This window comes from Gavia stellata, chromosome 5 (genome assembly GCF_030936135.1).
Source record: "Gavia stellata isolate bGavSte3 chromosome 5, bGavSte3.hap2, whole genome shotgun sequence".
NCBI classification, from domain to species: domain Eukaryota; kingdom Metazoa; phylum Chordata; class Aves; order Gaviiformes; family Gaviidae; genus Gavia; species Gavia stellata.
Window position 1 is genome coordinate 56379936 of NC_082598.1, and position 72089 is coordinate 56452024.

A 72089-nucleotide genomic window follows, 5' to 3' on the forward strand; every position below is an offset into this window, starting at 1 on the left:
TGCAGGCTTTCCTGCTCACAGGCTTTCCAGATGCTCATAGCTTTTCTGTGTGAAAGAGAAGGGTTCCTTTCAAAGTTTTTCCAATTCTCTCTTTACTCATGAACTTCACAGCTCTATGCTTCCATATTATATAGATAAAGTGCCTCTTGAGGAATAATAATTCTTAATCAGGGGAAACTTCAAGCAGTTAAAGAGGTTAAGAAGCTTCATTTATGTAGTCAATTGAAATTTTAGATGTCACAGGAATCTCAGATTAATTTTTTTCTTTCATCTTTTGGTTAAAGAAGGTCAGAAGTTTTATGGCAAAAAATATTTTGAGAAAACATTAATTTCTTCTAAGCATTCAAATTTTAAAATGTTGAAAAGTTTTGAAATTTGTAAAATGGGTATTTATGTTAGTAAAATGTAAATTTTTTGGCTCAAAATTACTTTTGTTTTAGAAATATTCATATCTGATAAATACTAAAAATGTTCAAAGGTATCAAGCGAGGCTTTTCTTTTTGGCTAAGCACCATTAAAACACTTTTGGGAAGAAAGGGATTTTCATCTTGCAAGGATTTTTCATTGACGACTTAGCTCAATGGGGGCTGGAATAAAAATCCTAAAGGTTTTTGAGTAGTGTAGTACTTCTTCCCCCCTACTTATATTTCTCTTCTGACATTCTCATACTCTTTGAAATAACAGGTTTCCCCACCATTAAAATTACTGATTCTCTTAATGGCCCAGAAGTGTTGCTTTGAAAATAATAATCCTATGTTTCAGAAGCTCATTCTTTCCTTCCCAGAAGAGCTAACAACATTAATCTTAATGGATAATACGAGGACTGGGTTTCAACGGGTATTTAATTGTTAAATCAATTTCTCTTGCTGTCTGTAAAAAGATGCACTTTATTTTCATGAGGCTTTCATGGCTAGCTGATAAGACAGATGGAAAAGACTCTCACATCCTTCAGACAGGAGTACTTTTCCAGTTTGTAGCACTAGATGAGTTGTTTCTCTTTGTTTCTTACTGTGGTGCTAGTGGTTTTATCACATGTAGTATTTTTTTTCTTCCTCTGAAACTGAATGTTCCAGTTATATGACGGTCATTCAGGCAAGCCGTTTTTTAGGCTTTAATATATATTTAAAAAAAACCTCTCACTCAGCTCCCTTCCTATTTAGATACTTTTGCAGAGGAACAATTGTGTGGATGAGAATAAAGAATGAATGGTTCCGTGAATCCATTTTCTGACATATGCATCTGAAACCTGTTTCACAGAGGTTAAAGCAAGTATGCTATGACTTTCCAGCCTATAGCCAAGTCATTGAGGTAATAGCTTTCTTTCTGTGCATTTGCCTCACGTCTGCAAAATATCTCTATGGGTAAAAAGCAGATTGAGCTGAAATGTTTTCTTTTTCATAATGTCACAACATTCAAAATGTTTTCTCTATTTCATAATGTCACAACTTATACCACTTTAAAATCTAGGATGTGCAGTGTTGAACATCTTTGGCAAGATACTGAACTACTTTCATTTTTTTCATACTTTTTTTACTACAAGCATCTCCCTTGACTTTGTCAGGAATCGGAGCTTCTCAGTACTTCAGAGAATGAAGCTCTTACGTAGTGTGAAAAGACCTTCCTTGGTGTGAACTAAATGATTCAAAGACAGAAGAGAAAGAGCGTGTGATGGTTTAGACCCTTCGTTTCAGACCTTGGTTTCTCAGTTGAGGAGAGGCTAGTGAGTTCCAACTGTAATGGTGAGGATTTGTGTTTAAGTTCAACTGTCGTAAGTCCACGTCCCTCAACCCAGTAAACTCCTCCCATGTCAGCTACAATATTGGGGTACTTTGAGAAGCTCTGTATCTTCTTAATAATATCAATGATGTCCTGAACTCAAAAGACTGCAGACCAATTGCAGAATAATGCTTATTAATAGCTTTTAGAGTATGTAGAAAAGCAGACCTCTTGCTTGTTAATACATTCAAATTTTTGAATTATTTTGTCTATTTAAGTGATTTTTGCTTATTACAAGTTCTTGCTTTTATGCAGCTAGGAAGCAGGGTTTGTGGTTTTGAAATATTAGGACTGTGGCTCCGTTGCCTCACAATCAAGATTTCCACACGTGATGCTAGCATTAGTATGTACTGAAGGATAGATATTAGACAGCTGTAGAACAAAAGTCACTTGAGAAAGATCGTAAGACCTCTGTCAATAAGGTAAACAAGTGCCTGAAAAGCTAGTAGTTCCCAAGGACTTAGCCAGGATGAAAAAAAGACAAAATTTTTCTAGCAGAAGCCAAAGACTGCTAAGCAAACTGCTGCCCCTGTTGACTGTGCTCTGTGTCCATAGCTAAGGATTTGATTCCACCCTTAAAGCGCATCGTGCTTTCAAAATGTCACAAGGTTTTGAGAACAGACCCTGGCTGTTACATTTCCAATAATTCTAAGATTTCTCTACAAATACCCACTGTTGTACATCAGGAAAAGCCTTTCCTCTTACATTCAGTAAATTAAATCATTTAAATAGCTTAGTGGAAATACTTAAACTCTCATTAATGATTGGATGCTAGCAGTGCTTTCTTCTTTCATCTCTTTCAAAAAATCTTGTCATTTATAGCTCTATAATTTTAACAAATTCTCAATTTCTGTCTAAATGGATGCCTTAGGAGCAAAACTAAGAAAAATAATGCTTTATGTTTTCTTCTTTCTACCTGAATGAATACAAATTAAAGTCTATAATGAAAATATCTGAGCAGATTTTGCTTGGTGATATCAGAGTGAACCTTGTGTAATTTAATTCACTTTGTTGCATGCAATTGAAAGGAATATGGTATCTGGTCCCTGATACTCTCTCACAGATCATCTTGTGAATGCAATGTTAACCTTGCAAGAGTAAGAGAGGCATTGTACTTTTCCACTGAGAGAACCAGGAGACATTTTGAAAGCCTTTTCTAATCAAGTTGACTAGTATTATTAGCAAACCTATTTTAATCTGCCAGTCGTTTCTTGTGTTACATTTAAACTGTAAGCTCATTGAAGCAGCAGGTTTTGTTTTCTGTTGTGTGAGGTATGCAGCACAGTGGGTCTTGATCCATGGCAAGAACTTTGGCAGTATTATGTTACTAATGTAAGAGAAATAAGTACAATGCTTATATATTAGGATTATAAAATAATAATTATTTGGTTTATCATACTACTATGTATGAGATGAGACATATCAATTCCCTATCGCAGTTTTCAGTGTCATGTTTACCCAGTGCCTTCTGCAAGTACACAGTTTGATATATAAAAAGAAGGATCTCTGTTAAGCATTTTTGGGGTTCCTATTGCTTTTTCATATTAGAAGGATACAGACATGTTTGTACTTTGATAATATAGGGCCATAGATAACCTCGAGGGAGGATTAAAAAAAAAAAAGCTTTATTGACATTTGTGGGGAAGCAAGTTAAAAGAAATTACCTTTGGTCCTGATATATGCCTTTTTTTTCCCCTCCCTGTCTATTTCCAGTAAAAGCTTTTCTGGTGTGTTCATTGAGGAAAATGCTGAGCTTTAAAAATGTACATTTAATGATTTCTATAGCTTCGAGACTGACTGCTTTCTTTCAGAGTAAGCAAGATTAATACCCTTTTTTTCTACCCTTTTCTATCCCTTTTCCCACTTTTTCTTCCTTTTTAAGGTCTCTGAAATAAAATGAATAATCAGATATTTCTTACAGTCTTATTTAAAAGCATTTATATTAATCATTTAAGGGCACAATGCACTTTGGGAGAAACATAATACAGATACCTAACTATAATCATCAGCTGCTGTTTGCTGCTTTGAATCTGTTACAGAATAATACTGTTTTTTTTCTTGTTGAATACCAAAGCGTCTTTTGCAATTCTCATCTTTAAGATTATGAACAAACCGAATTATCCCCTTTCCATCCACAGAGTTTGAGACAAGCCTTCTCACAAAAGAGGAGGAAGAGCTGTAGACGAATTTTTCTCAGCTATAGTGGCCTAACTGTAACACGCTCTTACGGAGGTCACAGTAATTCAGTAGGACCACTTTTGACAGCCTTACAAATACAGTCTACCCATAATAGCCAACTAGAGGAGCAAGATAAGAGGTGGAATTTACATATACGGGCAGAAACATGAAACTGATGGCTCTAACACTATTTCATCTATTGGAGAAAGGGAACTTCAGATATTTGCAAGGGATTGAATTTCATCAGTTTCTCACACTGCAGTAGTGTGATTTTGTGAAGTGCTCAGCCAAGCTGTGGAAGGAGAAGAGAGCAAAGTACACTTTTGATTATTCATATCATAGTAAAGTCCAACCCTGTGCATCAATAATTTCTGATAACAAATTAATTACATATGCTAATTTAATTTGTGTGCACAGTCCTGGGTTTTTAAAAGCATCCAGCTGATGGTCAGCTGTTATAAGTGTCAGCTGCTCTCACGATGGTTATGCTGCTTGTTTAGGGATTGGCTGGCTTGTAAGAGCTGATCCCAGCACAGACAACAAAATTCTGTGCCTTCCTCTTCAGCCTGATTAAATATCCCCCATGAAGAGATAGCAGATGAAGTTTCCTGTTAGTTTGGGGAGAATCTATATTGCATCAAAAAAAAGAGAAAAGGCATTGTACAAACTGGGAGAATGTCTTGAGAATCAGTAGCACCTACTACAGCTGAGAGCACCAGGCAGAGTAGTGTGATTGCTGGGTCTCTGCCAGGGAGACACAAGTAGCTCCAGCTGAGGTTCAGCCATGGTGCAGAAGCTGGCTCCCCACCTCATGATTTAGCACTCTGCAGCATGTCAGTGTGCAGGCTTCTCATTCTGTGGCCTAAGCGGCATGTTAGAATTGCTGCCTTTTGGTGTTCTCCAACACCAGTGTACATCTCTCCAGAGGCAACGCTTTCCAAAATTCCAAATTCACGGCTGGCAGGCAAAAGATAGCTTCTTATTCCAAACTATTCTATTCCATTTTACTCTACCCTCACCTTCAGGCAGGAGCTGTGGGCCTTGCAGAGTTAACAGCCCTGATATGCACTCTACCTCCTCAGCAAAGCTAGTTTAGTGTTTGACCTTAATTCGTAATAGCTCTGGCAGCGATTGGAAAGAAAGAAGTAATGTTAACAGTGCTTTGTCAGTTAAAACATCAAGGCCTGTCCTAATATATCCAGAAACACATGGTGGCCTGTGTAAGAGGAGTTTAATTTTGTTTCTGTTTTCAGTTACCCCTAAAGCCAAGGGCTCCTGGGTATTTTGGTACATGACCTGCAAGTTCCTTTATCACCTCCTCAGAGGCCTCAAAAGAATTAAGGCCCTTCTGCAATTATTAGTCCCCAAGCCAGATTTATTCAGTAGAACAGGAACATGCATTTTGGGCTGAAGATCATATTACATCGATTAGGAAAATGGTGACCTAGATCCCTTCAAAGCTGTACATCAAAATGATATGATTAGCACACTTCCCTCTGTCATATCAACCTCTGACAAGTCCCCATGGGTTTCTGTTGAAATACTCATCTGACAGTGGCGGGGGATTATTAGCATCCAACTATTTGGTTGTCCCAGCATCTCATTTCTGAGCTGCTGTTGGGTGTTTGTTATATCACTTGAAAATTCTTGCAAGGATCTGAGCTCTATGAAGGGGCCCCAGAGCCACAACTGAGAGGCCAAGGTGCAGTGGGAAATTGCATAATTCTTTTCCATGGATGAAACTCATAGACTTCATTCAAGGTCTTTCTCCTTCTGTGGAACTTCTGTGTGTGTGTGTGCATTATTTGTTCTGTTTCAAAGAATTTCTGTGTAACACCCACCTTGGTATGTCACTGTGGCAAGCAGGGCAAATGGAATTGCTTGGCAGAAAGTGATTAGAATGAGGACCTACCGCTCTTGCCTCATTCAAGTCTCTAGGTCTACATTGAGACAAGTCATAGAGCTCTCTGTGTCAGAGCTTGCGGGGGCACAGCCATGCTGGGAAACCTGTCAAGTTGCATTGCAGCTCCATCATGGGTTCAGGGTCAGGCATCTTTTGAGTTGAAACAAGGAGAGGTTGCCCAAAGATCTTATTATGGCAGGAAGACAGGAGGTGGGTAGAGTGTGTGAGGAGTTTTGCCATCTCCTTTGGAAGAGGCAGAGCCAAAGGGTTCTAAAATGTTAAAGGTAAATGTAATAGTTTAATAGTAACTTACCTTGTTGTGGACTGTAACTGCCCTTTCATTTGCTGGCTTCATTTGCTGTATTGTCATTTACAACTCAACCTTTCCATTCATGCCTGTGGGCATATCCTCAGAAAGTGAATAAACTGTAACCTATTTTGATATTTCCACTAGCCTATATATAGCCTCTAACAGCAGGGTAATTGATACTCTAATTAATGCTCATCATTTTTGGAATGTACTTATACCAAGATTTTAAAAGGAAAACAATAAATAACTGAGCACATATAGTCAGGTTCTGTAGCAAATTGCTTAAATCCTCCTGAGCTGACATGTGAGCTTACACCTTTTAGAGAGTTGTAACAAGCAGACTTCCAGTTGATCCCACTGTTGTTTTGGGTAACATAGTGTCTTCTGGGAGTGGGAGCTGGCCAGGTGTAATGTTAGCTACATCTCTTCCTTGCATGCTGCTGTCTGCAGAAACTGGCATAACTTAATCATGTTAGCCTAGTAGGACAGACAGCCTTGCTACAGATGCTTAATTAAACATAATTTCCTAATCAGCCAGCCTGATACCTGGGAATACAGGCCACTGGTGCTTAGACTCTTTGAAAAGCAGGTATCTTCAAAGATAAATAACAGAGTTACATTAGAAGCTTTTTTTAGGCTGTTGGATTGTTTAGTAATTACTTTCTATTTTCTTCAGTTGTTCATGCTATTTTATTTTTTAAAAGCATTTATTTAAAATTGTTTCTTGTATGGTAATATACTTGCAGACAGTTGTTTTTAAGCTGATTCAACAATTCAGTGTTTGTTCATGGGTGGTTTGTTGCACAATATGGGCATGGAAACATGCTTCTGATATGATCTTTCAAACATATAATAATTGGTGCTAAAATTCAGAGCATTCTGTGGTTTGTGAATTCAGCATTCGGATAACAAATAATGCAACTCGTAAGAGCTAGGACAATTATTTTTCCAGATTTGCAAAAATATTAGCAGAACTCTGATAAATTCTGTTTATCAGTCTGATTCACTTACAACTCTGCTAAATCTGTACTCTGAAGCTGGACAATTTTGTTAGATATTTGGCATGTTCAAATAAGATTTTTTCCAGGAAATTAACTTCTTTTCAGCTGCTTTCTTTTCCACAGATTTTTCCAAGGGTGAGATATAGTTCAATTGAAAAATCACTTAATACTCTGTGATTAGTTTTTTATGCTGTTTACTAAATGCTATTGAAAAAGAGTTACTGTCAACCTTTTCTACTGGAAGAGAGAATTATTGATCTCGGGTTATTGCATTTTAACTCATCTTTGGCTCCTCTGAGTGACAGATACATTGTTTTCCAAAGATAAAATGCATTATAGTGGTTTTCTACTCAATCATTTTTTTTTAGCCTCTCAGGGCCAAAGATTCAAACTTCACTTACATATTCCTTAGCTGTTTGATAATATTTTAAAATTTCTGTACAAGTTATAGAAGGTGCTAGCACAATTGGTCTGAGATATGGCAGAATAGATCAGTAAGCTGCAAAACTAAACTTGCAAATTATGTCTGTTAAGACCATTTACTTGAATAGTTGTTTTTGAACTTATATTTGCAGTCCCAGTGGGGGATACTACTTTTTCTTCTTGGGGAAGTAAAGCAGTTAGGTCTCTTTCTTGGACAATGTTATGCAGCTGTAAATGCCTCTGCAACCTATAGACAAACTGATCCTGGGTATTGCCACTAATTATCCATTTTTAGGTGCAGTTTGATAAGCTGCCATGATGACTGAGAAGTCAAATGCACAACATCCTCTGACTCTGATGGTCTGTAGTTTCTTTGGTGAAAGCTTAATCCATCTTTCTGTGATGCCTGATCAGTGCTTGTGAGGAAGTGCTGAGAGGATGTTTGAACAGTGGCACCACAGTATTTTGAAGGCTGATCTATTCTGTGATAAGGGGACATCTACAGTATCCTGAAACCATCCAACACTGCCAGGTGGCAGAGCGCTCTGATCACATTATGTGAGAGACTGACATAGAGCAAGCTGGACTAAATTTTGCTCTAAATGGAGGCTACCTCAAAGAAGAGTCCCCTCAGTGCCTCCTGTGTTTTGTCTCAGAATCAGACCAAAAGGAAGGGATTAGGAGCTGGGATCTTAAGTTAATATGGGAAAACCATTGAGGAACCACAGGATCTGGTGGGGAAACAAGGAGGCTTATAAATGTCTGCTGTGAGGAGAAATATGTTTGTTTTATGTGACGCAAGTTCACAATAATTAGATATAACTATACCCACAGTTTTCCCTGATTACTCAAGTTGTTCAGACAAGGAAAAGCTATTTAGCTGCGCTTCAAAAAGGGAGGGGTTGAGGGTTTCACTTGTTCATTTGGCTTGCCATGTTCACCTGGAGACCAGACTGCTGTGGTGCTCTTTGTATGAACCTTCTTGGGCTCAGGATGACCTGAATGCAGTGAAAGAGGAAGCATTTCACTTAAGGAGGAGTCTGGGAGAAGGCATTGTGTGAGAGATGTTTGCTAAGACAGTACTAGGGAGAAATGTTGGAAGTTTTTGAGAGCATGGCAGATGGTTACACTGATTTTTCTCCTTAGTATACACTAGGACAATAACTGCTTTGTGATGTGGAGGTAGCTACATGTACTATGAGGGGTATGTGTGTGATTATGGATACTAGAAATTGTCCAGCCTTAGCAGCATGGGCAAGTTTACCCATCATAATTTGGTAGTTTGGTAATTTCAAGGTAAATGTTAGCCCTCATAGAGCTCTATGTTGACATGTCTGTGTTACTTTTTGTACCTAAGTTCATCTGCTGCTAGTGCCAGAGTGCCTTTACATCCTATTAGTTTTAGGGGGATTACATGCCTAACAAGCTGTGAAAAGTAGTTTTGGACCCAGGGACAAACTGGCTTGCTGTCTCTTTCCTCTGACAGTACTGGTCCTGCTGCCCCATACATATTAGCTGGTTAGGTGACAGCAATGGCATTGGTTAGTAGCCCTGAGGGTGCTGGGGTGCAGGACATAGGGAGAGAAGTGACGATCACTTCCTTTCTGCCTTGTTGATGTCACCAAGCCCCAGGAGAGCTGCTCCAGGTGGGTAGCCTCACCTGGCCCATCACTTCTTGGTGTTATGCTTGCCTAAATGTTTTTAAGGTTCCAAACTTAAACAAAATGAATGAACGCTGTGAACATACTAGAACACCCTTCTGAATACAAAGCTTCCTTTCTCTAGTGTAAGGCCCTATTGAGTAGAGCTTCAGGCCAAGGAAAAGCAGTATCTTTGATCTTTGAAATGTTGCTGGCTACCTTAAGTTTTTTGGTTGACATCCAAGAGGTAGGTTTCAGTATTGCAGACAGGAAAGAGCTGCTGGCTGGGCTGCTCTGTGAAGTCCTTTGATGCTGGAACCTTTTCCTGTCCCCAGCTTGTCAGACCTCATGTGTCAGAACTTCTGCTAATCTGGAGACGCTCTGCAGGAAGTTTTCCCTTGCATTCAGGAAGGAGCTTGCGTGAAGTCTTGGTGTGTATAGTATCTACAGACTTGATCTGTTGTCACTCTCATTTGCATATGAATTTGTGGGGAATGTTATAGAAGAGCTGCTGAGTATTTCAAGCTTTAACAGATTTGTAGGTTCAGTTGCGGAATGCCTATTGATTAAATGATTAGGTTTTTTAATAATCTAAAGCATGTAAATCCAAGCAGGCTGGGCAACGTGAATTTTCGAAGTGAGAGTGCTTTGGAAATACAATTCATGTTACTGATGCTGGTGTCCCTTTTTGTTTGCATCACAAATACTGCAGTGAAAAACTTACTGCTGGGAAACTTGGAAATAATGATTCCAGAGGCTATGTTACAGAGTACTCAGAACAGGCAAATTTGGTATTTGTAAATGTAACCATTTGTTTTGGGAAATCTGATTCCAGTTGCAATCCAATACACATGTTTCAGTCTTATAGATAGCAGAGAGGCAATCCAATTAGCCAACAGTATACCATGTGATATATGAACCCATCTGAAACAATTTGAATTTAAATACCCACAGCAACTGCTCATGTACTGATAAAGAATTATCTTTGACTGCACTCAACAAATCATTTTGAATTATGAATGTAGAACCACTTGAATCTGCGCATGAACAGGAAGACTTAAATTGAACTGAATGCATTATTTAATACAAGGAACTCACAGAACATTTGTAAACAGTGGTGTATCCTAAGCAGTATCTTCTGCACCTTTTGTAGCAATATATGGAGGTATTCATTAACAAACAGCACATAGTAATTGGGACTTGAAATTTAAAGCTCATCTTGAACTAGAGGAAGTAGTACAGCAGATTTAGATTTCTACCTGAGCTGGGGCAACTTCAAAAGTCTTGAAATAAATGCAACAAGAACAAGTGTTTCTATAAACTCTGTAGTTCCTGGAGAGAACAGCCTGAAATGTTTTGAAATACGTATCAGTGAAATAGGAGATCATTGTTTACTGCTGTGACGGAAATTCACCGGGCTTAGAGGAGAAACATCCATGTCCAAAACACCTGAATGTTTTTATCTAGATTAAAAAAAGCTAACTTCTGAAACTTGTGTTTTCCTCTCCTTTTCTATACTACTTCCTTTTGTATGTTATTTTTGAAAATATGTATTAGTATTGGTCAATGACCTTCCTCAATGGACACAGTTAGTTATCAGACGTAAACATGCTGCAAATAGCTTATGCTGTGCAGTTCTGCCAATGCCTCCTAACCTTGACAAAAAGACTTAAGCGGATTGGAAGGGAGGCTGTCAAGGGATTCCTGCCAAACAGCTACAGGCTGCAGTCTGCTGAATGCATCTTGTATGAGTACCCTAAGCATACTCGGAGTTCATTTTTCCTCTCAGCATCATGCTTTTATATGGAAGACTTGAGACAAAGGTATTAGATTGGATATTAGGAAAAACTTCTCCACTGAAGGGGTTGTCAGACATTGGAACAGACTGCCCAGGGAAGTGGTGGAGTCACCATCCCTGGAGGTATTTAAAAGACATGTGGATGAGGCACTTAGGGACATGATTTAGTGGTGGACTTAGCAGGGTTGGGTTTACAGTTGGGCTTGATGATCTTAAAAGGTCTTTTTCAACCTAAACGATTCTATGATTCTATAAATGTCTGTTCATGAAATGAGTTTTGAAGATCTGTGTTTAAATGTAGTCATATTCAGCTTTTTGTTACTCTGGCTTTTTTTTTTTAACAAGTTTAGCCAATGTCAAGGGAATGACAGAGAAAACTGATGCTGAATATACTGTCTCTGGAGACGTGAAAGTTAAATCTGTCCTATACCAAGGGAACCTCACTGCAAAATGGCAGTTCAGGGAGCAATGAAGTCTTTTCATCAGATAAGCATTTTAGAGGCACACTCCAGTAAGAGCCTGGCCTGAAGTACTAGGAACTCGTATACATGAAAGACTCATGTCTCCTCATGCTGTTGAATTGTAGCTGTTTTAGAGTAGTATTATGACCCTCACAGTAGGAAGCTAGCTCTGTGTCTGTTTTTCTTAACTCGCCTCTCAGCAAAAGTAAAGAATGTGGATTAAAGGTTACAGTGCAGCCATGACTGCTACAGTGCTGCACCAGCAAACACACAGAAGCATGTGCACTGCATGCAGGCTACTACTTTGAGCAACCTTGCTGGCACAAACTGAGGGTGACATGATTTCCTCTACCTTCAGTGAGGGATGTCAGGAGGCCTATAATGAATTTTATAGTCACCAGGACACTTACTGAAAATGTTTGTTCAGAAATAGTCATTCACATGCAATCTGCTGTCAGTCACAGCTTTTGCTTTGCTACTTACTCAACTGCGTAACCCATCATGTTTTTTGAGGCTGAGACAGAGGGATGGATTTCCACCATGTATCATTGTAATGTTTTGTTAAAGCAGTGCTGTGATTAAGAGCACAGATTTCTTCGTTTGTCATACAGGAATATCCTGTAACTTCAGAAGAGAACTACAGGAATGGTAAGGATGTTTTTGACACCCCTACCCCACCAAAATATAGTGAGATTATCAATGGATTACTTGTCCAGAATGTCATATCCTAAAACACTTAGTAAAGTGAAATTGTTTCACTAATTAAAGACACAGGTGCGAGGAAGCCACAATTGCTTCCTCAATATTTGTCAACAAAGAATCATAAAAGTTATGAGGATGGTGTTTTGTACATTTGTGATGCTGTATTTTTATATACAGCTTTTTAAGATTTATACTCGACATTTAAAAACAATAAGTCTCACTACAACCATATTGTTCAAACTTACATTCATATATTGATGTTTATCAACACTGATTTTGTAATAGCCATAGTTAGAAAAGACAGTTTATTTAACAAATATACATTTTCTGCATGTATGTTCCTCAAAAGCTATACATGAGTAAACAGGGGACTTAACAGCATGTGTTTGTAATATATCACTGTCAGGTTAATATGCTTAGGCTAATTTTTTTTTTTTTGCGTGGCTATCCTGAATCTTCTCAGCAGAGATGTTAAACACCTGTGAAGAGTTAAAATTCTTAAAACAGAGTATTTCAGGGAAAAAAAATAGAAAAATATTTTATAGGCATTGCATGACACTTGCTGGATTACTCTACACTTTTTTTTTTAAATTGAAAAGTTGTACTCCAACTATGGCATGATGGAAAATAGAGCTGTTTTTTCAGAAATGCAGACCGTTGAACAGCATGAACTGGCATTCAGAAGGAAAGCCATTAATGAACAGAACTCTTTGCTCCAGTGGATTTAAGATCAGGCCTTGGATAGGAAAAGTGGGAGTCTGAAATTGTGACACATTTTTATCAGAGTACAATACTTTGTGACTAGGTTCTTCAGTTATTCCACACGTGGAGGGTTTAATGTTAAATACTAGATTTACTTATTTGAGGATATTTGACCTTACGCAGGATTTTGATTTAGCAGAGTGATACAGCAGTGCACTGAAATCACAATACAAATACAAATGACACTTAGCAGAATATAGCAGTTGACTATGCAGATGAATCACAATACAAACATGACTCTCATAACTAGTCTTCTATGATATGCTCACCATCACAATGCTGGGCATCCCCAGATGGGATGTGGACTAAAGCCAGCTCAAGCCTTTCTCTCTTCGAACTTCTCTTTGTTAATTGCTCAGCTTTGGTACTGTGTTGGGTTGAGCCACCTGTGGTGGCCTGGCTAACTCAGGAAGGCATTCACACTCTTTTGCTTCAGCTTTGGTTAATTGTTTGAGAACAAACCTTCCCTTTTGTATTAAGTTCAGCTTTCTTTGCAACAGTGATGGTCAGTGGATTTTGACTGAATTGGGTGGGAAAGTGTCTGTGTAATAATGCCTAACGTTTTCAGATGCAGACAGAGGAGTATTTTTACATGCATCTAGCTATGGACAATTTGGGAAAATAGTCCAAATTTTTTTTTTTTTCCTGGTGAAGGTGTTTCATAGTGAAACATGTTACTGTATCTTCTGCAGAGAAGAATTCATTGCCATAGTGGTGGTATTCTTATATGTGAATGTCCAGTTTAAAATCTTTCAACCTTTCTAAAGTCAGTCCCAAAGCTCCTGTTAAGGTCACTGGAGGAAGATCTTACCCTTAGCAGTAAGATCCAAGGCTATAGGACATTCACCTAAGCAATACATCTTCCTGGAAGTACACATTCCATTGGAGTCTAATGTTCACTAATATAGAAACTTTGGTAGAATTCAACTTAATCTCTGAGAGATTTTTTTCCTTTTTAAAAACACATTTTTCCTATCTATTTGAAAAAGCGTACTGTTGCAGACAGAGCTGAACTTCATTCATGTGAACTTCATTTTGTCTATTTGCCTGGGAATAGGTATAAATTGTAAAACAATTGAATAGACTTGAAGCTTATTAGGTCTTCATTATAAAGAAATTTTTTTATCAGATCTTACGTAATTTTGTTATTGTAGAATTAATACACTCAGAAAACATTGTACATTTCAGCTTCAATAAGTAAAGGACCCTGTTACATTTCAGTAAGTGAAACATAAATGCCACAGGTCAAATATAGCTGAAACAATGTTTTCCATGCCATTGGCGTATTTTAGATAATCCCTACAAACATTGCTGTCTATAAGATGCGACTGTGCTTTCGGACTGATGCATGTGTATGTCTTCAAATTCCTCTTTCCCTCCAAAGCAGACAAGTGGTGCCTAAACGTCTCACGATATTTGTAGCTAGGGTTTGTCAGTAGAATTATGTTTGCTTTCCTGTGGTATAAATATCTAGTCCCAAAGTAGGAGAGCATTGTCCAGTACTGCCCTTCTAGCAACAGTCACCGTGAAATGCTTAGGAATAATCCTTTACTGATGTGTGCAGTGAACTGATGAGACTTGAGGCTGTGGAGATGGTCTTGGAATTCCTCCGTGAACAACCATTGAAACTCGTGTCCCTCAGAGCTGCTCTTTTCTTACAGCTGGTGTGGGTGTTGTCTCCATCGTTAGTGTCGAACACCACTGTCATGCTGGACTCCATTCTGGACACAGCGTATAGGCTGCTTTGCTGGATGGGATGAAACCTGGCTGCCTTGAGCTCTAGCTCATCATAGCTGGACAGCTCAATGAAGGGGCACCAGCGGAAAGCTTGCTTGAAGCCAGCTCGGAACCTGGGAGGAAGGATGCCTGGTGAAAGCCTGTGCTTGTGAGAGTCAGCTACAGGCCTTCATCTGAAAACATACACTGTGCTGACAGGACACTGACTCAGCTAATTATCTTGCCCCTAATCCCGTTTGTGGTGAAGTTAGTGAGAGTTTGCTTGACTAAGGTCTGAGTAGGGTAAAAAAGACAATGGTAACAGCTCATTTCTGTTTCTGATTTTCTATATATTTTCCCTGCATTTTAACATTGGTATTTTCCCAATACTCAATTTCCCTTCCTTTGCCCATGCCTAAATAAACAAACACCAGCTTTCATAGCACTGTCTTCACAGAAATTGTTTTGATTTGACCTATGATGACATCTCCACCTATATTTTTGCCTTCTCTCAGCATGAAACTTTGTAGCATTCTTTTCTCTAAAATACCATCCCAGCTTCCAGATTCCGGTATCCCTTCTGTGTTTCCCTCTCTAACAGAGATGCTTGAATGGGAATGATGTAATGACTAATAATTGTTTATAGAAAATAATTGGAAAATCATTTGTAATAATTAAAGAAGATCCTAGAAATTTAAACACTGAATGTGAACAATGTATAAACAAGAATTTTGAGGCTTTAGCTCATTAGTGCTTGCAATGTTCATACAGGGTTACTTTTTATTTCAACTCAGAGGCAGAGATATACTATAAAGACTATTATTTTTGTGTGTATGCATTTCCAGAATAGAAGTTAAATATATTAGAAAAACAATTTGCTGTGTATTTATGTGTAACCTGAAGAAGAACACTTTTTCACCTAGGCCTAAAACTTACCAGACTTTCTCACTTGTCTTGCTTCTCTTATTTTTGTTTCAGCAATCAGCTGTGTTGTTTATTGTGTCTGTAAGCTTTTTGGAGCAATGGTTCAGCTGCCACAGTGATGACTACAGATAAAAATTTAGATTAAGTTTTCAGTGAAAGTTGACTGATCTCATAGAAATAACTTTCCTTCCTCTTCAATTTTTTAAGTTTGCCAAAGAGCTGTCACACGATGACAAATGAGCAGGTAGCTTGCTGTTCAGCATTCCTCTGTTTAGATGCAGTCCACATTACAAAAAATACAGAAAGAACTTCTGATGGAAATGGATTTAGTGAAGGAAGCTGTAAAACCTAAACATCTTTAGACTGCATTATTTTTCTGTCTCACCTTCTATCCCCTTTCTCATTCAGGCATGGTTTTTCTTCATCTTGAAATAATACTCTCCTTATCTAGATATGTAAGTAATATCCTAAGTAGCCTGGAAGATGACGCTGGGGATAGGTGGTGTGACTCTGTCTGATACTAGATCCAGCAGAGATAACAATGCTGGATGAATTGATCTGACTCCCAGCAACAGGCTGTATTTTCCTACTGCATGAAAAGGAAGCAGATGTTCAGGCGTCTTGATTTCAATATGGAACTTAATTATAAGAAGACTTTCACCAATATTTCATTCTTCCATTAAATTCTGAACAAGGTGACCTTTAAAGTGTCTCAAAATTATGAAATTTTTGTTGATTTGTATTCTTTAATCCAGATGTTTAATTTTGCAGTGTATGAGTGTTGACATAAGCCACATCAGAGATCCAAATTTTTTATGACTAACATCTTTTGTAACTGCCATAAAAAGTTTTTGAAGAAAATGGCAGTGTTTTAGAGGGTTTATGGTAGTAATTGAGAAAATATGAGGCCTGGTTCTTCCTTGCCTTTGATTTTGCAGACACTGGACACCCAGCGAAATCTGGTTTCTGTTGAAATTAATGGGAAATTTGTCATTTAAGTTAGGATTTCATTCTGGCATACTAAAACTTTACCTCTTCTTTAAACAGCTGTAAATGATCAAAAGGGGCAGAAGGCTGTATGAAATCGGGTATTACATTGACATTTTAAAAGACTATGAATGTTAAGCATCATAAGCTATCCTCACCAAGGAGGCAGACTCCAGTGTTTTTACACCAATAAAAACTCGGCAGGATTTGGTCACTTAATTTTTGATGAGACTCCTTTTGACATGATCTTTACTGGGTTTTTATAAATACTTGACAAAATTTGGTATGAAGCTTGTCAGCAATTAAACTTGACACTGGCTGCTCATTCAAAAGAGATTTCAAATAATATTTAAGATTACTTATGCAATACTGATTCATACTGAGTGAATGTGTGAACTAATTCATTGTTCTTCATGGTCTTTATCCAATAATACTAGACAAAATACTGAAAAATAGGATGGCCAGGATGATGTTTGTTTAGATCCTGGTCCACAAGCCGAAATGAAAAACCTGAGTTCATTCTGCAATCCGGTAGCCTCAAACTGCCAAATATCCATAAAATCTCACCAAACTCAGCAAGTGCAGTGACTTTGAAATTCAGAGCATAGTGTATTACTACCAAATAGTACTGTAATTTAATATTGAGTAATGAGACTATAAATATTTGTTTTATTAGCCTGTTACAGACCTCAGAGCTCAGTAGAAATCTAATGATGAGGTATAAAATACACAATAAATCACATTTTACATTATATCATTCCAGCCCTGCGAAACAAATTTGTAGCTACAATTAGTTAGTGAACATACAGATTGCACTGTATATCACTAATGACTGTCTTTATGTCTTTATTTTAATGTTTAGCAAGCCAAAAAATATTAAACTGCTATAGATTTTAAATTTTGCATATGGAAATGGGAAGGGTTGGTTTCTGAATACTGAATTTTGCTCTGAAATTTTAAGTAGACCAAAGTATTTACTGGAAGTGTGCCTTTGTTTCTTTGGGATTCATTTCAAGTACAAACCTTGTTTTCTTTCCCACTAACTGAAAACTATTGAAGTGAAAATTCTTTGTCTTTTATCCCATTTAAACCATTTATATTCTCATCGAAGTTATGCATACCAACTGTTTCACAACCAGCTCTTACCTCTTATTAAGACAGCAGTAGATAATGGGATTGTACATTGTAGAACTCATGGCAAGCCAAAAGCTGCCCAAATAGATTTGCTGAATGTATTTCCACCGATTTAATTGTTGATAGATCCCAGTAACTATGAAGTAAATGTGGTAGGGCAGCCAGCAGATGGCAAATGTCAGCACAACCACAATCATCATTTTTACCACCTGAAAGAAGGAAGTAATAATGTTATTTTATAATATACATTAGCCTTTTTTTATTTGGACTAGCATTTCAGCATCCATTAATAATTTTCTTGCATTTGATTATTAAAGTTAGTCAAAGCAAAGATGAATATGCCTTTATATACTTTTCCTTTTAATCTGACTTTCCTAAATTTCTGTGGTTTTTTTTTCTTTTTCCCTTGGCTGGAGATACTCCTTTTCCTAAGGAAAATAACATGAAAATCTTCCCTACTTTATTTGTATTGATTATTCCAAGAAATGTATTTGCTTACTTATATTTGGCTATCTAAAATATTACTTTTTTCTGTACAACTAATCATGGAATAAGGTTACAGGGTGTTTTATTTGGACACCTCATTTTGGCCTTTATTGACCCTGGTGTCTTTTTCTGTTGTGGTCTGCAAGTATATTCCTTGTCCCCAGTTATTAGATGTGATCTGAGTAAACACTAGGTTGTAGGAAATGAGCAACTGCAGTATCGTGTTTAATTTCAGAGACTAACAATTTCCTTGGCAGGTCATCATTATTTGTTGTTTTCTGCAGGCATTGTAACATCTGTTAGCTTCCGTAGTTTCCATTAAGCACAAATGAAGAGGAGCTCTGTTTTGTGCTTGAAACGCGAGAAGAAAAGTTGCAAGTCATGTAAAATTTTCACTCTTTCCCTCTCAGCTATGTTAAATACTAGCCCAGCTGCCATTTTCAACACAATATGTCACACGTTTACACAACAGATTTTGGTTTTGTAGGTAAAATGAAACCAGACATGATAAGTGTGTGCTGGGAGGTCTCTTGTTCATTTGTACTGTGAATACTGAGGAATAACAGGGATTGCTATCAACAGCTCCTTTCATTTCTCTGTACAAGGTGCCGTTTCCTACTCTTTGTAGTTTTGCCAGGAAAAAAAAAAAGCTGAAATTTCCCATACCTGCATGTTGTAAGTGATATTTTTATAAAATTTCAGCTAATGTAATTAGATCATTTTACATATAAATGTCATGGTGTCATCCTTAACTCATATTGCATCTTCCTGTGGGAAATATAAAGCAATTTTTCATTTAGGATCTGGCACCAGTTTACAAGCTTTCCTGCTGGCTGGGATTCTACTGTACAACATTTTGTTTACGAGAATGCTTATTATTACTGATACATACACCGATCATCGCTTAAAGATACAAAGGGGGTATCTTTCCACACATACAACAATGTAATAATATTTGGTTCTTCTAAAGCACTGTTCATCAGTTAACTGTAAATCATTGTAGAAGGAAGGTTGGTATTATAAGGGAAGGCAACACACCAAAACACATCACTTTCACCTTTGGTGAGTGTACATCTGTATGTCTGTATCTAGGCATGTAGATGTATATGGGACTGTCTATGAGATGTTTTTTTGTGGGAGGGAAGAGGTTGTGACTCTATGTGTAAAGACGTTTCTGGAATAAATTATATATCTGAAATGATGCCATAAAAATACATTGTCAAATCACAGTCTATCATTAAATGGCATGTCTTTTCTACTCCTTTGGACATAACTTCCACTATTCTTCTGCTGGGGATTTACACCTGTGCCTTGCACACATTGTGCAGGTAGAAGACTTAACTCCATAGTTTTACCACAGTACTTAAGCTCTCTGTCCATTGATTTACAGGTGCACTTTGCTTGTCACTGTGTTTTTATACCTGCAGGAATGATAAGTATTGCTTCAATGTCATTCAGGATTTCTGTAATTTCAGAAAACTTGAGAGTCTAATTACTTGCCTTGATATTTAATTAGCAAGTCTTTCAGTACCAGCTGTGCATGTGAAATTATTCCTAGAATTATTTATCATTGGAATATCATAGGTACTAAATGGAAGGATTTGAGGCCTGATTTTTGTCTCCAAATTTTCAAAGTGTAATCAGGCAAATCCATATTTATACTGAATTTTCATCTGTACAGTGCTTAAGAACTGAAACAGTGGAGCTTTCCAGCAATAAAAGTCATTTAATCTGCTTGAACCCTGTGTCATTCATGCCCCAGGGCTGCTTGAAATCACAGTAAGAGTGCAGGTTGCCAGTTTGGCATACTAAATTGTGTTAACAACGTTTTCAGAAGAAAGTTGTTTGTCTTCTTTCTGACATCCAAATTCTTATTGGCCAGGTTTCTGTGTTATATCAAATGTAGGGCAAGGCAAGCAGTGCTTCAAGAGTCTACTTGTAGGTCTCCTAAAGCTAATAAACCTTCACAGGCTGTACAAATACAAGCTTTTTGATGTCAGCTGCTGCGCTCAAAAATTAAATAAAATGAATTAAGTTTTAGTTTAACCCAAATGTAATGTTTCAGGTTTTCTTCAGGGAAGCAGAAATCCCCAAATAACTATTCACAGTATGACTCAAAGAAAATCCTCAACTAAAATTTTTTTGTCACAATTTCAGGCAATTTGATTCTTATTTTAAACCTTTCAACTTTTTTTAAAGTTTTAAAATGAAAAATGCCAAATCACCCCCAGAAAATCACATCTTTTCCTGCAAGGTTACTGTTTTGTTTAAAACAAAATAGGCATCTTTAAAAACACTGAAATCAGCATAAAGTTTTTTTCTTGCTGTTTCTGTCTGGAAATCCATGATTATATATTAAGTCATCATCATCATGAAAGCAAAAATTTCTGAAGCAAACAGTTAAACTAGACAAGAAAAAGATTATTTTAGATGGCCATTAGTGTTTGATTTAATTTATGAAGTAGCAAGTTACTGGAATGACAGACAGTGAAGCACACTACGTTCTTAATCATTCAGGTTTGCAGCTGTTTTTCATAAATAACAAAAATTATCTAAAAATTTAAGGTATCATTTTCCTCTCAGATAAGGCTGTATAAGTCTGAGTTTTACTGAAGTGAATGGTAATATATTCATATATGCATGTTTAAGGGGAGATATGCAATGGGGTTTCCTTATTAATGTGTAAAGCATTTTTTCCTGGAACAAAAAAGTGTTAGTTTTTCCAGCAAAAAGGGACGTTTAAGAAAAGTTAAGGCTGAGTTGTCAAACTTTTGAGTATTTATATAGTACAGTGCACCCATTGACATATTACCTAAGGAGAAGTGAGATGTTGCAAGTCTGTGTGGCATAAAATCGTTCATGGGGCAGTTACAGTTGAATTTGAAGTCAACCACAGAAGTTATGAGAGGAATAAAAAAAGCACTATTCTGTCCTTCTTTCATCAGCTAAGAATGAGTATCTGTTGTCAGAAATAGAGGGGAAAAAAGAGTAAGAGGAAGCTGAAGAGGAGGGAGATTATTCCCAATTTCCTTTCCTCTTTCAGAGACAGGCATGCACAATGTGCAAGACCATACCTTACAGTTTATGGCTGTGGTTCTTGTCCATCCCCTTGGTCTTTCTAGTGTTGAGTTTCATTTCTTGATGACATCAATAACTATGAACAGAAACTGCCTTCAAGGTCTATAAACCCAAGGTGCTTTGATTTTACTTGGTAGAAATCCTGATGAATGACTGCCAGTAAACTGTTAAGCTCAATTAGGGCACAGGGAAAATAAGTGAAACAGGCCAAGTATGAATTTGCTGCACAAGCCTGGTTGTCTTTTCCCAGTACACTGTGATGTTTCACTAAAAAAAATCTCCAATGATACTTTGCAGGTTCAACTAGAGAGTATAAAAGAGAGCCTCAATGTTGGGTTTTTTTGTTTGGAGTACTTAGACCTCGCCTCTGACAATACAAAGTTCTTCTATTTTGTTTCTTTTTAATATGCCTGTTCTGCTTTATTTTGGGGGGATATTACAATTTTTCAATTGTTTTCTCCTCTGTTCTGTGTTGCATAGAAGTCATTAATAAGGGTTTGCTCTTGCGTGTTAGGAAGCATTTCTGAAGCAAGCAATCCAGAAAATTACTGAATTCAGTTGTGCTTAATGTCTAGCTCTGTTCCTGCCACCATTTTATCACGGAGCTTTCCAAAATGTGTGATTGCAGTGAACATCGCCAGCCTGTGTCCCAGTAGCACTGTTCTCCCCTGGTGCCCTGTTCAATCTCCCTTTGTGAATTGTGGGCAGCATGGCCGGAGGAAAGGTTTGTTTTCTTTTCTGTGCCAGGACTTTTACTGAGTCTCTCAGTTGTGCAACCTTGAGACAAGTCTTGAGGCTAGACTTGGAATATGATGGAAAATAAAAGTATTTTATATTTTGATTTTCATCAACATGTTCTGATGATATTGATGTATTTCTGCCTATGTTTAAGAAAAACTATGTCTATAAAAAAAGTTAATTTATGTACTTTGTAGTTTTGCCTGTTCCTTTAAATTCTCCCTCTCTGAGTAAGAAGCATTCTTTTGTTAATGAATGATACGTAATGAGAAAAAAAAAATGTATTTAAAAGAAACAAAAAACAACCATCATTTTGTTTTGATGAACAAAACAGACATCAGTTCATTGTAATTGGAGTTGGCAGTTTGCTTTCTTTGTAAAACATTTGAAGCAGTAAAAGTGAAAAGGAGCTAACAGATTCACCTACACTCACAAAGAGCAGCAAATACTCCTTTTTTTCCTCCTGTTTTTATTTTGCATGAAAAATAGCTAGAAAAATGTGTCTGATTTAGATGTAGCATTGAGAACAGCTCTTGAAAGACTAGGAATAAAATATACTTTTCTGAGACACTCAGTTGATACTGGGGGGGCTATAGCAATTCACATTGCAAGGCATTGATTTGCCATCAATACCTAAGACTTAGGCCAGGGAATCGTTTCCTTTTCAATCTGCTCTGCAGCTCCTTATTGCCTTTCTAAGTCATGTTTGATATTGCTGCTTCTACAAGGTCAGGAATTTGGCTTCTGATTTCATTTGCATCAATATCACACACTATAACTTTGTTAGTTTCAGAACTCTTACTCCTCGGTGTTATGCAGATGTAAATGAGAAGCAGAGAAAATACTTTGAGAACCTATGCAGTGTAAGAATGTCTTCGTTTACCCACTCACGGATATAATTTGTCCACGTGAATACAACTTAAATACAGTTCACAGATAATGTCTGAGTGTCATAATGTGTTCCTCTTTCTGCACAGTGCTCTTTTGAAAGAAGTAAAATACCAAACTAACATTGCACAAAGTATTTCTCCCAGCGTGTTAGGATGCAATCAGTAAATCCACTTCCCAATCCGGGGGACATACGTGGCACTCCTGCACTAAGCACTAGAGAGAAGGGAACACCGTTATGTCTTTTGCTTCTCCACAATGCTTAGTTGGTGTAAACTATCTTTTGCAAGAAAATTAGGGTTCAAAGGTAACTCTACTGGCACTAGTACAGAGATAGGACTGTTTTCTGAGATACCAAGTGCTGTGGGTTTTCATATAATTTTGACAAGCTCAGGGGTTTTCTGTGCTCTTTTAGCCCATAGAAAGGATAGATTCTTAATAGCTGAAGGATATGCACATTTAGGAGAAAGAATCGGAAAGCTTGGACTTCTTTCAGTCAGGTAAGGTACATGTCAATTCCAGTGCTTGACAAATCATTTTATTTTTCTGACTTATACTTTCTATCCATTTTTTTCTCCGTTGCTTGAAATAGAGAAACTACTTTTCATTTCAGTTTGCATAATCCCTTGCTGCAGACAGAATTCACAATCACTTTATTTAAGCTGTAAAGTTGAACAAGGTCTGTTCTAGTATGAAGTAGCTTTGAATCAGGTTGCTGTCTTACTAATGCTAAAATCAAAGCAATTCTGACATTTTTCATGAATGGTCTTAGCTACTGCCATTTTTAAATGATACTTTTCTAATGTTGCATGGAAAAACAGCTTTGACAGTGACTTTAAGGTTCTCCCAACATGTCAAGAAACATCTATTCCACTGAAGAAAAGGGGTAAATCTTTTGCTTAGGCTTTTTTCCTTGAGAAGACATGATTTTACAGGCATCTGATTGGGGGCAGGGAGGAAAAGTTGCCACAGGTCTTATGTTGCTTTTTCCAAAACAGATATCTTAATTGCTCACAAGAGATGGTTAGATATTAGACAATATGCTGATGTTTGCTGCTCAAACTAGAAGAGTTTTCTTCTGTAACCCAGATGATAAGTAAAGGTAGGTGGCCTTGTATCATTGCCTTGGTCTTCAGCATGGAGTAGCATAAGAAGTTTATGTTCTTCAGAAAATTACTCTGAGTGGCTGTTGTGGGATTGGCATTACTGGATATGGTTATCCATACGAGACCTAGCGCTGAAAAGAAGGGAAAAAGCTCATCTAGTGCTTTTGTGCTTAAAATTCACACCGTCACTTATTTTAGAGTAGTTTCCTTCTGTAGATATGACTTGGAACGAGTGGTGGGGCATACTTATCTTCCTGCTTCCAAGCAGAGATGAGATTTGGTGTGGGGAAAACAAAATAATCGTATCTTCTTTTGTTTTCCCAATAGGAGTAGTTTGAGCAGCTTGAGTAGTTGGTTCTTCAGTTTACTTTCTGCCACAATTCTGAAAATGTTCTGGGACCTTAAATCCTCATTGAAGGCTCTCCCAGAGCCTTGCCAATGTTTTAAAACTCACTTGAGTTTTCCATGTAAAACTTCAGAAAAATTGGCTCATGTGAATTTTTTCTCTTGGAAAATAAACCTAATATTGAACAGTGCATAAATAAGGCTATGCAGAATTATACCAATGAATTGTGCAAAAGTATACCTAAATGTGGTCTGCTTTATGTGGGCTCCTATCAGTGGAAACTGCCCTCTCATACCTAAAATGAGATGGGTGCCTTTGGTTATCTTCAAAACACGAGCACAGGCTCTTATTTCATATGGAAAGCCTACAGTCTTTTGCTTGTTTTATTTTCAGCTTATTCACTTAGGGGTATTAAGTGATTTATATAGTTAGGAACCATTTTAACGTTTACCGTATTTCTCTATAATTTTGGCACAAGAACATCATGGGAAAGAATGCAGATTATTTAATATATAGTTTAAAAAACCTTTCTTCTCTTTTCTGTTGATAGGAATAAAACTATGTTGCCTGAAGATGAAATGAATTATTCCTGGACTGTACTTGTTTAAAATGCATGGCAAAATTCTGTTCAGAAAAAAAACCAGTTACAGCTATTCTTTTATTGCCATCATAATTACGCATTTGCAGTGGTAGTAACATCTTTCCTTTCAAAGGTCGAAGCAAAAGTGTTTATTACCACCTAAGAAAAAACAAAACAAAACAAAAGTCCCCTAGTCCTATTTTAATTTAAATTGAGTTGAAAGGAAACTGTTACTGTCAGTGATGCCTGTGGCTTATTTTGCATTTGATGCACTTAGTTTATTTTTGTTATTCGACAAATGACTGTACAAGGTTATGAACTTATTAGGAGAAGTAGACTTGTAACTCACATACAGCACATTTCCAAAATGTTTGGTCAGTAAAAAGGTGGTATATGTTCTGGTCAATTATTCTTACTAAAAAGTATCAGGAGTGTCATTGTTGTGACAGCATCTACAAATTCTGCTTTTCTACAGACATTTTGGCATTGCTTCAAGTATCCACACTACTTGGCCATAATGGTCAACACACTGATCATTACTGCACTAGTTTGACACTCCTACGGAATCAGGTATAAGCTGACCCATGTCAGGGTGGCTGAAACTGTTTTGTGGGAAACCTGCTCCAAAGCCTGTAGAAATCAAAGAAACTCTTTTTATCCGCCCCAGAAAATGAGTAATGACATAAAGGTGCTTTGAATAGGTTGTTTACAATGTTGCAGTACAGAAACTTCTAAAGCATGAAGTACTTGAGTTAAAGGATTAGATTTGTTAGGTTGAAGGTATCAATAGACCTAACAGAGACACCCCTCTGTGAGCAGGGGATAATTTTCACCCATTTCTAAAAAGCACGTTTGGAATATTGTAGCTTCTCTGCAGTTCAGCTCCTGCCACCATTTGTGATGTCTCTGGGCTGTTTCATGTGGTGTTCTCTTTGTAAGTTTATGATGTAGCAGGAGTTTAGTGAGGTCTCTCACGCTAAGTCATAAGGAAGTAGTCACATAGCCTTCTGCTTTAACTCAGAAAAAGATGTGCTGAAATTATGTTTTGTTTTTATGTGAATAGCAACATGTAATGAATGTAAAAGTGTATTAGTGCAACACTGGAACTGCAGTTCCGCTCTGCTGAATATACAGCTCTTGGCATTGCAGTCATCCAAAATGACTGGCCTGTGTCAGGTTTCCTGGACTTTTCACCCACAGGTACTGGGCACCATTCCAGAAAGCTCAACAGACTCAAAACACATTCTAAAATCAATTTGTTCACAACTTCCCTACAGGGACGTAATGAGGAAGGGGCTTCTTATGAGCTCTCTCTCATCTGTGTACACACACGCATGCACACGCGCGCACACACACACACGGCTATACATGCGGTCGCAATGTATATGTAATGGGCTAACTTTGACTGCAGATTAGATGAGACACAATCAGAGACAACAAAAGACTTTTTGAGGTTTTCAAGGTTTGCTTGCATGCTGATGAAAGAATTTGCTTAGAACTTAAAGAACGTACTTTGTCCTGGATGTGGGATATTAAGGTTATCTGCCTGGAGGGTCAAGTCCCAAACTCGAACTTGGGGAGAACTACACAGAGGAAATGAGGGCTGTCTTAGAAACACCCAACTCCGTAGTTTTAAACATGGAGATCATAATATCCATTGTTAAAATTTAAATTTTGAAAGAGAGACAGATTTGGTTTTCATTTGTCTTTCCAGTAGGTATCTTGGTTTTGTTATTAAAGAATGTGTATAGTTCAGTTCAGCAATGCATTTAAAAACACACTGAGTTCACTAACATTGGAGTGGTTTGTTGAAATTTTTGGTCTGTTTAATACCGTGTTACTTCCGTTCTTTAAAATATGAGGCATTACTAAACAGAAATTTTTGCCCTAGGACTGTGACTAGACTTAATATTTTACATGAATTTTCTGCCACAAGTGATCAGAAATAGAGAAATGCAGAGGAGAAACATCACAGAAATTGCACAATCCTGAGCCTACTCACTGACCATGCAGAACCAGTCTGTTAACTCTGCCCCTGACCTGGAGCTGTTGCCAACTGCTCTATAAGGAAGTTTTAACCAGAAAACTTGCATCAGTCCATCAGCAAATACTTACACTGTGCAAGGTTTATGCACAGTATAAAGCCATTTTTTAGAATTTACTATTCTTTTACTCCCCTGTGGTTGCTGCTTGAAGCGTGGATGATGAGTGTGGAGTGATGTGTTCACAGTTCATAGCTGAGTTGTAAGAAAACTTGAGACAATGAATGGAGGCTGATACTGTTGCTGAGTGTGCTGTAGCTATTTGGTAGATAGAGAGCAGAGCAGGGCAGCTTCCAGTATTTTCATATGTTTCACTGTTTTAATGCTGTTCAGAAAGTGATCAGGAGGTCTGACTTTATTTTTACCTCAATAGGAAAACTTGTTCAAAATGTGGGCAAATTATTAAAAAGAGAGCAAATTCCCAGAAAAAAAAATATCCTGAAAAGGAGAAAGGATGAGCCCTGTTTTGCCCAATTTCTGAACCCATAAAATAGCTCTGTAAAAAATATTTTGGTTTTAACATGCAATGAAAATAATTCCCCAGTACCTCATGTCCCTGTCTTTCCTTAGGCAACTGCTAGGCATGTGAAGAGTGAGACAATAAAATGAAAATTATGATACACAACATTAAGAATTACTTCGCTCATTCCCTACATTTTCAGTAGGTATTCAAACCATATATTCGGTAATGGAAAGGGTTTAACAGAACTTTTTAAAACTTAAAAAAAATGTTTTCTCAGAGTATTGTTATACTACCTCATACTGCTGGAAAAAAGCCTCTGTGTGTGTGTACATGTTTAGGGAGGGGGTCATACATTGTCGTTGATGTGTTGATTGTGCAAGAATTTAATTAATGGTAACTAAAAATGCCCAAATCAAGTTTTCCTGTCAATACTCTGTTGGTATTCTTGCTGAGATTTTTAATAGCTATGGGAATGTATTACTGATCAAAATAGGAAAAGAGATCTGCTGCTGCTAGTATTTTCACCAGACAGATATTCATATGATATTCTGGCCCTTATTACCCTTTAGAAGCTTTTGTTAAGCTTATGAGAAAATAAGGTAAAAATCCCTATTCTGCAAGGTTTTAACTGTAATAGCAATGACTCACAAGTAGTGACTTTTACTATTTTGTTAACAGCAATCCGGTGAGTCTGGCAGGGTCTCTATGGGTATGGGACAACTGCTCAAAACGTTAGTGGAACACTAACATTTGCAGTCTGTTCCAATAACTTACTTCATGACACACTGACTCACCCATGCAGAGCCATAGAGAAGAACAACAGACAGAATTACCGTCAGCGCTTCATAGGAAGCATGCTAACAAGCATGCTACATCCCCTTGTGTAACTTCACCTACAGTGTTACAAAACCAGTTTTAGGCATGTGTAACAGTTTGTGAAGTCAGGCTCTAGCTTTGTTAGGGTTGGTTTGCATTTACTATGTTAACAAGGATGTTGCATACTTCCCATAAATTGTCAGAATTAAGGATATCATAGTAAAAGGTGCCCTGAAGCAGAATCAGAGGAAACGTATCTTTAGTTATTAATTTTTGCAAGTAACTTTTATCTGTTGCATTTCACTACTGAGCACGATTTGGGAAACACTTTCCACTGGAAAGGTAGTGGAGAAACATTTTTTATTAGAAAGTATTTAATACTAACCTCCCTCCAAACCAGGATATATTCTGTAAGTGCTGGTCTTGAGATTGGCCTCATTTAATGTATTTACTGAGGAGTTTAGTACAGAATAATAAGACCCTGCCAATTAAGTTTGGTGAAAACACGCTTTTGTGCAGCTTTGCTGGTACAGAGACATAACAGAGGCAGAACTTGGGTGTTGAAGAACTGCAGGAGCAGAAATGCAACTTCAAAGTGCTAATCATATACTTAGTGTGGTACCTGTAGTGATTGTGTCTCTAAGGGGGGCCGTGGCAGTGACAGATATCACAGAGCAGATAAACTGCTGGATTGGTACTGTGCTAGTTTTGGGGATTGTTTTACACTCTTCTTCCATAGGTAGGCTCATAGTCAGAAAAAATCTGGGATTTGCTGAATTAAGGACTAATAAAATTTTCTGCTCTGAGTTGTAGAATGAACTGTTGTGAACAGATGAGGAGGAGACAGATGTATTGATTCATTACAGCACGACCAGGTCATCAGTTTAATGAAAGGAATGAATGAGATATTAGGGTGTTCCAGATGAGGCATTTTCAGTGGAGACAGGAAAGTGTTATTACTGCTGTGCAGGACCATGGTGAGATTTCATTGCTGGCATCCCTTGTCTGGTTTTGGTCACTTGTTGCATATAGATGTTGTTATATAAAAGAGGACTGGAAGCACTTATTTCATTTATGTAATGAATGTAAATAAAGGCTGAGAGGGGATATGGCTATAAAAAGATCAGTAGAGGTGGCACCAGTGAGGGATAATAAGTAATTAATTAAGCTCACAGAAAATAATGGCATAAATAGAGCTGTCCATAAATAAATTTAGCCTGGAAACTGGAACTCTAAGAGTGGTGAGATTTTTAGAACACTTTCCATTAGATGTAGCAATCCAGAAGGCAAAATGGTTTTAAGATGGAGATTTAAGACGGTATCGGAGGAATTCTGTTAGGGTTGCCTGTGATGACAGGTCTTGGGCCCTGAGGCTGGTTCCTGTCCTGTTTTCATTTAGTATTTCAATATTGAAAGAGACAAACTGACATTCAAGGAGTAAGTAGAGAAAGCTCTGGACACAGTTCAACATCTTCCAGTGTCTGGAAAACAAGGGATGAGTTTGCTTTTGGAGGAGCCTTTAAAAGCTCCTGAGAATTCCTTCTTCCTGGGTTGTTTTTTCTTTCTTTAAGCAAGAAATGTGACAATGTCAAACACAACCACATATAAAACTGATGTTTAAAACTTGCCGTGTCTCATTGATATGAAAATCTTCAAATGAATTTAATTTCTAGAGTAGTTTCATAAAGTCTAAGTTCTATGACTAGGTGAGGCTAACCTCAGAGGAGACTGACTTAAAAGTATGAAATCATAAAGTTAGCCTAGTTTTATGATAGCAAAAACAAAGAGAGATTTAGAGCTAATCACTTCAGAAACTTTTAGTTTAATTCTTTGTATTTCATGTAGAGGAAAGACATTGTATGAGCATAACAAGCTAGCACTTTGGGTGGTATTTTTGTCAGCTGCCTAAGGAATAAATCAGTGGAAATTTCCACGTAAGGACTGGAATCATTAAAAAGCATCTCTGATTTTTTTGGTTGTTGACTGACAACAAAGCAGTGGAATGTACAGAACTGCTGCTAGCTGGGGTAAATTGTCCTTCAACTAGGTATTACTTAATGTTCTTGCTTTTTGAATGTGCTGAACGATGCTTGCTAAATTTATGAATGGCTGCACTGAAGTACACCTGTGTTTTTCCACCACAATAACGCTTTGGCCTACAAGACACTCATAATGCATCAGCATTTCAGATAAATGATAATTTAACTGTAGCTGTATGAAATTTCAGATAGCCAAGCAATATAGCCATCCACACAATGTAAGCCATAGTGCTATGTCTGTTAGATCAGAGACACCATCTGTTCTTAAAATAGGGTTTAATTCTACAACTTCCTCTTCTCTGTTGTTTCTGTTCTAGCGTACCCCTATCTTTTTTCTCCATTTTATTTTCATTGTCAATGTCTGCAAAGTCAAAGTGTAGACCCATTTACAGAAGAGGATTACTGATAGGCCAAAAAATTACACAGGCATCTATTTTTGGCAGGAGGTATATATTACTCATAACAAATTGAATTTCTGCACCTCATTACCCCAGGATAGAATGGGCAGGTTGTTTCAATTATCACTCTCAGAAACGTAAAATCAACCAAAGGGAAGGGGTACCTTCGCAGGGGGAAGCGCACATGCCCCTTTGTGTATGTTTGCACAGTTCCAGAGTGAGCACCTTGTCAGTATATAAGCAAAGTGCTCCTCTATCACCATGGCAGTCATTTCTGTCCATGAAGCAGAAGCACAAATGAGTCTACATTCATGCCCCATTAATAAATAAGGGGTGGGAAAGGCATGATGGCAATATAAGTCTCTTCCACTGTCTGCTGTTACATGGCCAATTTGGATGAGCTGTAATCCAGATGCCTTCCCCCTGTATCTGTGTGCTCCAGGATTTGGTTCTCTTTGCATACATAACATGCAGAAGTGAGTATTTAGACATACAGGCAGCCTTGGTAGACCATTACTTGAATAAAGACCAAAAAATTCTGTGGTTATTACTGTCTGACTTTTAAAAAAACATTCATAGGTAATGATTCAGTATAGACTAGGGTGTCAGCTGTGAAGATTTGGCTATCCCATGAAGTCTGTAGTACAAAGCTGTGTAGGGTAGTTGATTGCAGCTGGTGTTTTTAATGGAATTTAGGATACTCAAGATATATTGACTTTCAGTTATATTTAACTGTTTGACTCCCTTATGCCATTTTGAAAATGGAATATAATTATAAGTTATTGGAGATTGGAATGCTGGTCCTCAAGCTGGGAAAAGCTAGGAGAAGATGGATTGCTTAAATAACTGGGAAGATATTAAACTTACCATGTCTTTGTGCAGTCCCCTGGGGTAGCAATTATTTTCCAACCTTGAAGAAGTCTGAACAAATGTCTAGGATAAAAGTGGAGTTTCAAGATGGTGTTGGCAGGAAGTAGGAAGTCACATGCAAGACAAATCCTTGGACCCAGAGTGTCAAAACATTTTGTTTCTTATGGTTTATGCAAACTTTCACATGATGTTTTATGAATGGGGCAGTATCTAACTAGTCTGTCTGTCTCGACTTGGTGGTTGCTTGTTAACAATAAGGATTTCAGAATTACTTACCATGTGACATGTGAGTTCATAGTGTAATATTCTCATCACCTATTTTTGATGAATAAGCTTTATATTATGAGTATAGTCTTGTTTTTCCAAATCTGTGTCAGCATTTGTGGGTGCTCATAATTAATGCAGTGTTCCACGAGTTTTGATGCTACGCTGTAATGTTTTGGGCTTTGACTCTCTTGCTTTTTTTTTAATTTAACAAAATCTGCCCCTTAATAAACTACTCCATAGTGAAACAATTCAGCTTCTTTCTTTCATCCTGACCTGATCAGCTACCATTTAATGCCAGCAAAAGTATCATTATTTCTAACTAGTGCTTTTCTTATTTTGTGCAATGTAATATAAAATGTATATTAACATGTTTTCATGTCATGTACTCATATGTGGGTAAAAAAAAAAAGAAAAAGAAAAACCTGCCTTTTTAGTTGTACTGAAAGTCAGTGAGAAGTCAGGAATAATATGCTGGACTATATTTTTATAGTTGTACTGCTATATAAAAATGGAACATAAGGACATAGGACAATTTCTCCTGGATCAGACAGTTGTCCATCTATCCTACTGTTCTGTCTCTGCAGTGGCAGGAGGAGGTGCTGTTTAGGGAGATCCCATGAACCTGGCCATTTTCCATCTTCTATTTTCCTAATACTGCCCCAGCATCCAAAATTGTATTAGAGAGGGGTGCATCCCTGCTTCATCCTTTCAGTATCTATTTATGAATTTATTGCCTGTTAATTTGCCTAATCCCTTTCTGAACCTTCTGAGATCATAACATCTGGCAGGAGAGAGTCTCATTACCAACTCTTAATATTACCCTCTCTTAAAGTACTCTGTTTTCTACCTGCTTTAAACTGATTTCCTATTAGTTCCTGTATTTCAGGAGTTGGTGACCAACAGTTCTTCAGTCACTTTATCGACCATCTTTGTGATTCTGTAAACCTTGATCATCTCATCCCTTAGCCTCCTTCTCTCCAAACTGAGAAGTCCAGGCCATTTTAATCTCTTCGTAAGACCTTTGATCATTTTAGTTGCCTTTCTTTGGACTTTCTCTAAATCCATGAAAGGGGGGGAAAAAAAAAAAAGAGAGAACAAACGAGAGAAATACGTGCGAGTAGCTACATGTGAAGTGTTCATGCAGTAGTTCTTACAGAGACCATTTGTTCAGATCCTGTCCTCTTGCTTACTTCCATAGATTATGAAAGAGGGGAAATATTTCATGTAAGTATTGAAGAAAATTATTTAAAATTCTTGGGAAGCCTTTTTTGTAATATTTACTTGTAGTCCTTTAAGACTTCACCTGGATATTTCTGTTTATGTAGCAAAAGCTTTTCACACAGTAATTTTGAGTGATTTTTTTGAATTTACATGTAACCGTTCTGACCCTGACTTGAAAAAGTGTGTCCTGACATCTTAATTGATTTGGCTTCTCACAATACTTAATATTTCAAGTTCATATTCAAAAAGTGGTTCTCATGACATTACTATTCCTACAGTCCCACATTGGTTTGAATATTATTTTCTTTTCCGATGGAAGTCTTAAGTTTTCTACTTTTTCATTTTCTCCTCTGCTGTGTTGCGTATACTGTATTAACTAATTAAAAAGACGCATTTGACTCTAAATGGATATGGGATGTCTACTTTTGCTGTCAAAATATGTATATAAAACTTTCAAAATTTCCTTAAGTAGTTAGGCTGGTAAACCTGACCATCTCTTTAGTGATTCCTGTAATTCTGTGAGTCACTAGCAAACATACGGGGTTTTTTTTCTGTTTTTACATGCAGATTTGCAAAACAATTTTGATATTGGAAAAATGTGGCTTTTAATCAATCTTCATTGCAGTAAGAAGTTGAGATGATAACTCAAGCTGTGTTAGGAGAAGCAAAGATTACAGGCAGAGGCATAAATATGGAAGAATCACTAAAATTGCTGAAAAAGATGCACAGTGACGTATTATAAAGTTAATAGTTAGAGGTAAGGGGAACTGTAAAGAAAAGATATAAAAGTTAAGGAGAGTATTTTCTGTTCTTCTGTATTCTTCCTATTGGGACAAGGCCATGGCATCTTCTGTTGAGAGAAACACTATTTTTTCAGAAAACAGTTGTATCAGAACTGCATCTGTTGACAAAGACAACAGTAACTAATTGATTTTATTTACAGTACATGATTAATCCCCTCTTACAGGTTAAGTAAAGTTGGAAGAGGGATTGGAACAGAGAAGGTTAGATAGAAAAAAACAGAGTGTGGAGACAACATCTAAGAGCAAGTGTCGAAGTATTTGCATTAAATATAAAGAAGACTTTGGCCTAGTAAAACTGATAGTAACATTATGAGCCACGTATATAAATTGCAGTTATGTATAACTGTATTGAAACTATAATTCTGTCTTGTGAAAATGGGAGTTGCAGGAGAATAAATGATGTTCAGCTGAACATCAGTCAGTCTCATGCCAGGAGCTTTAAGAAAAAGGGGTAATGGCTGCAGAGTTCCCACATGTAGTGAATGTTCAGAAGTTCAAAAGACTGATGTTAGGTAAATTTAAATGGGTCTGTCCCTGAGACATTTGATCTGTCAAAAAAAAAAAAAAAAAGGTAGTGGTAGCAGTCTCATGCAGTCCTGAATTTCTAAAAATTTCAGGTCTTTGACCCTTAAAGATACTAAGTATGACTTTGTGTTGCCCAACCTGTAGTCTGTACTGTGAAATTCTTTGAATCCTTTGTTCTTTGATGTTGCTTTCAGAAGGATTCAGGGTGAATTGCACAGTCACACATATGAAGTGATAAGACTATCTATGGAACTACTAACAACTTTCTCAAGCTTCAAATCTTTTCTTGGCAAACATTGTTTCTTTTAAAGGTCTTATGTGAACTGTTCACTACCTCCTTAACATTAAATACCATTTCAAACAATCCTAATCAAACATCCTTTGCACTGTATCATTGCATAATATGAAACATGTAGTTGGCTATTTTATATTTCTCCTTCATTGTAAGTGCAGCCAGTACAGACTTTCCATATGTCTAGGTATCCACATGCTAAATAGCAAGAAAAACAGATGATTTCTTTGTTTGAATAAAGGAAAAACAATAGCTCTGGTATCAGAGGCAGGCTGAGTGATAGCTTTATTTGGATTCCAGTCTATTAGTTCATCTCCATGAATGACCAATTATGATTCATCTTTCCAACTATCAGTTATTTTATAAATCCTGCCAGAAAGCACAGCAGTGGAACTGAAGAGCTATGATGGAGCTGTGCCAGTAAAGTCACTGACGCAGTTACAATATATCTGCACATAATTTAATCCCTTTGTTGCATGTGTTGAAGGCATGCATTCCAGTACTCTCACATTTAAAATCCTTTAATTAAGGATGCTACTCCTTGTCTCTTGCACATATTTAGAGTTCTAAAGAGGTGCTGTTTTTAATGTATTCAATGGATTTAATTGAACCCTTCATGACATATAGTAAAAGCCAGCTTTTCTCTTCAGAGACCTTTAGTTTTTATGACATAAGATGTTTATTTTACTTAGTCATTATGATAACAGGTGCTGAAGTTCTGGAATCTCCTGGTTCTCCAAGTGAGCTTTTAATAATTTTCTTTCTATACTTGCTTTTGCAAACTGTGTCTGTTACAGAAAGTGATTCCTCGGTTTGTCTTTACAATCAGACCCCAGGCACCTTCCACTGAGTATTTGCTTCCTTTTTTTTACTGTCTGAAAGGGCAGTATTGGTAATAGCACAGTTAATTGACCAGTGAAATCTTTTTCTGCTTATGCTCTGTAGTAAAGGTAATTTCGTAGCTTTGAAAATACACTTTCGGGTAAGTGACAACATGCATGCCAAAGACTGTAGTGGTAATGTTGGACTTTTATGGATAATGTTAAGAAGTGAAATGCTGAACTTTTGAACTACTTCCAGCATTTCTGGAAATTAGTCCAATAATTTCACTTTGGGGCAAATATGCAAAGCATACTGGTTAGTTTTCCATGATGATTTTTCATCATTTTCTCTCTGTTCACATCCCAAATAATCTTTGAACTGTTACAAGGCAATAGGAGCGATAAGACTAGTCAAACTGCATTTTGCTTCTTTAAGAGAGGCTAGCATTTTGCCCTCTTAAAAAAGGTATGTAAAATAAAAAATAAGTAACACCTTTGGTTTCATAGGAGGCATTGCATATCATACCGTAAAGCTCTCTAGGCACGTCTACCATTCTAACAACTGAAACTTGCCATAGAAAGTTTTTCACTTGTCTCTTATGAGTCTGAAAATGTATGAATGAGAAAATGATCCTAATCTTTCCTTCCACGTATCCTCTGCCATAACAACTTTTTCTGTGTAGTATGTGGGGAAAAAAACACTTTCATATTCCTGGCAGTGTCCTGAAAGAAATGGAAACATCAGTGTTCTCCAGTATTTGCAGAAGATGTCCTATTGTCTCGGGACCCAAAATGCTGCACTCTGCTATTGCTACAGCGTGGTAGCATATGCCACTATTCAAACGTATTCGCAGTATCAGGAAGCAAACTGAGCAATTGAAAATGTACTCATCATTGTGAGTTAGAAGTCCATGTTTGGGTACCATTTTTTAAAATCCAAAAGGTTAAATGCATTTTAGTATGAAAAAATGTCAGAAATAAAAAGCAGGTCTGCCTTATTGAAGAAGAAAAGTTAGGTTAAGAAAAAGAATGTTATAAGAAAGAAACCATGGCACTGCAACATCATGAAAACTGAACTGGAAATAGTCAAATAATCAGTTCATAAGCAATCCACAGTCTTGTTAGATTAGGCAATACTTACAATGAAAAAGTTTGAAAGAAATTAACTGAGAAAAAAATAGTTTGTATTTCTCACCAAAAGTTATTGATTTAAAACCCAGATTATTCAATACGAACAGGCTGATCAGCACTCATCTCAAAGATGCATGGGCCTTAATCTACTGAAAATTACAGCAAGATTCACTTTTATTTCAGTAGGATGAGAATCTGGCCTAAGAGGAACTAATGGTTTGCTAGGCCATTGTTCAAACCTCAATATTTTAGCTCTGTAAAGGCTAAAGATTAGGGCTTAGTTTCCACATGTCAGACACAGTATATGCTGCTGCATGTGGACTAAGAAGTTAAAATCCAAATGTTACCTTTATTTAATGACGAACAGTAAAATTACAAGAAGAACAGCTAGTGAACATAGAAGACAACTTGTCAAACTTAATAAAATTTTTTATTGAAGTAGATCTGTCATTACTGTTATTTCAAGTGACATGGTGTTTCTGAAGGAATATACTGCGATTCTTTGCAACACAATTGCAGATGATGTTATCAGGATTTGCTTAGTGAGATTTAATGGAACAGTACCTTTCTCTTAGCTTTGAGCTGCTCATGATATTTGTTGGATGTGTCACCTGGTATTTCTCCTCCCCAGAGGGTAATTCCCACGATGGAATAAGTGATTCCCATGACAAGCAGTGGAAAGCAGTAGACCAGCACAATCACAATGACATGATACCTGCAATGAAAAAACGTTAAGCTGGTAAGTGCTTTCAGAGGAGCTATACCAATGGAATGGGCTGCTAGAAGTCAAGAGTGCTATTGTAGCACAAAGCATCTTTTATAATGACTGGCTAGTCCTTGGTGTTTTCACTGTCTGTTTGAAACTCTTAAATTGCACGGCAAAGTTATTTACATTTTAATGCAAGTGCTTTATGGGGTTTCTAGTTCTGATTCTGAACTTGCACTAGCATAAATTAAGAATGACTATGGTTATCATGATTAGTGACTGCAGAATAAGGTATGTTTGTCCATAACTAGCTGAATTGATTTAATTATTGCACAGCCAAGTACCCTAAGGGCAAGCTAGGCATTTTGAGCTCTAGTCTGGACCATAAATGAAAGAGGAAAGTAAGTATTTAAATGCTATATTTATACAAAGGCCCTGATAAGTGTCCTGTGTTACCCAACATACTTCATATGGCAGATCTGTTGCACATAGGCAACACAGTCATGGCTGCTAATGTAACCACTGGGAAAAAAAAGGTAACGTCTTTTGCTTCCTGTTAGTTCCTGGTTAAACGCCATCTTCAGAAAAAATCCCAGTGAACGATCAGTGAAGAATCCCCAGCCGTCACTGAGACTGACCTTACTGCCCTAAGGAGAAATATCTGTGCATGGCTCCTAAAGTGATAAAAATTATATATGACCAGGGCCTCTTTCACCTGCCTGAAAGAGAGCAAAAGGTCAGATTTGATGCTGGATGGTTACACAGGCTTTCAGCCTTGAACACAGAGTTCATCTTAAATGCCGATGAAGACTTGAAAGGGCAGATAATGTTTCTACGGCTAGGTAACTACTTATTCCTAATTCTGCCAGAGGGACAAATAGGATATATTCAATTTAATTGACTGTTATTCTACACTTTCAGAAACTGGAACCAGTTATAGGTTTTACAATTTTCTTATTTGGACTGATGTCTGAGATAAGTAATGTGATGGTGTAACAGAATGAAGTGGGAAAATCCAACCCTCTCATGAAGAGATCCAGAGAAAAAAATCTGCTTAGGACAAGGAGAGGCTGGAAAAACTTATTTTCCTGGTTAGGATGAAAAGGAAACTTGCTTGGAATTGCATGTTCTGTCCCATTGCTGACCATCTCTGTCTGAATAGAAGTAGCCATCTTAAGTGAAGCAATGATGGTAAACATGCAGCATGGGATGGAGAATATGCATAGAAGTGGAAGAGAATAAATGTGTTCCACTTATCACTTAAAATGCTCTATCTTCCTAGCTTAGAAAACTTGCTTTACATTTCTCAATGATCAATGCTGTTAGTTATCCTGCACGTAGAGTATCTGCATGATAATGTACAGCTTTTGCCAAGCCCATTGCAAGTGTAGACACCACCATGCACAAGTTTAAGAGAACAAAAGCTTACGTAAAATGCTGTTTTGGACCACCTGGCCATGCTACATAGCAAAGAGTTCTCCCAGGCATCACCTTGGTTATGGAGTATAGGCACTGGGGAAAGGCCAACAGGAAAGCCAAAATCCATATGCTCGCAATGACCACCTTGGTAGCAGTTGCAGAGAGCCTAGGTTTCAAGGGATCAATAATGGCCATGTATCTGTAAAAGAAAGCAAAAACCTGTGCATAAGAAACCTTCAGAGATGAGGATGTATCTAGAATCAACCAAAGCTTAGGGTTGGGAGAAAGATAAAAGCACGGATATTTGTCTTCTTGGAGTGCTGATGGCATTGTGCTCTTTTGGGTGGTTCAGCCCCCGTGAAGGCAGTGCTGGAAGAAAAAGAAGGTTCATTGAAAAGCTTATTATTTTAAAGCTGTGGGACATCTGGTTAACCATATGTATACCAGTAGAGCAACTATTTCTCAGAGTTAGTTAATCCTGTTACTGCACAATCTGATTGAAAAGCAACAATACAGCTGGATCCTCTGTTACTTTGCTACATAATACAGGGTTTATCTCTAATTAAAAAATTAACAGCCAAGCTGTCAGGTTTGTTAGTCATCTGTCCAAAAGCTACAGGAACCTGATAAGTCCGCATACATTTATTTCAGTAGACATAGATTGACTTTGGATTGTCTGCCAAAGAGCCCCAGACTGCAACTGGTTCGTACAGAGATTGAGAGAGGAGCCGTATGAGCATTTCCTTGGGCAATGTAGAAGTGCTAAAAGCACCAAGAGAAATAGATGCATAAAGCATGAAAACATCTCATTTGCTTTCTCAGTTTCTGTGTTCTTACGTAGGATACCATTCTTCTTGCTGCCCTATAATTGTATTGGCAATCCATGTATGCTAATAACTTTAGAAGAGCATGCAAAAAATCATTAAAAAGTTTAAGTAATTACAATTTAAAAGCTTAGGGAAAAAGAGCAACAGGAAAGCATCAAGACAGACAGTAAGAAAGAAACAAGTCTTGTTTTCTGTCTTTTGATCTCTATTATAGATGCAAGGAACAAGGGAGACAGAAATTCTGTATTTTATGTACTCCATATCACATAATTCATCTATTTTTCACATTTTTCTTAGCATGATTACTGCTTTGATTTCTGGACTAAACCCTGAATTAATGTATTTTCCACCAATTTCCCTGATCACACTATTGTGTTTCATTTAACAATGACCAAATGATGACTTGCAAAATCATTGATCATATTAGTTAAATAGGAACACTATTCAAATTTTTTTCCACTATTAGGGGGAATGCTGGTAAGTATCAGCCAGAATCACATTTAAAGAAATTTTTGTACTTCCGTAAAAGCGGGGTGATGCTGGCTATATGTATGTCCATATTGTGTTACCGATATAGCATACTGAATAACTAACTACATGTTCTTTAATCTGACATCCTAAGGTTTTCCAAAACAACACAAGGAAATGGGTTTTGATTTAATATTTTTCTGCAGATCCGGAGGGTTCCCAAAGTACATTAAAAAAATCCTTCTATTCATGATTGAAACACAATGCTGTTTGTGAGTCAATGTAGGAGTTAACGGATCAGCAATTTAAATCAAGGAATTTCCATGGAACTATTCAGTGTACCAGTGCTTATTCAGGAAACTGAAGGTCTGCCCTTCTGCAGTCATCGGTAGCATTGGCATTCTACACTGTGTTTCCCAAACCATTGCTTTTCTGAATTCAGAATTAGAATAGCAATGATTTAGAAACTCCTCAGGAATAACCAGGGCAAGTAAAAAGGAAACTAACAAAATTAAAATATTCTTTTCTGTGTTTCCTGGTGTTTTTTAAATTTTCATAGTATATGAAAACACCTGAAGCAGATAGAAAACTGGGGTGAATATGGAAACCAGCTTGAATGTTTTGCTAATGAGAGTTTTCCAAATTTCTAGGAGAATGTCTGGATCAGTTTCAACAGTGTGTCATCAGTCACAGAAGTTAGTACTAATTCTGGAAGAAGCAAACTCATTGCCAAAGAATAATTATGGCCCATATCCTTTCACTCTCTTTCACAGTACACATGTCCGGTTATCTGATCATCTTTGACAAGATTATTGGAATATATCAGTGATTTCCTAAAGGTCCTCTTTGTTTCCATTGTAGGTCTCCAGTCTTCATGCCTGGTAACTGCCCTTGTCCCTGGCTGTTTCAAGTTTTAAATACAGTTAGAAAGTCAAACCACACCTATTCCAGCCTACATGTGTAGAGAAAACGTTTTCAGAATTTTCCAGTATTGCTTCCTTCCTTGTGTTATTTATGCCTTCTAAAGGAACTGAAATAAGTAAAATATGTACTATGGCTCTTCATCTACTCTTTCTCTATGTTTCTACCTCGTATAAAGATGGCTTGGGATAGATTCAGAGACTATTTTCCATATGGAAAATTACATAGGCAGTAATAGGCATTGTATGGCAGGACTGGCATCACTTTGTCTCATCAGAATTTGTAGATTTTGTGCTATTGTTGAGACTTTAGGTGTTGTTGTGGGCCGTAGAGGTTATAAAATCAGTTTACACTCACAGAGAATTAATTATTTTGTAGGTAAGCAAGCATAAATTAGTAGATCCTGTTCCAAAGTGACACTAATATGCGATTATTGTTATTTTTCTTGTCTATGTTTGTCCTTTTGACATTCATAGATAAAAAAATTTCAAAGCCATTCATGATGTTTACTTTTTGTGTTCTCATCTTCTGCCTTGGCTTTAGATCATGGAAACCCTTCTTATACTCTTAGGTAACTGCTTGGGTCTGTGCTTCCAAATCCAGGCAAGATTTCAATTGAAATCCATTGAAATCAATAGATAAGCTGCCATTGATTTTAATCAATCCTTTTTTGAATGAAGAAGTTTTGTTCTGCTGCAATTAGAAGAGTAGCACTCATTTAAAATTAAGGAAGTTGCAACATGTCCTAATTGTTACAGTACACACCTAGGTTCTAGGCAGACTTGCCCAAGATTTTTAGATACATACATTAGCTACAAGACAATAATAATATTATCCATAAGATAATGCTCCTGATAAGAATTTGTGCAAGTAATCTTCTGCATCCATATTTACCTGCTATGGCAAACAAATTTCATCCAGGATATTCCTACTTCTCGGAAATTTCATACTTGAGAGATGGGTAATTATAGAATAGATACTTGTTTTAGCAAAAATAACTCTGTTTATAGTTAACCATCAAATATGGGATAAATCCAACATGTGCCATTATAGTGGTACTCAGCCTCTAGTAGAGACAACTGTGCTAATACCTTAAAACATCTAAATGCTGTCAGAAACAGAGAGTGATCTAAACCAACTTCAGTTCTGAATTGTCAATTTCCATATCTAGAATTTCAAGCCTATTCATTTTGCATTGTTTTTACAGCACTTACATATTTTTTCCCACGGGGTAATTAGTTCCCCTCTCCTTTACCTGCTTTTTGTTTTTTTCAGCTAAACTGGTGCTTTTGGTATTACACACTAACTATGAAATAGCTTTATTTGAGTGCTGGATGTTTTGTCCTGAGAGAGCAGCACATCTCATGAAAATATACATCAGTTGGATTCTTGCCCTCTACCCCCTAGTTCCCTTCTCCTCCAAAGAGTAAGTACAACTTGGTAATGAAGATAAGTTTGTAGTCATGAGTCCTGTCTTTCAAATTGAGCTAGCTTGAGCGTGGGCTGCCAGATACTGTCCAAAATGCTTGATGATCTTTACCTGTAGTAGGTGATAACCCATAAACAAGTCATCATTTTCGCATGCTTGTGGGACTATTAACGCATCTCTTCCTAGCCTGGAATCACTCTTTTCAGTTGCTAGTTTTCTTCAGACTGCACATTGATATTATTTTATGTGCTATTGTCAGATTTCTATTACATTCACATTATTCTTATTCCCAGTTATATTATTCCCAATAGGTACCAACAGCAATTCTCTTTGGTTAAGATAAAATTCTGTTGTTTTATCTCCCTGTCTGGTGACTGTCCTTTAAAGATGCGGATTCTTTGTGTGAAATGACTCATACAGCTGTACTGGTGGAAATTTTAGCTATTGGCTGTCTCAGTGAGGTTAAGTCAAAGGACAAGGATCAGATGAAAAGCAGGCTGCTTGTCTGTCTTGTTGAAATTTGAGTGATAAGCCAACAGCCTAGCTTTTGCACAAGATAGATTACAAAAACGTAGCAGGCAGTCATTCTAACAAACAAGATGGGGAGGAGGTGGAGGAGCCTTGACCATTCATTCCCTCAATAATGCCTTTGTGCATGAAGGACTTAGCTGACCAGAGAATATTGACAGCTCTCTCTACTGAGCCTTTGATAATAGATCTAACATATTCTGATTTGCCAGTACACTAACAATTACAATGAAGTATGTAGCTTGTTCCCTAAGTGGCTTTTCTTAGAAACAAAATTGCTTAATTAACATAGTGAGATATTGCTTTCTAGCTGCAATTGTTATACTCCCTCAAATTTGTCGTATAAGTTTGGTAGCGTTTTCCTAGAGAAGCCATCATTGCCATAATTAAGGATAGTGGAAAATGTGGAATGATTCTCCGTTCCAGGTTAAAACACACCTCTGTATTTGAGCTGTCTCTGGATGTTAATCTCTGTAGCCAAAAGAAGCCCAGAGAGAACCGAATCCTTCCTGCACTGTTAGCTGCCATTTGCAAAGGAGGCTTAGCCACTCCTGCCTATAATTTTGTTTGCTGGAAATGTTATCTTGCCATTGCTAGTACCTAAGGGTGGTAAGTGGTTTGTCTATCTTTTTAGCCTCAACCTGAAGGAGCAGTAGCTAGTTTTTCAGCTGGCTCTTGCCTTTGATCTCTGTCCATTTTGGCCGGGGTGTTCCCATCAGGAATGAAAGCTCCTGCTAGCACAGGCTAGAGGTTCCATGCTTACGTGTTGCTTGGAAAATTAGTGAGGTGCGGAGGCTAAGGATGGGATAACGTGTACGTATGATGCAGGATATTGCCCCTATATATTCCAGTTACCCATGGCTGATAACTGTCTGTCATCTTTCATGGTGTAGCTCTGTCATTAGGGCTCATTTCCTTACTCTGTTTGAGAGTCTTACACATATTTTGTATGGCAAAGTGCCAGTTACAAGGGGGAGCAGCAGACATGATGTCTGAATTGTGCACTGAACGAGCAAATAAGAAAGGAAACTGGGGTGATGTAAAGGCAAAAGTCATATGAGAAAAATCCATGCTAGTGGACCAGAGATTCCAAGGTAAGTAGAACTGGTAGAAAAGCACAGTGTTTTGACAGCAGGCCTCTGTGGTGGCAAGCCCTTTTGCCCCTGCAGGTATATGGGAGAGAAATCCCAAAGAGTTGCTCTCTCTGTGATCAGCCAACCATAAACTGTGTGCAAGGGCTCTGATGCTCTGATGGCATCTGCCTTAATGACTGTTGTGCTTCTCCACTGTTCTTTCAAGTGGCCTGAACTTACGCAGTCCTTCTGAAGTCAGTGAAAGAGGTGAGCGCTGAGGCCCTTGTAGGTCCACCGTGTTCTGTGATATTTATATACAGACCTTGGACCTCCCCACACTTCTGTCTCTGAGGACGCTAAAAGATGGTAGGCATTTGAGCTGAAGGTGGATTTATAATGGGTACAAGCAACTGAAGACTTGTTACACCGCTGAAAAGCGTTCTGTAGCCACACAAGCATTATTCAGTGGGGTGCTGTGCCAATTTGCTTTGCAGTCTTTGGACATTTACTGTTCAGTCAGTCACCAAAGTGGAGCAATGGGACTCCCTGCCAAAGGGCTCTGAACTCCCACTGAGGTCGTTTGATTTCAGGACTGGACTTCTAATGCTTTCTCACTCCAGTGGGAGCTGCTGATAATGCCACAGATAGCTTGTTCCACACAATAAAGCAGGGATGCTGAATCTAAAGTACGGATCAACTGAAAAGAATTAACTCATTATGCTCATTTATCAGATCAAGCAGAAACCATTATTACCCCATCCAACATAAACACTAACACTTGGAAGATAATTATAAGATGGAATATGCATATTTAGAAATTTAGGGCTGTAAATATGTGCAGGTAGAGACTCAAGCCGACATTTGCAAGAATGTGGATTATTCAACATCTGCAGCATGTTCTATGTATTACTCTAAAGCATTTTTAGGTAGCACTTTAGTTTCATCACTAGAATCATTAGCACATTATTTTGTTTGCTGTGATCGTGCTATATCCCACTGTCAACGCTTTTCTTCCAGCTTTGGCTTGTGTTAGTCTTTGTCCCTAGCTAATTACTACTGAAGTCAGCAAGAGTCTTTCCATTGAACTTAATGAGAAATCAATCAGGCTGCAAGACAGAATGGCTAGTGCATCATGGTGTGCTTGCTGCCGTGCTCTTTTTCTTCAAGACTGTTTTCTTATCTGCTGGGGTCAGAATAGATCTAGTTTCCTTCATAACTGCTCAGTTTGACTGGAGTCAATAATTTACTGTTTGGTACTTGTTTCTTGAGTTCATCAAATCAAGAAAATCGGTTTTCTCTGAAATGATAATACAGACAGTCCTCATTTGAATAACATTGATAAACTCTTTAAGCCAGTGCTTATAATGACAGCATAATCATGTAGCTCTGTTACAGTTTGCAAATACTATAAGAGACGAATAGCTGTTAAGTACTATAAAAGCTTCTGAAGTTTGTGTGTTATGGTCCTGACAGTAGAAAAGATAAAAAAATAATCCTAAGTTATTTTTTTGTAGAACAGCATACACTGACTAATACAGGCAGGAAAATCTTCCCTCTTTAACACATTATTTAGAAAATTTTAGCAAAAATACATAAGACGTTTTTAAAACAAAAAAATGTTCAAAATTGGATCCTACAAATGCCCATCTGCAAACACAGCTGGAACCCTTTACTCATCCTAAGTGATTTGTTTCACCTATTTACAGTCTGTTTATAAACTCACATGGGGAAAAAAGTAATCAATTCAGCCCCAGATTGTAACAGGAAATTGGGACTTGAGAAAGGAAGAGACTGAAAATCATAATGCTTGCATGTAAGTGGCTCATCAACAGCAGACAGCAGAGTGCACTTCCTTCGTGAATACACAGATGCTGTTATTCCCTCAAAACAGAAGCTGATTTTGAAACTTTGTATTTGGAATCAACTGGTAATTAAGAAACTTAGGTAGGGAAATTGCTATGATTCCCTGCCCTTATTTAAAACATTGTTGTGGAAAACCCTACAAAAGGTCCCTCTGAGGTAGATACTGTAGACTAAAGGGGGCAGAATGAACTGTGAGATTTTAGAGGCATTTTTTTGTATGATGAAAACTGAATCTTTAACATTTGCATTCTTCAATCTTTATCTTCTACCTATTAGTGCAAGGCTCCGTCTTTTCTTGTGGCAGTGGTCTGTATTCATTCATTTAGACTGACTTTCTCTGCAGGAAGAGTGGCTACGGGCATTGTTGTAGGACTGTCTCTGACAGTTAAATAAGGCTGGTTCTGGTGGCCAGAAGGATCTACAGTGATCACCTTAAAGCTAACAGCACAGAGAAGTGTATGACAGCATGATAGAAAAACAAAAACATTGTACATTTGAGAGATCAGTGGGCAATATCCTAGAGGGATAACTTGGCCTTGATTTACCCAGAGGGACACGTGCTGCTTTTCGTGAATGTCCTGCTTTGAGCAGGGGGTAACACTGCAGTTTTTCTGAAATCGGGACTAGCGTCCAATGCTTTGCTTTTGGGTACCTCTTAACAGAAACCTTAGAACAGGAATGTTGAAATTCTTCAGTATAGCTGAGTTCTCATAAACAGTGCAATGCTTTCTACTTGAGGAATATTTTGGTAACTGACAATGGGCTAGATTTTTACAAGTATGTAGTTGATTTTACACGATGTATTCTATACCTATGCATATTGATAGAAAACAGATAACACTTTTCTTTCATCAGTCTCATAAAATGATGGACTAATTGACTTCCCCTGACAGAAGGCCTTCTGTTTCTCCTATTCTTTGAATACGATCTACCTGGGTTAGCAAGGACCAATATCAATGCAAAGTCTGCAAAAACAGCTCCATCTGCACAGACTACAACCCACTCTGTTATTGCCTACATTTCTGACACTGTCATCTGAACGGCTTCCTTCTTGTTTCTGCAGTTATTTTCAAATAATTTTATTTTAGATAAACACAAATATGTGAATGATACAAATTTCTCTCCTGGTTGGTAAATCAGTCAGAAATACATGCATATAGGCAATAATAGTCAAGAAAAAAAAGAAAACAAAAAACCCCTTGACTATCTTTGAAAAGTACTGCAGGCTACATTACATAGTAAACCACAGACACGTCTTTTAATAGTTTTCATTAAGCTATAAATAAGGGCACCGAGAAAATGTATTTAAGGCTAGGACTCTGTCTAAAATGAACTTCTCATTTGAACATATGGTTTTAACTTGTCAGATGTTGTTTCCTGCCTGGAACAAGACGACTTGGGGCTAGTCACTGTTGTAAATGTTGCTTATAATCCTCAAGATATTGGTGTATCAACCTCATTTTTTTCACTGCATCTTTTGAAAGCAGCTTGTTAAATAGAATATTTGCTCAATGCAAAACAAAGAGGAAAAAAATAGCTGTTATGCCTATATTTATTCCCTAACTGTCTCAGTGTGTTATGAATAACATAACTCTGACATGAATTTTGACCAAAACCCAAAAAGATTCTGTCTTTTTGCCTGATCATTATGAGTTTGTACCATAGCAAGAAATAGATTATTTTCCCTATGTCTCTGACAGTCTGAACCTTGTAGCAATTGCATCAGGATGTTCTGCAGAAACCATTTGACCTATTTTCTCAGAAAGAACAAAGAGAATTGTCAAACCCAGAAAATCATTTTAGGCCCTCAAGTCATAAAGAGTCCTTTATGTTTCACCTCTTGATTTTTGAACCCTTAATGTTCAACTTTTTCTCTCCAGTTCTGAGGACTAGTATTTTTCAGAGGGCAGCCTAGATACTAGAATCCAGAAATATGATGTGCTTCATCTTAAAATACAAATTGGGAAACACAGAGAAACGAGGAAGGGTTTTCCTATTTGAATTCTATAGTCTGTCTGGCAAAGTAGTAATAGTAATAATAGTGATAATTTTAAAAGCATATCTTGCATTTTTCCCTTCATGATGTGCAGTGACCAAGGCTGATTCATGGAATCATCATTATGAAGTCATCCGTTGGTTTGGAAAAAAAGCTGTATTGAACTTTAGTTCGGGGGTAGGGCAGGTAGTGCTTTGTGTAGTTATGTGACACCAGAGGCAGGTAAAGCTAGCTAACAATAAAATGGCATCTTGTGGAAAAAACTGCACGGTGAGTTTACAGAAACTCCCTTCATCCATTTCTTCGGATGAAAATATTCTCAGATATGAGGGGAAGATCTCTCTAGGGAAAATAGCCTGTACAGCACAAGAAATATGAAAAGAAATCCATCTAGCTTTTTGTTTTTCCTGTTCCTATGTTCATCTCTCTCTCCCCAGTCTTCAGTGCAAATTCGTTCTTCTTTTACATGGAAAACATTTACTTTGAGACAAAGAGTTTGAGGGAAAGGGAGTGAGAGGGCGGACAAAGGCTGCAGTTCTGTTTGGGCTGAGCTCTGTGCAGGGGACATCAGCTGGCTGGGCGATGCAGGTTTCCTGCCTGCCATTGCTTCAACCTCCTCTATTCACTGGTGAGCCAAGCACAAAACACTTGATACCAAGCACATGTACAAGAATGCAAGTATCCATATACATTTTCTCGGTGTGCATCTTTTGCTGATGCCACTACCATATGTCCACAACATAGGGTTTAGGGTCATGCCCTGTGCACTCCATATCCTAACCTGTTAGACATATTTGAGATAATTTTTTCACATACACATATCCCTATACTTCAGTGATTCTGAGCACACAGGACAGGTAACAGATACTTAACTCCCAGTTCAGATAATGTTATTCTATGTCAAAGACGGTCATGTATACTTTGGCAGGAGTATCAGTTTAAAATGCTTATGGCACATGAAGGCCTTGAGCAATTTGTCCCAGGAATAGGAACTCATGCAGAGACAGATAGCAAAATGTATTCTTCTGGAAAGATAATACATTTTTCAATGTGCCAACTACCTACTTCAGAATTGCAGTAACAGATTCATTTATAGGGCTTGTGGTACTACTTTGTGACAATAATAACGGCTCTTACAGCGTATGCTTGAAGAGAATGAAGAGCCTAAGTGATATTTGGAGGACCTGAGTGTGTACACATGATGAATTTAGGTTTCATTTGATAAATTGAATCATGTGTTTATGCCTCATAACTGTCTTCTGTTACAAGCTTGTATCATATTACTTATGCTGGAGTCTAATGAGTGTATAGAGGGATTATTAACAGCCATCAGTAACTGAACAATGCCACAGAAAAACAGAAAACTGAACCAGTATATCTGTGCTTCTGTAGACATATTAGAAGTCTAAGAAATCAGGTGGGAAACTAGAATGACAAGTTTTGAATAAGGATATTGCTGTAATAGGCATACTAGAAACTAGGTAGGAGGAATGTAACACTGTAATACTAAGGTTCATAAAAAAGAGAGGAGATTGTGCAAAAGGAGGAATGACATTGAATGTTAAATATAGTTTAAGATCAAGTCAAGTAAAACAAAGGTATTCTTGAATAATATAGAATTTTATGGTTTGAAACTCCAAGCATGACTCTGAAAAAACAAACTTCAGTATTATACACTCAGCTAATTCACAGTAATAATGGTGACATGCCAAAAGAAATTAGAGAGGCTGTGATAGCAGGTAACGCAATAATAATAGAAGATATCAGTGACTTCTGTGCAGACATAAAATACATTCTTGGTCAACATTAATGACTGCTCTATGGAGCATCTACGAGGAGGATTGCAAAGTAAACAAAGAACTCTTGAGTTGGTCCTGAACAGTGTCTATGGTCAGGCTTAAATGTTATTATTCTTTGTGTAGTGTCTAGAGTATGGCTGGTTTTAACATCTCTGCAGAAGCGATAAAAGCCCAGAAAAGCTGCTATGGTAGTGTTTCATTTAAAAAGGGGGAACTATAAAAACTTGAGGAAGCTTGTTAAAAAGAAATGAGAAGGGCAACCAAAAGGAAACCGAGACTGCTAATAACAAGAGTCAATCATATTCTGAAACATGGAGATTCTCTAATTATCTAATATTTTATTAATGAAGGTTAATTTGATTTTGAGTCTGGTGTTCAGCAGAGTGAGTGTAGGGTATTGGGAAAGACAAAGCTGGGCCCATGGCTGTTGGATTCTGATTCTCATTCTGCTGCAAATTGATTATTTGCTTTTTTTCAATCAGATTTTTAAAAACATCCATCCTGATATCAACATGTTACCCATGTCAATAACATGATGCTGTGTAGTCATACTTACGTGAGCTGTCTGGGGTACCAGAGATAAGAGTGCTGATATACCTGACCTTTAGGTCTAACTTTAATAGCCTTATTCCTTCTAAAAATATAGTCATAGACACAGTTCTGTGGAATAAATACAAATAGGAAGTTTCATAATAGCTCTGTTGGACTAGAATGAAGTTCTGTATCATCCTGTAGGTCAAAAAAAAGGGCATTTCATTCTATCAGAAGGACCAAAAAAGGGGGAAAAGATTAAGTTATTACTGAAATCATAATGGGACTTTGGGACTTGATCAAGTTTTAAGTTTTAAAAAGGGTGATTTACTTTTATAATCTCCTGATTTGAAGTTAATTTTTGGACTTTTGTTACTAATATCTCACTGAGGCAGCAAATTGTAACAGCTCCAGAGTTTACATCAACAAAACATGTGAGGAATATTTTGTAATTAAAAAAAGTGCATGAAAGTGGAATTCTCTTTTACATTGGACTTTATTTTGTTATTCTTCTACTGCAATACCTTTGACTCTGCAAGTAGTCGAACTGAAAAATGGGCTGGGATTTTTGCAGAGTGTAGGGCTAGGACAGATGGGTAACATTTGGCAGAATCTCATCTTCAGAAATGATTAGGTCAAATCCATCATTTTTCTCTTGCCTAATAATTTGTTAAAAAAAAGTTACGTAGGTCTTTTTGATGCTATTATATCAACCCATGCTGAGCAGCAGTAAGCCTTGTAGGCTGTTTTGCAGTAATGCAGAACATTGGTGTATCATAAATGTAATTTTATTTACATTTGTATGAAATATTGGCATATATATGTCATTCTTTTCAATTACTTTTGCATATGAAGAAAGATAATATATATGTAATAGCTCTTCAAAGACCAATAGTTTGCTTGCATACTAGGAAGAAAAGAAATAGTAAGATGTGAATAGGATCAGCAACTACTCACCGTCATTGTTAGAATACCTTGTTTAATTCCAGAGCAGTTGCTTTTACAAAGAGTTAAACTTGTTGAAATGAGGAAATCATTATGGAATTGCTGAGAGAACAATAACTGAGAAAGTCATACTGTAGATGTGCTAATAACAGGAAAAAATGCATAAAAATACACGAAATGCTCTACCGAAGGCGTGTTATTTTATGCTATATTGCTACAACTCCAAACTTCCACTTTAACCATCAGATATCTGTAGAGAATTTCTAGGCCTACACACAGAACTGGTTGTCTAATGAGGCAATCCTGGGATTGGAAGTTAATTGCCGGCGCACATGAACCATCTCTTTCGCATGTTGAGAACTAGTAGGAAGGGACAGTGGGTCTTCAATGGCCAGGGCCAGATGGCTTAAATTCTGCCTAAGCTACTGTCTTTAATATGTCCAAGAACTGTACCACAGCCAGTAGTCGCAGATGGAGTTAAGACACATGACCCTTTAGGATCATGCACTGGCCAGTGGCAAGGGCATATTGGCCCTAGACCTATCCCCTGCTCAGTTTATCTTAGGCTGTTTTAAATGTTTATCCCCATAAGGTATCTAAAGGAACTATTGCACTGGAAGCAATGTAACTGTGGTACTGTGCAGCATGAGCTACAGAAGAAAGGATGAATGATGCCTGTGAAGCAGTGCAGTGTTAAATCTGTGCTGCTTCTGATACTTGAGCTGGCTTGGTTACAGCTACCTGTGGCATCTCTGCAGTAGACAGCAAACAGCCTGTGGGAAAAGGAGCAGAAGGCAGGGGAAAAAGATCACTAGGAAGGGGTAGTCAAAACTGTGGATAAACCCACATAAATTTGAGTCTATGTTCAACGATCAGGTGATCATACAGCAGTCTTGGATACTTTTGTCCTCAGCTCCAGATGCAGCATGCCCCTTTGCAGGAACTGCCTACTCCACAGAAGTCTCTGTCAGTCCAGTAATTTCACAGTGCACACAACTCAGACAACATGGCCTACAGAATCAGATGTGAAAGGAAACATGTACTGCCTGTGACATCTGCTTAGTGATGTCTAGAATCAGTGACTCATTCATACTCTGTGAACATCTGAATGTTCTAAAACAATCAGTGGAGCATATCATGACATAATTTTCAGTGAGTTGCAACCCATGACCTTTCAGTATTTTGGGATGTTAACGATATCTACTGGAAAATCATCTGATATGATCCCATCATTTCAGTTCCCGCAGTAGCTTTTTCCGAATTTGTTGCTTTTTTTTTTTTATTTTATTTTAAAATGAACATGAACATGTAAGGATGAGTTCACTGGGTCAAAGCTAAAGCAGAGTGTCCTGTCTGAAGCACTGGCTGAACTGTTACAGAAGGCAAACGGAAACCAAAGTTTTACAAAATGTCCACCCTGCAGATCTGTGCCCTGGAATAGGGCAGCTTTACATCTAAGGACATTCCTTGGGATTCACTTTGACCCTCACTTTTCCTCTTGACTGCAGAACTGTTCTGCAGAGGTAGCCAGGAAATGGTTAAAGGTACTGAACACATCAGATGTGATTTGGTATAAAAGGAAAAGGAATAGCAGTACGAATAGGGAAGGAGGGATAGACAGCTCTTCTGTTTTACATGATGCTCCTTGGTACTACAGAGAGCTCACCTAAACACAGCTGTGGCATTTTTCACTGTGCTCCCCCCACAGCAAGATTTTGATTTGTCTTTGGGGGGTTTGGAAGATGTGGTGGGGTAGAAATTGTGGTTTCTTCAGGGGATTTTCAGACAAGAAATAGAGCAGAGTGAGTAACAGTAGTAATTGACTCACTTCTAAGCACCAGTGTCTCACATTGCTAAACCAAGGAAAACATTTCCAATATATTTGTATCTGACTATTGCACTTCAGTCAGTGTGGAGCAGAGCTAGTCTTCATTCACTCTGGAAATGCACCCTTTGGATTCCCAAGGAACTGTATTCAGCTTCGTTTCCAGTTTCCTAGCATAAATTTAGGAACTTTCAAGGTAGTAAGTGCTACATCTCTGTGGAAGTTTTTGTCAGAAAAATGAAAAAACCTTACTCAGAGCATCCTAGTAACTGCTCAGCTAATGACATGATCAGCTGCAGCATTAACAGTTAAATCCTCAGCATCAGCTAAAAACCTTCTATCTTTCTGAAAACCTCAAGCTAGATGAGAATCTTAAGCTAAACCCAAATCGACAATGGAAGAAATCTTGCCTGGTTAAAGACAGTATCACTAGCTTTACACTACCTCCTCCATTATTACTGGGAAGTAACAGTTGGCAACAAGATACATCACTGGCAGAGGGAAAGTGTACTGATTTCCTCCTGTCTTCACCCATCCCTGGAGCAGAGAGGTAGAAGAGTTGCTAAGAATCTAATTTTCTCTGTCATTTTTAGGTTTATGGAATAGAAATTCATCTGGCTGAGAATGCCACCTAAAATTTGCAATTAGTAGGGCCAACAAAAAAGCATTATTACAAACTTGTCCACAGCACAGACAAAGGGTACAACACATTTCCCAATCTTTGCACCTGGAAATGAGAAATAATGTTTCAGAAGATGGATTGAACCTTATAAAATCTTAAGTACCATCACTGGAAAGTGCTGCAGTTTTGCCAAGTCAATTCAGGCAAGATGCATAATGTGATTTGAATATGGAGAAAGGACTTTTGTGAGTAATTTCAGTGCATTGCTAAAAGGAATAAAAGATCTGAAGTACAAAGTGATCTCGTTTTCTGAATGAAAATTCAGGAATTTATTGGATTTCTAAAGCATGGGGTAAGTTATCTCTCCAGTACAGCAAGTGTGAAAATGATCATAAAGAAAGGAACATTTCCTAGGCGAGACTCACAGCACCTTCTGAGAAAGATGGTCCATCAAAGCATCTCTGTTGGAAAGCTGACATCTACACCTCCCCTTTACTCTATGGAGACTACAGCTGTCCTATTCCATTATTGTTAAGAGCACAAAGGTAAGTTTTTCCCTGTTCTGTTTTCTTTCACAGTCACAAAGGCTTGTTTTGCTGCAAGTAATCAGAAAAAAATCAAGTACTTTGAAACCATGTTCTTACCAGACCTCTGGATGTGCACACATGGCAATGTAAATAGCATCATTAATTAAAATCAGGAGGAACTAAGCAGGTCAGAGCCGTCTGTGAGAAGAGCTATTAAAAACAGAGTCTAAAGTGATTTCTGAGGAGGGAGGCAAATGCCTCTGCCAGCTACAGAAATACAAAGAGGAGGGAAATTTGAAATATTCTTCCTTCACACACAATCTCTACAACTCCTTATCAGTATGAATTAGATGACATTGACTGAGGGTGGGGATACTGTTTTCACAGGTGGGGAAGCAAAACCCTGAGTGATGGCTGCTGTTACAGAATTAGTATCAGAAGATGGAGCACAGAGAGCAGCTGAAGTCAAACAGAGAGAGGAAGTGTTTGTTGTAAAAGAAAGCAAGAGAGTAAAACCAATGAAAGGCTGAAGGAGAAAGACCAAAGACAGGCAGAAAAACAGTGTGTCAGGGAGAGATCTTAAAGAAGTACAAGGGAGCACAATTGATGAACTATTAAGGGCTCTGCCTCTCATCACTTAATGATTGTTATATCTGTATTTTTATTTCAGCAGAGAATCTGATCTCAATCTCTCACCCCTAAACTTTTCCTCTCTTTTCTCACCTGTCCACAGCTATTGCTGTCATGGAGTAGATGCTGGCGAAGACAGCTGTGATTGGGAAGAAGTTGTGGAAGCGGCAGTAAGCCTCTCCAAAGTACCACTCGCTGTGCAGCGCGTAGATGAAGTTGATGAGAGTATTGAAAGCAGCCATGGAGGCATCGGAGAAGGCCAGGTTCACCAAGAAGTAATTGGTCACTGTCCTCATGCGCTTGTGAGCCAGGATAATCCAGATGACAATGAGATTTCCAAAAACGGCCACTGCCACCACACCACCATAAGCCAGAGACCACAGAGCAATGCGCCAAGAGGGTTGCACAAACTGATTGGAGAAGTTGGCTGCTGAGGATGCTACAGGGGAAGAAGTGTTTCCAGCTGGTGCTCCCAGTGCCTGTCCCCAGGGATCGCCCGCTGTAGCAAGGCTCATGTTCCACCTGCTGCTCATGTTCCAGTTGGCTGTGGGGCCAGAAGTCATCTTGGATGTTCCTCTCTTCCAGGAACAATGTGCGTCTCCCTTCTCCCTCTCCCAACCCTCCAAAATCCCCACTAACAGATAAGAAGAGAAAAGAAAGAAAAAAAGGAAGTAAGGCAGCACAGCAGGTACTGGGAAGGAGAGATCTGTCAGAAAAAGCTTTGGCTACAGTGTTCAAATGGTCAGAAATGCTGTACCAGCTGAGCCAGGAGAGCTGCCTCTGGGTAGAACAGCATCCCGTTCCTCCTCTGTATGGCCACCTCTTGCTTTTGGTTTTGCTGAAGGAGAAGGGGACTGGGAGCCAAGGCACATTTCATAGGCTTGTGAGTTCCCAGCGTCATGAAGGGAGTGGAGCGATAAGCTCCGTCGGCTGGTAAGATAACACCTCTTTCTCTCTGTTCTCCCCCCTCCCCTTTTATTTCATTCATTGCCAGCAGCAGGCACTTTCAGGAGCTGTGGAGAGCGCCACGGGGAAAATGAATTCTCGTCTCGTTTTTGTTGAGAGATTTGGTTTATATTGCCTTTAAGTTTCATTATTGCACTTCCTTTTTAAATAGCCTTTTTGCCCTGTCTTTGCAGGGCTAATTAGCTGGCTTAGTTGAACATCCCAGGACTGAGACTGCTTTTTATTAAAGCTGTTTCTAGATGAATTTATGAATTTATTCCAGATGCATTCAGATCTGCTTTTTTGCTGCTGTCTTTTCATTTAGTACATGCTTTCCTTTTAACCATTCTGTTAACTACAGATTTGGAATAGTGGTCTCTTTCAGATAAAGGAATACATCCTGCTGCTCCCTAATTTCACTTTTCAATCTGTAATATGTAAATGACATCAAGAAACATTTATAAAATTGAAATGTGACTATCTTTTTCTTACAGCACTAACTTTGGTGCCTGTAAAGCCATTTGCATGTTCAGCAGACACTGATTTTTGTTGAAACACTATGCAGCCCTAAACATAGATGTCCTTAAATATGGGTAAAATGGTAGGGGTTTGTTTTCTTAGTATCTTTGAAAAAAATTTTTTTTAGTTCTTTTTACTTATTGGCATTTATTCCACACTTAGTACTATTATTATTTTGAGCAAACAGTATTATGTGCAGTGATTTCTATACTGGTAGAAAACAGCAAATGAGGAAATTTAACACCTGATGTTTTCACATCCAAGAAATCCGTTTTCTTGTTAATATCTTAACAACAGCTGGCATTGGGAATGTATGCTTTGTGCAAGGGTTGATTGCAAGGAACTTCAACTAACAAACCTTTGTTATTCAACAGGGTGCAGTCTTTAGGGAGAAAATGTGTTTTAGTGCTGATCTGCTCCATGCTTCAACAATTTAGAGCTACTACTTGTCATCAGCAGAGATTTCAACTGTATCACAGCAGTGGGAGCTATTCAATACCTCTATCAGCAATGACACATCCTACATTTTTTTAAACAAAAGCTTCATACAAAAATCAAATATTCCTGTGTGCCACTTCCTCCCTGCTGTATTTATGCAGTGGAAGTAGCGTCTGCACTTTACTTGTCAGGTCTTCACTGCAGTTTTAGTATGAATGACTGCAATTGTGGCCATTTCTATATGCTTCTCAGGTCTTACCAGCTGACACGATCCCAAGCAGCAGCCCACCCCAGGCTTAGAAGCTCTGTTGGAAACCACCCTTTGCTACAGCATGTCTAGAACCTACCCATATGCTGTGGGTCCTCATCACAGGAAAACCACTGGAGTTAATCCCACAGTTCCATTTTGAGTCCCACATCTTCCATCTGCATTGCTTTTCATCTTCTCCCTGGAGGTGAGTCGGAAGAAGGGACTAGTAGTTCACATTCTGTTTCCCCAACAGGCTTTGTGCCATATTCTCTAGAGATCCCATAGTAAGAAGCACAGAGTCAGCAGAGACTGTAGTAGTGCTGAGTGGGTTGAACCACTCTTTAAGTTATCTTGAACTACAGTGAACTGCAGGATATATTTCTCTGGCTTTGGGGCATGTATAGAGGGGACTTTGGGAAGACAATGAAGAATAAGCAGTTGAGTAATTCAGGTGCACTCTCCTGGTAAAATCAGTGGGTTGCTGGCCAGAGGGTTGATAGCTAGGGCTCCTTGTATCATATTGTCCAAAATAGACCACTGGGATAGACTGAGAGAATCCCATACCTGGGCAAAGAAATCTGACTTGTAATAAATGATCTAAGTCACAGGCAAAATCCAAGTAAGAAATTGAAATAACTATGGTGAAGAAAATCTCTGTGAGTCTGGGTGTTGAAAGAATTCAACTGGTGGTTCCAGTGAGTGAGGAATACTGGACTGACTCGTTAGAGCAGAGACTTGGACACTCAGCTCTTGACTCTAGAAGCTTCACTCAAGATTTTCATATAAATATGAGCCAGAAAGCACAAACCCAGCCCTGTGCTCTATACTTTTCCACCTTCATGCCCAAACTAGGAACTCCAGACTGTATCCTTTTACTAAGCTGTGTTTTCCACATTCCCACACCAGCTGCCCAAGTCCTTGTGTTCCACATGCTTCTGTTGGTTCCACCCAGCTCTCCCAACCTCAGCTCTATTACTCCTTTTCCTCAGTTTCAGCAGAGACACAGGGACCTTACTTCTTGCATACAGTACTTCTAGGTGTGCAGCAGAGTACAAACCTATAGGAACTGCATACAGTATAGCATCTGCAGTAACTTCCCCTGTATAGAAACATAAAGGGTCTGTGTTTGAACTATTTGCTCTGCATAGTTCATGGAGTCACATTCTGGTCTTGTGTGCAAATTCTATCTCAGTGGTGAATTCCCCTAAAAATGTGCAATATGCAGTAGTTCTGCACCAATGCTGCAAACTAGGGGCCATATTTTGACTTTGAGAGCAGGAGTCTAGGAAAATTGCTTGACACTGCATACTACATGTTCTGGAGAGACCATTCCCATATGTATTTCCCTAATCCTCTACAGTGCCCCCAAGGGAAATTGTTCTCCTCAATACATTGCTAGTCACAGTGTAAGAAGTACAGGTCAACACCTCATTATGTGAGAAAAGCTATCAGTAAATTGAGTCCTTGAGACTTACTTTAAACAAAAATCAGGAGGCTTTTTGTATTCTGTGTTTGTGAAATGTCAGCCAGACCACCAACACAGTATGTGAACAAAAGTGTCAGCTTTGCAGTGTAGAAATGAAAGTATTGATTCCTGTCTTCCTCTTCAGTAGTACTCTGAGGAAACTGAAGAAATATTCTACTTCTGTAGGGAACTTATTATACACTGTGCTCTTTCCCATCTCCTCCACACATGAGGAGAAGAGAAACTGTGGTGTGGATGTGGCATTGTGGGATGTAGCTTGATGGACATGGTGCTGTGTGGTGTTGGGTGGGTTGTGGCTTGTTGTTGTTGTTGTGTGGCGTGGGTTTTGTGGTTTTTCTTTTTGTGGTGGTTTTTTTTTGTTTGTTTTTTGGTGTTTTTTTTTTTTTTTTTCAGGTTGGACTCGATGATCTTACAGGTCTTTTCCAACCGTACTGATTCTGTGATTCTGTGATTCTGTACCTTTAGCATAGTTCCATAATGGACAACCTAGATTTTTCATTCGTTGCTTGCTCAGTAAGCTGGATGTTACCTTTTGTGTTGCAGCAGGTATCCAAATCTGGCAGAAGAGGTGGCTGAGTATCTGGAGCTGGTTTGTTTTGAGAAATTGAACAATGAACAGCTCAGGGCAAACGTTAGGCAACTGGATCAGCCTCCCATGGGGAACATTTACAACTCCTTTTGGAGATGACTGTAAAAATTTGCTAGAATAAATTCCTCTGCGCCCTAGCATTCGTTCTTATTGAAACCCTAGAGGAGCAGTCCGGTACAATCGATTGAAGCAAAACCAGGTCCTCCTACATCCAAAAGACTGCAGCAAAGAAACAGGTTGACCTGCCTTTTAGCACGTGTCTTGCTAGCATTTTATTTAACTAAGGGAAGAGGTTAGGCAGCCAGTAATTTGCTTTTGCCTAGAGAGGAAATTCACTTGGACAGTGAAGTCAGCTCTGCTTCTCCATCAAAATTTGTGTCGATTATACATGTACTGATGAAATTCAGTCCGTTGAAGGTCATCAGCATTCAGTTTTTCAAATAAGTTCCATAGCAACTTTGGTAAAAACTTTTGTATTAATAACTTCTGTGCAGCAAAACCTGCCTGACTGTGGTGAAACTTATGCAAAGGAGTAGTACAAAAGACGAAGATCTGTGGTTTTTCTCAGTTTCTTGTAGAAAAATAAGGTAGTTGTAGAGGGTAACCATTCTCACATTTTCTTCCCAAACTGTTACAGGTACATGATTTCTTGTATTAACTTTTGCCCATTCCAGTTTATGCATATTCACAGTGGGAATGGTTCATTTTCCTCTAGGTAAGACTGTACTCAATTTTAGAGTGACTGCTTTCTGGTCATCTGCAGTTTGCTGTTCTCTTTTGCCCTTCCACTGATAGCTACTTTGTGCTTGTACAGTCAGCTGTGGTTAAACTTGCAGCTATTGGCAGTTACCCATTTCCAGCTTCACAGAAACACTTAGAAATGTGAAAGAAATACCCAAAGTGTGGTCAGGAAAGCAGCTGTGATTGTTTGTAGTTCTTCGTTTGTGATATATAGCTTGAAGCTATTTTTTCACAGTTCCAGCAAAACCTTTCATACTGAGGCCACAGTGGAAGATAATCTTGACTACAAGGTAGATTTAGAAATTATTCTAGTCTTTGCTATTTATGAGACTGTGATTTAATCTTCTACAGGTCTTCCAGTGTACTTGAAGTTTTCATCTGAAGTCACTCTTCCACTAGATTCATCTGTGCACTATGGGAAAGAGAGCCAGAGAATATCAGCAGTAGTGCACAAGCAGGGATTTGTAGCAAAATAGCAGCCTGCACAGCATACCTATCTAGCACAAGTGCTAACTGCATCATTGTTAATTACAGCAGTTCTCTTCCACAGGACCTGTCTTCTGTGGTTCCTTTCTTTTGTATATAGCACTGAGGGCATTGCTAAGTTTGCTTTTGGTTTTGGATTTGCTTGCTTGATTAGGCTTAGCCTAATGACCTCATTCCCTGCCTCCTTCCTCCAGCCCCCAGCTGGAAGAGATGATTCTTCAGCAGAAGCTTTGGTGGTCCAAATTTTTCTTCAACTTTGAAATCTCTTGTTCATCAGTGAGTCATGCAAAGCTTTAGCTATGGCAGGAGAATTTTTGTAATTTAAGGATGCTCAGCACTCTCTTATTTATTATGGCTGCTTGTTAGCATTGTGCTGCTGTCATGACAATGTCAGCCTACCTGGAATTAGAACAGTTTGCTTTTATTTGTGTAGCTTAAAACACAGCTGGAAAACTCAGTTTGAACTTGGTTTCTGATTATTGCTTATGAATGCAAAAGACGACGTCTTGGTACCACCTGAAAATTACTCAGTAGGATATCAGGCAACTTCACAAGCATGTGAGTAAGGATGTTGCAGCAAAGAGGTAGGCCAAAACCAGAAGTATTGTGTGGGGCTCTTCATCATAGCTAGAGAGGGCCAGAAGCTGGGGGACAGATTAGAACTGATTAGAGACAAGTTTTCTTCTGGAATATGATGCTGAGGTACAACTTCACTGAAACTACTTTTAGAATAAAGTAAACCTCAGTAGGTCTAGGGATGAGTTATGGGAAATTAACTAACACTAAATAGAAAATAAGACTATTCTAAATTATAGATAATATTCACAAATTATTTCATATGAGAAAACTTCTTCTTTGATGAGGAAAGAACCAGCAGGATTTCTTCAGCCATTGAGTTTGATCTTCTGATCCTCCTGAAAGGCTAAATAAGGTTTCCATTGTCACCAGCATAGCTTAGCCCTCTGGTTTTCAGTTGCTGCACATAGGACATGCCTGAAGGGGCTGAATAGCTGGTACAGTGAGGTGCCCGTGTCAAAATGTAATTTGTAGGGCACAGTTGTTCTGTGAAAAAGAATTCTTATTCATTTGTTTGCCTGGTCAGCTAGGGCTTTGAGAGGAAAATACATTATACAAAGTGCAATACTAGCAATTTTTTGGAAAAAATGAAGTGGATTGATTCAAGTGGTTCTTCTACCTGACAGCAGTATATCTGGAGAGGAGGGAAAGGCAGAGTGAAATGGGTTGTGATATAATAAACATTTTCTCAGGCTATTGTGGTTAGTCTTCTTTCCTGCTATTATTCTTTTCCTCTTTACTTTCTTTATTGCAGTCCCTGATACAAATTAGTGTGAAATCTTCACTGAATTAAAAGGTTTTTCTTCTAACCACTGTACATTCTTTATTTTCTCCAGTGGGAAAGAAATTATTTGCAATTGTAATTCCAGGCACCTCTGCCTTTCCATCTTTCTCCAACTGCTCAAATGCCTGTCTACTGTCATAGGTGAGATGAACTAGCAACTTACATATATGTGTGTGCTCATACATGTTTCCCCATATTCTTCTTTTCTTTTAAATTGCTTTAGTAATTCTTTTTTTCCTTTAAAGTTACGTTTAACAACAGAATTATAAGGTCACATAAATCAGAGATGAAAAGAATGTGTTTTATTAGATCTTGCAGGTTCTGAACCTACCGTCTTGAAACTAATGGGTAGCTGCTGTTGGCACCTGAAATTCCTGCAGGGCTGTTTGTAAGTCCACTGAAGTCAGTAGAAAAGATACCTACTAGCAACACAATTTCCTCTGTCTCCTACAGGGCTCTCTCCAGTTATTTGTTTCCTTCCAAACATCCAAATTAAGGGGGATTTTATTGGTTACTTTTCTGTGTCCTGGAGTTACTGAGTACATATTATATAAAATAAAATGTACATATATATTCATACATAATAAAATGCATATTTCAAGGTCTTGAGCAAGATGAAGAGGCATGAATGGAATCATAGTAACTCAGTGCTGAGTGAAATCAGGAAATAAGATTTTCAGGTAACTTTTTCTACGCTATTCATAGAGCATTGGTGATGCATCTGTGTTTCACTGTTACCTTTTTGAAAAGTAAAACAAGGAGGCTTCTTGACTTTGCTCTTTAATAACAGGAGGTGCTCCTGAGCTATTATCACAGGTCCATAGAGGTATTCACAGCGACAGAAAAATCTACAAACTCACTATGGCATCAGAAAGTGTAAGGATCACTTCTATACGCAAAGAATGAAATCACATGAATCTGCTGAATCATAGGGTATTTGGCATCAAGTGTTATTTTTACTTTAATTGTCTAGCTGTGGTGCTCTGAGTACAGTTGTAACAGGGATGTATGTATATCGGTGTTTCTAAAGTTGCATTTTCATTCTTGAATTTTGGTAAAGCATAAATCAATTACAATATGAAATAATATTTTGAAAAAAAGGAAGTGATAAATAGAAATTTCATAAGACTTAGATACAGCTACTTAGTTATATAATGCTGATGTTAGAATGTCCTCTGACTGAATCAATTGGCCTTTAATAGGTATTACTGGTGTTCATTTTAAAGAATGAATTAAAATTTCTGAATTGATCTGACAAGCAGTTTCCTTATCTTACTATCACTGTTGTATCAAGAGAATATTCAATGTTACTTGCTTCCTTCATTAAAAAATAATTTTAATGGATTGCTCTTCATAAAGCACTGCAGGCAATTCACAGATTTAGAATACCATCTACAGAGTATTTTGAAAAAAAATAGTATAATCTCATCCATTTTAGAAGACTGTTTAATGGGAATGCTTATATGAGACCATATTCTGGCAGCATAGAAATAGTTTGTTACTCTTGTCTTTGTTGTACAAGGAAAAAAGTAAAAAAAAAAAAGGTAGAAATTTACACATAATATAACTATGTTCTTATGACTTTTGTCCAAAAGTTATTTTAAATTCGAAGTGCTAGAGGAGGATCAGCGTCAAGTGAATTTTGTAATTGCTTACGTGGGAAGCATACAATAACTTAGTAGAAAAGCTGCATCTGCAAATTTTGTAGCAAGTATAGGAGGGAGCCTTTTGGCAACATAGCAAATTTTGTGTCTTGAAATGTATCTTTTTGCATTGGAAGTAAACGATAAAAAGAAAACATTCTCAGGTACTGTCTCAAATGTGGGAAAACATTTGCTTTCTCCTGTTCTGCATTTTGGAATCTAAGATTCATGCCCTGCCTGCTGTAGAATCCAGGTTTTCATCTGAGATGCTTCAGGTGCAGGTGGAGAGGGGATCTGAACTTGGTTTTTCCGCATCCTGAAACAATGTCATGGCCTACATGCTGATAGTGTCTTGTCGTGTTTTGTGCATTTGCTTATGTTTCTGTCAGTGGAAAAGAAATAACCGTCAAAACTGATTCATAAGGATCATTGTATTCTTACGACATTTTATCACAAACGTTCCATTTCTAAACTACAGTGTTTCTTAAGCCAAAAGGTCTGATAGTTAGTTGGTTTTCAGCAGAAAAAATGATTTAATTTCTTTTTCCAAAATTCCAAAATATGATCTGCCTATGTAGAGTTTTATGGAACACATTATTGAAATAATCATTTCTTAAGAACTATTATTTTTCAATGAAAGTTAATCACTGTTGCCAAACGTAGTTTTCTTTTCCTGTCTCTTCTTCCTAATGCTCTGTTTCTGTTTCTCTTTCGTGTAATCTTGCTCCTTCCTTTGGAATTGGAATGAAAGGAAAACCAACTATGATCATATCAGTGAAATTCAATTTGTGGCTTCAAGAAGTCAATCTTTTGCACCTTTTCTGTAACCATTGGACCATCTTATTTCTGCTATGATATATATTCACAAAAGAGTTCTTATTAATTTGATTTTCTATATTCATGTTGAAAGAAGATGATTTATGTAAGAACAAGAGTACATTTGCCTTTCATAATTTAGTATTAGAATTTTTCAGCACGAGAGGACTCATTCCTGCAGCCAGCCCAAGGAATGACACTCTGAAGTTGACTGGCCAATTGTTTATTGATTGCTGAAGATCACATTCTTGGTTGATGTTCAGCAAGCTGCATTACAGTCCAAAAAATGTGAGAAGATATGACTGATTACAAATTGACTTGAAGATTTTTAGGTCATTATGATCCCCAAAAAGCTGTGATAGTAAAAGCAAAAAAAGAGAATGAGCAGTGAAGAGGGTGATTTTTAAAGTTTTTCTAATGGAAGATTTTCTAGAAATACGCCAACTGTCATTTCCCTCCTCCAAGCTTTCCAGACAACAAACATTTTTTCCTACAAGTTTGCTGCAGTTGGTTCTGTAAATTGCTACTCTGTTTCTGCCTGCTCAGTAAACTGTTTTTTTAAAACACTCTACCTTTATTCACAAGGCCAAAGAAGCTTCCGGCTACAATCATTTTTCTGTATTGCTTAGAGTTTAAGGAAAAGCAGAATAATTGCATTTTGAGGTTTTTAGAAAAAGTAAATCATCGCATTTAATATCCATAACCTCTGTGAAACAGATTAACCAGAGCAGATTAAGGAATCGGGAAGAATTGAACATTACGAGTAGGAGAAATAATAAAACTAAAAAGTACTATAGCACAGTGGATTATTACAGAAAATGTATTTACTTAAAAAAGGGGTACAGTCTAACCTCTTCACAGAAGTCACTGTAAGGAAGAATGACAGGACATGCTGATGCTAGGTTAGGTATTCATGAGAGTTTTGATCTCACTTACACTGATGTTGATCCAGAATTACTCTGATTTCTGGGGAGTTGCTCTAAATTTCTGCCTTTCTAACTCAAGAGCAAAGTCAGCTTTCAACTCTGCATCCAAAAGTAAGGTTTTAGTTTCTCTTTTTATCTTAGCCATCATTTAAAATACTTAAAAGTTCCCCACCAAAAATGAGTTATATTGGAGATAATCCAGGAAAAGCAGATACAATTTCGATACAAATCAGGCCAGGATTTTTGTGTTCATCATCATTCTAGGAATAATTTGTAGTGCTGAATATATTTTCCTTGCTTTGATCATCTTATGTAATAGGATGTGCTAGCTCCCTTATGGGGCTCTGATCCATCAAACTCTTATTCTCAGTGATTTCTCTTCCTATACGCTAAAGAAAAGTGTTTTCTGGGCTACGTTATTCTCTCATTTATGAAGTATTACTAGAGAATTAGCAGAGTTCAAGAAAGTGTTTTCTTACTAGCTTCTGTGCTTCTAACATGGCAACTAATGAGTAGAAGATTGACTAAAAGTAACTTCTAATTAGAAATTATTTTCAAAACTATTTCCTGAGTTTTTTGTTTTGGGTTTTTGGTGAAAATACTTAATTTTTCAGCTTTGTATAAGCCTTAGTTGTGCTGCGGAGAGGGGGAGAATGAAAAGTAAGAGTATTTCTACTTTTTGCTTCTTTTAGCACACAGTATTTTAAGTATGATGGTACTGCTTAGTCTGTGGCTGATCTGCAGTGCTACAGATTCTTCAGGTGATATATTCTGTAAATTGTAGAAAAGAGAGCCAAGCTGTACTAGTTTTGTCTTAGCATGGGATAATGTTCCTATTGCTTTTTCTTTTAATTGAGCTGACCTATTAAATCACCTGGCTGCTACACATTTTTGTGCTACATCAGCCCTGTTCAGTATTTTTGACACTGCTTAAAACCAGCAGGTTTCTGTTTTGAACATGAGGAATGAGCTATATTTACTTGAAAAAATAAGTAAGGAAAAGTACATTCTTAGTTAATCTTATGCTTTTTCCTAGAGCAGTGGCAGGCAAAAGACGATCAGTTGCTGAGTGTTAAGAGCATTGAACTGGGTTTGTGGAGACCTGCGTTCTAGCCTGGCTGTGGCACAACCCAGCTTGGAGAAATCAGTTCCTCTCTCAACTTCAAAATTCCCATCCTCCTAATCTGCTTTGTAAATATCTCTGAGATTACCAGTTACATCAACAAAGCTGTTAAGGTTGGAAACCAAATGTCAGTAATTTTGTCCCAAGCTTTTCTGTCTATGCCACTCCTTGCAAAAAATTTGATTGCTTTTTTATGTACTAAATCACAAAACCTTTCTCCTATTTCTAGTGTCAGACAGGCTCATTTGGCAGAAAAAGAATCTTGTTGCAAATGAGCTGACCTTTCTCAATAATTCAGCATGTTCCAGAGGCATTGTGAAGACAACAGAGAGGAAGGCAATTAATTTTCTGAGGCAAAATGATTTAGACTAATTTATTTTTTGTGGATACAACATATATCACCAGATGAGTTTTGAACAAGCAGTAGCAAAGAGGGAGGAAGAGGCATGAAAGCAAAAGATAGTAACTAAATATAATTTGTAAAGAATGCATCTTATTTAGTTAGACAAGCTCTAAACATTAGCATTCACGTTTGGTGACTAGTTATTTTGGAACTTTGTGGAAGGTACTTAGATTTTTATCATTGTGTCCTTTTTTTTTTCCTTAATTAATTCTCAAGTAACAATGTGGCATATATTTTTTTCTGATTTAGACTCAGTTTATTTTATGTGAAGACAGATCTTGCATGCTCTTTAGCTGTGCTATGCTCTGCTGTACTATACTATACTAAACTATGCTGTACTATACAGTACTAAACTATAGCTAATATTGACAAGAGTTGATGGCAAAATTACTTTGCTTGTATACTCTTTCTAAAGGGACAATCATCTTTCATTTATGAGAGGTGTAGTTACCATATTGCTTAATCACTGGTTGATTTCTCCATTTACCCTGTCCAGCTTAGTGACTGATGTTCAGTGACTGGGCTTGTAGTCATAAATTACAGTGCAAAGTAGAAACTGTGCATGGCAAATGCTTTCTTGCATTGTTTTCATGACCGTGAGCATGATTTGATCAGACAACTTTTGTTATTTGCTGTAGTAATAGGAAGATTTCTTTTCATGTGGAAAACTTGCCATTATACAATTTTTTTTTTTTTTTTTGCTTTTCAGTTCCGAAAAAAACCTTGAAATTTTTCGTAGCAAAAAGTTGAAATTTTCAGTGTAAATTTCCCAGAAACACATGAAAGTTGCTCACTTAGAATGTCTGTTTCTGTCAAAAACTGTCTCAAAGTAGTATTTTGACTGATCTTTTATAGTACCGGAGTTCCTATTGCTTATTAATTCAGCTACGTTTTTGAAATGCATAGTTGTTTAATTGTTTATATGCATTTTTAAATGAGTGGGCTCACACATTTCATAAGTGGACTCTGATCTACTCTACTGTCAAAGCAGGTTTCTATTCTTAAATCTTTAAGGAACTTGAATAGTTAAGCTCATAACAGATGGATTAACTCAAGTAAGAAGCTGCTATCAATTTATTAAGGTACCAGGCCAGGACCTAGAGTTTCTTACTTTAAAGGTTTCACTTGCTTTAGACTATTGGCAAGAATTCCAGGAAGGGCTCTCAGACACTAAGCTGGATCCCCTCAGAACATCAACTTTTCTGTTGCTCTTGGGACAGCATAGGGTGGTAAGCTTCCTTAAAACATTTGTTTGCTCTTCTGTCACAGTTACAACTCCACACAAGGATTAAAAACACATAGTCAACTCTACCTTGCTCCTAGTTTCTCACTTCTGTAGTGCCTGGCTTTAGGGCATAACGGAAAAGCATTCTGTCATAAATCTGGTGTATTCATGTACATGTGTAATAAATGTTATACACGTACACAAAATACACACATACACATAGAACATTAATTGAATATACTATGGGTAGGAAAATTGTCTAATGTGTTTAAGTGGAAGCGTACATCTGAGGAAGGGCTGTGGCGACTGGCTACTAATGCAGCTCCTGCCGGGTATGACATTCTAGCCTGTAGAGCTGCCTGTGCCTTGCCACTTCTTGTATACTACTGCTGTAGCAATGTGTCAGTTCTCTCATTTGTCTCTTATTTGTTGTCCATCAGCTGAGAGAGATTTTCATGCTTGCCTTTTCATTTTTTTTTACATGAATTCCTGGAAAAGATGAATAGCAATTTTTCATGAGGTTACTTGGCATTTATTCTTTCTTCTAGGCTACCTGATCCTTATAAGCATCCCCTTATGACCTTGTCGTGGTTTAACCCCCATAGGCAGCTAAGCACCACAGAGCTGCTCGCTCACCCCCCCTCCCCGGTGGGATGGGGGAGAGAATTGGACAGAAAAAAGTGAGAAAACTTATGGGTTGAAATAAAGACAGTTTAATAGGTAAAGCAAAAGCTGCGTGTGTAAGCAAAGCAAAGCAAGGAATTCATTCGCTATTTCCCATCAGCAGGCAGATGTTCAGCCATCTTCAGGAAAGCAGGGCTCCATCATGGCAATGGTTACTTGGGAAAACAAATGCTATAACTCTGCATGTCCCCCCCCTTCCTTCTTCCCCCAGCTTTTATTGCTGAGTGCGACATCATATGGTATGGAATATCCCTTTGGGATATTGGGGTTCGGGTCAGCTGTCCCAGCTGTGTCCCCTCACAACTTCTTGTACACCCCCAGCCTACTCAGTGGCAGAGCAGTCTGAGAAGCAGAAAAAGCCTTGATACTGTGTAAGCACTGCTCAGCAATAACTAAAACATCCCTGTGTTATCAAGACTGTTTTTATCACTAATCCAAAACATAGCCTTATACAAGCTACTATGAAGAAATTTAACTCTACCCCAGCCAAAACCAGTACAGACCTCTATCCACAGGATCCTAAAATTATTCTTTTTTTAATATCCTCCCATGTGAGTTTTTGTTTTACACTCATAGACACACCCTTTCACAGTCCTTTTGGAAGTCTCTTAACTCAATCGCAGATGAGCAATTTTTTCACTGAGATGTTCCACCTCCATGTCCTTAGATGAAGAAAGGACACACAGGACTTCAAGAGATAAACAATTCTTGTAACAGAAAGCAGGAGTTTCAAAATACTGACTCTGGGAGTCAGGCAGTTGAAGCCCAATGGGAGTAATTCTTTTGGGTAGGTTTGGAAATATCTCCATAATATCTTCTGTTTTTCAAGATGAAAATAAAATTTTGGCGATGATACCATCCATTTAATGCTATGATATAAGGGTGCAAGCTTCTCTACAGTATTCACTTTATTTCTCTTATTTCTCTTCAAGATGGCTTAGAAACAGCTGGGTAGCAAGTGATCCGGGCAACTGGGTAGAATTTGAATGCCAAGATAGATGGTCAAGACCCTGAAAATTTTCATTGTTCCATTTCTATGTGTTCCCAAAATGTTTTCCAAAAATGTAATTCGATTATTGATTGTTGGTTTTGTCACTGATTCTTTGAACTAAGCAAGTAGGAGATTAGGCATGCTCTAGACAGCCAATGAAATGGGAAATCCAAATTTGGAGAATTTCCTCATTACACTTTATGATATAAGGTTTTTCTTTCTTGGTGCTTTGACAAATACCTCCTTCCTGCTTCTCTGAAAAAAATTACAAATAATTCAGCAGTGATCTGAGTTTTATGCACTTTGAATATGTTTAGTCAGAAAAAATTAATTTTCAATAAAGAGATACAGTTTTCAGTCAGGGTGTTCAGGTTTCAGTAAAAGCATCTTGGGACATCCAAGGATATTACTTTTATTGCTTTCTGTGAACTGTTCACTTTGATCTCTGGTATTGTAGTATGAGTCGTTACCTTGGTAGCTATATCAAGAAGATATTCTAACCACTGGCAATAGCCTTCTGTGTTAAAAAGGCTAGAAAATTAGATGATACATTTTAAGATGGGCAGGGGATTGTCTTTCTTTTAAAATAAAATATGTGAAGATAAAATTACATGTCCTTTCATTCTCTGGTGACGATGGAGGTAGCAATGGTAAAAAGCTTGTTCTTGGCAAGAAAAGAAGCCTGCTGGTACTTTCTTGACCATAAGAAATTGTGAGTTGCAAAAAAGTAGAGTATCTGTCAATCCCTCCCTTCTAACACATACCTGCGTATGTACCTGGCTTCTTGTGTCTTGCTAGCATGAGTGATGTCACTCCTCCAGAAAACAGGTTGTAAAAAATAATGTTACTATCTTTTTTTTTTTTAATGTTTCAAGTATTGCTATAAAAGGGGTTTTTTTTTACTTTATAAAGAACAAGTATATGTCATTTGTCTTTTGAAAAGAAACTCTTGTCCAGCAAGTAGGTTTTTAAATAAATGTTTAAAATGTTCCCACTTTGTACAATACAAATAAGTAGTAAAGAAAGGCTGAAATTTTGGAAAACTGAAAAAACACAAAAAACATTTTAATATGGCTTAATATTCTATTGCCAAGAAAAGATTTCAAAGAACAGATTTTTTTCATATGAGGGCTATCTCTGCTCCAAGACTGATGTTGAGAAAAGATATGTGTCCTAAAATCCCAGTTGTCGTAAGGAATTTACAGTTAATTGGGAGTTTATCAAGTTGAGTAATCAGTAAATTGATGCAAGATCATTTTTTTCCCAATTGCAGATTGCAATAATTTAAGTTCCCTTAACTAACTGACTTCAACTTTTGTAGACCTAAGTTGGATTTATGACCAATCTATTTGTTGGATAGCTTGTTTTTCCTAGGAGAGAGGGTAGTCAGAAGCAAAACTGAAACAATGTGGCAAGTTTAATGAGGAAGGGGCTATGACAGCTCCATAATTTGCAGCTAATAAACCACTTCCGATCCTTGTTGCTGGTTTTGGAACAAGAAAACAACTTTTATGTGGAAATGATAAGTTAGTAGATAGCACTGCTACTCCTTTGCTGATCACAGAGTCAAGGCAGGTGGACGGACACTCTATCTACATGCATAATGTTTTATTGCATCCACAACGATGATAGTTGATCATCTGACAATTTCTCTAACCATAGTAATCTGTCAACAACATTGTTCTTTTTCAAGGATACCATTCATTTAGGGTTGGCGCCAGGTAGCGATCTCATGCTAAAAATGCCTTCTAGCTCTACTGGACTTTTTTTAAATAAAGAAGAAAACCCTTTCCTGTCTATGTAAACAACGAAGGAAATGGCTCACAGCCTGAATTTTTTCACACACAGAGACACACCCTGGTTCAAAGACATAAACAGACAGAAACATGGATGTCCTAAAGTCAATTTTTGTACCTTGTAGTTGAATCATTACTCCAACAAGTGACAAATGAAAATGAGTATTATGAACTGACAAACTAATCCTTACTATAAAAAGAACCAGAGGCAACTACCCTTCCCCAATGCAATGGCTTTTATAAAACAGTAGCTACAAAAAGGGCTATAAAAAGACTTCAGAGATCTGGGGTTTTTAAAATTAAAATATGAGTCTTCCCTAGCTTTCCTGAGGCAGGCAGGGGAAAAAAAAATCTTTAGATTAAATCTCCCATATTTGCTTCAGGCTATTGTCTGAAAATAATTTGTTCTCATACATGTAGCAAGCACTTGGGATTGAAGCTGTTTTATAAATCTTTTGCTCTTTTAAAACCAATACAGATGGTGGATGTTGATAAAATGTTTGTTGTCTCACTGAATTGTTCAGATAAGTTAATTTTGTCAAGTAGGATTTGTAGTGGTAGGAGTATGTGTAGAGGTAGCATTTGGAGGCTGAAGAAACTAATTTCTTGTGCCTGACTTCATGTGTTCAGAGCGTTATCTAATGGATTTATTTCCAGATTAATCCAGCAGAGAAAGGGCCCTTCAGCACACTCTTTCTTTTATGGATGATAGAGATAGGGAAATCCTGGACTGGCATGTGTACTTTGGGTGAATTCTAGCATTGCCCTAATGAAACACCATTTCATCCCAGAAAGACGAACTGGTGTTCCCTGCTGCTGAGCAGTGTTTTTGCCTCATGCTCTTGTTTCTTACTGAGGTAGTGTGTGGGATGCCCTGGAAGGCAAAACAAAGGATAATTGGAGTCTGGAGCTGGGGCAGTGGACAACAACAGCC

At 37.7% G+C, this 72089-nt stretch overlaps 1 protein-coding gene across 3 annotated transcripts; it reads right to left on the reverse strand.

The window, feature by feature from the left end:
• Window positions 1–14488: 14488 nt before the first annotated feature.
• On the reverse strand, window positions 14489–55606 carry TACR3 (tachykinin receptor 3). Of its 3 annotated transcripts, none has more exons than XM_059817994.1 (6): window positions 55513–55606; window positions 54828–55278; window positions 38761–38949; window positions 37190–37340; window positions 17728–17924; window positions 14489–14804 (listed from the first exon to the last, which is right to left on the reverse strand). In XM_059817994.1, the coding sequence occupies exons 1-6, from the start codon at window positions 55604–55606 to the stop codon at window positions 14489–14491; spliced, it is 1398 nt and encodes a 465-aa protein (XP_059673977.1). The 3 variants fall into 3 exon arrangements, with proteins under 3 accessions (XP_059673977.1, XP_059673978.1, XP_059673979.1); XM_059817995.1 differs by lacking the exon at window positions 55513–55606 and adding an exon at window positions 38279–38284 and having other exon boundaries at window positions 54828–55297; XM_059817996.1 differs by lacking the exon at window positions 55513–55606 and having other exon boundaries at window positions 54828–55297.
• Between the last annotated feature and the right edge of the window lie 16483 nt (window positions 55607–72089).

Excerpts from the sequence above, each read along its gene's own strand:
- TACR3 (XM_059817994.1), bottom strand. The coding sequence starts at position 55,606 with ATGTGCCTTGGCTCCCAGTCCCCTTCTCCTTCAGCAAAACCAAAAGCA. Across the intron at positions 37,341-38,760 it reads GGTCCAAAACAGCATTTTAC|GTATCATGTCATTGTGATTG; the intron begins GTAAGCTTTTGT and ends TTTTCATTGCAG. Across the intron at positions 14,805-17,727 it reads TACTGCTGTCTTAATAAGAG|GTTCCGAGCTGGCTTCAAGC; the intron begins GTAAGAGCTGGT and ends CCTTCCTCCCAG.